The 72089-nt window shown below is 40.2% G+C and overlaps 1 long non-coding RNA gene across 1 annotated transcript; it reads right to left on the minus strand.

Moving 5' to 3' along the window:
- Nucleotides 1-14113: 14113 nt before the first annotated feature.
- On the minus strand, nt 14114-26233 carry LOC137282575 (uncharacterized). The gene is made up of 3 exons (XR_010956823.1): nt 26153-26233; nt 21195-21235; nt 14114-14393 (listed from the first exon to the last, which is right to left on the minus strand). It is a non-coding gene; the product is annotated as an uncharacterized lncRNA (long non-coding RNA).
- Between the last annotated feature and the right edge of the window lie 45856 nt (nt 26234-72089).

The raw sequence follows: 72089 nt of genomic DNA on the forward strand, positions 1-72089 counted from the left end.
GTAAACCAAACGTCACAGTGCTCTGTAATCTGATTGGTTGAAAAACATAATCAAATGGGATTTGATGCCCGGAAATTGCAAGACTATTCACTGCGTATTGACACGTAGAAACATTGAAAACAATTGTTTTGTTGCGTCATCCACAGTGGTGACATCATTCAAATTATATTGTGACGTAAAGTCAGAATGACGTCACAAATGAGCAGCTCCAGATACTACCATGGGAACCATCTGAAACGGCCAGTTGATGACACTTCACCGCTGTACCCGTAGTCGATGTAAACAAGTGCAGACAGTAAAACCCTTTGGTTTACTCTTTGGTTTTCAGTGCCGATAAACATTATGTGTTGGCCAATTTCCGGGTGTTATTGAGTATTTGAAGGCGGTTCCAAATGTATTCCCGGGCTTCAAATACTCAATAACACCCGGAAATTGGCCAACACATGATGTCTATCTCCTTAGTGTTACATATGACGACGTCTCTCCAGGATGACTGTCATCTCGCATATCTTATAATTTTCAGGTTTCATTTACTTACTGTCGCACATGTAACCATTTTTGTCATAAAACTTCAGATAATGTTTCCCAGATCAGGATGTCCAAAGGCTTTCCATTGTTGATCCAAACTTTTTGGTCGTTTAACCATACTTCTTTAATGTCATTAGTTATTCCGTATACTATATTTTACCTATGTCCTCGAATAAACCTTTGCTAATGTTGTGTGTTTGTGGACGTCCTCTTTCATATACCAGTGTCCAAATAATGTTGTCTTGAACAATTCTATAATTTATCACGGAAAGGTCTTAGATAACACAGGAGTAAGTATGATGAAAGTAAAAATCACCATGAGTTTCTCCCAGGTCACTCTTATTTAGGTATAGACTCCTTTGAAAAGTCATTGCGCTTGTTCAAACGTTCTCAGCTGAGTCAGTAACCATTGAATTCAATGCTCAAATTTCATACTGTCGTCAGTCGTTTATTGTATTCCGAAAAACATGCAAGTAATCTTTACCAAGTCTTTGATTAGCATTTAGAAAAGACACACAGACAGGAGAGAATTTAGGATGCTAGGTCCCCCAAATATGGGAGCATAACTTTTTTAATATAACAACGGCTGTATACATGATCAAGTATCAATACATTGCATATTCGTTTTTTCAACTATGTGTCTCATACTGGAAAATAGTCACTATGAACAATTTTAATGTGATTTCATTTTGCCCTTAGCATTGTGGTCTAAGAACTTTCAAAACCCTGTGGTAAGTGTATAATGTGGTCAATAATCAATACATTCGCTTACCCACTCAATTTTAAAACCACGAGTTAGACACTTTGGAGAACGATCGACCATTTACGTCATGACATGACAAATGCGACGTCTTGAACTCAAGTTTTATTAAGATTTCGTTTTGCCCTCAGCACCGTGGTCCAAAAACGTCCTCAAGAGTGTTGGTACCTAATTTTAAAAGCACGAGTTGCATCATTTACACTGTGATATGAAAATAGGTATAGTCTTCAAGTCACGTTTTACTGAGGTTTTCCCATTCGTGAATATATTCAATTCGTCAAGACTGGTTTGAACAATCGCTCTATGATGGTAAAGAATATAGCTTTGACATTACGTGAGCTCGATTTGCATCAGTGGCATCATTTCGATCGCTTTAGGCGTTCGTCTATTATCATGCTAAGACCTTAACACTGCTTCAAAAAGTGTTTCATAAACCTGCTATATTTCAAATCAAGCATTATGTCCATCAACATTCATATGAAGAATCATAAAAGATAGTATCAACATTTACAGACCTAGTTGATATCAGGAACAATAATCCTTGTGGATAATCTATGTATCAAAAAGCAAATGTCGTTTCAGTTGAATTTATGTATTCCTTGCACCGATGTATAACGACAACTCATACCTTGTCGTACATTGGTAACGACAACCCATCCCTTGTCGGTATACATCGGTATACATCGGTAACGACAACCCATCCCTTGTCGGTATACATCGGTATACATCGGTAACGACAACCCATCCCTTGTCGGTATACATCGGTATACATCGGTAACGACAACCCATCCCTTGTCGGTATACATCGGTATACATCGGTAACGACAGCTCATCCCTTGTCGGTATACATCGGTATACATCGGAATACATCGGTAACGATAGCTCATCCCTTGTCGGTATACATCGGTATACACTGGCCCAAAAAAGAAACGCATAGGTGAAAATCCAATGTTATGAGAGATGATTTATTAACTTAAATTGCACAAAAAGTAATGGAACTTGAGCAATGATAATTCACACGGGTATTAACAAATGTGTGTCAAGACATATACAATCATTCACAGTGGTATTAAGCGTCTCTATTTTCCATGGCATAGTGAGAAAGTCAGTATCTGGTGTGACCACCACGGGCATCATTCACTGCTCTGCATCGCCTGGGCATTGACTGTATAAGACGTCGTATCCGCCTTTGTGGGATTCACTCATCTCGCAACGCATTCACCAACTGTAGACGTGTCTGTGGCTGCGGCTGTCGACGTCGTAACCGTTTACCCAATTGGTCCCATAAATGTTCAATTGGGTTCAAATCCGGCGATTTTGAGGGCCATGGAAGAACTGTAATGTTGTTGTTGGCAAGGAAATCCGTGGTAATGCGTGCTGTGTGCGGTCTTGCATTGTCGTGCTGGAAAATTTCCCTTCTAGCGTCAATTGTAGGAACAACATGACGGTTCAGAATTTCATCCCGGTAGCGTACAGCATTGAGACTCCCTTGCACATGCACCAACTGTGTCCTGCCGTTCATAGATATGCCTCCCCACATCATTACACCTCCACCACCGTGTCTGTTGACCTCACGAACGCACTGTCGAGCATATCTCTCATTTCGACGTCTGTAAACACGCATCCTTCCATCATGTCTGTACAGCAGAAAACGTGACTCATCGCTGAACCAGATCCTCCTCCAATTCAAGAGGTTCCATGCCCGAACGTTCCTGCACCACTGAAGACGTGCACAACGGTGATGGGGATGCAGAACAGGTCCTGCATGAGGTCGCATAGGTCGAATTCCATGCTCTCTTAGGCGATTCCTGATGGTTTGTGGAGAGACTCTACGCAGCCCAGGAACGTGATCAGCGGTATACGTAGCAGTGACGGCACGATTACGCAGATGAAGCACCCGGATGTAGCGGTCTTGTGCTGGAGTTGTCACCCTTGGTCTCCCACTCCTTGGACGGTCTCTGGTCGAGTTGTGTTGCGTGTATCGTTGCCAGAGACGGGAAATCGTGCTCTGCCTCACATTCAGACGTCTGGCAACTGATGACTGACTTTCCCCAGCTTCCAGACGTCCAATGGCTCTATTTCTGTTTTCTTCATTTAACCTTGGCATTTTTCGCGTCGCATAGAAAGAAATTCGAAGAATGAATCGCAACAGGACCTGTCACCTTTTATAGCCATCATAATCAAGATTGAGATCCTGCATTTGCACGTGCATAATGCTTTCAGATTTTCCCACGTGCAGATTATACAAAGCGTTTTCAAGGTGCTGTGGTGTGGCGAATAATCACCAGAGGTTGTGTTTGTTTGTCTGTTTTGGTTGTATTGACTATAAAAACACTTAATATTTAAATTAATTGTCATTCCATTCCATATTTTCCGAAAAAATCTACTTTAAAAATGAGATTTCAGCTATGCGTTTCTTTTTTGGGTCAGTGTACATCGGTAACGACAACCCATCCCTTGTCGGTATACATCGGTAACGACAACCCATCCCTTGTCGGTATAGATCTGGAACAACAACACATTACAAAGACGCAGTATCCTTTTCGATTGAAACATGATCAGCTGGCCATGATGTATGTGAGGAATAGTATTGCTTAAATGTTGCATATGAGGACGCAAGTGTATATTTTGTTTTTCTAAAAACCCTAATCGTTCAAGTGTCGCGTTTTTCCCAAATGTTCTTATCAACTCTCCTATACGTTTAACAAGGGAGCATGGTGAACCGTGTCGCTAAGGTGCAGCTATCCGTTCTTATCAGTTGCATCCCTCAGTTGTGACGGATACCTATGACCCGGTTCAGAATGGATGTGTTTGTCAGTTTCTCAGCACTATTCTCTTGTGTTTCACTCAAGATTTATACGTCTCTGGGCTTACGTCTCACATCCAACTGGCAAACTGAGAAACAGGTCGAGAATGGTGTACTCGTCGGGTCACATATTATAAATATCGATGATTAACCCTGCAACGACAATTTCAATTATTACAATATTTTCATCACTGGTGCGTTTGCAATTTCCATATCACTTTATCTTTTTTTCTAATGGTTTACACAGGGCTGAGGACAGATATTTGTTTGTCATTAACCGTAGTAATCTCGTTTTAATAGGAGTGAAAAAAAATGGAGGTGGTAAAACTACATGTATGTGGAATTTGTAAAATAAATACGGAAAGTGTATTTTGGACACAATCTGAATTGGCTGTTATGACACCAGTTATCATATAAATGAAATTCATGCACATCGTATATCCACACAATAATGTACTCTGACGTATGTACTGTGAGGCTCATATCATTTCATCTCATCGTATTTCTTCTAAAAGTGAGTAATTGTACATGCAAAAAATAGGTAGTATTTGTACATGCATTCGCATTAAGATTAAAACTTTTACATGAGCATTGCTGGCGTTCAGCTTTGGTAAATGCTTCAGCCGTCTATGGTGTTCCATCTCTAAACAATATAGATCAAGTTCCTGTCACTTACGAATGGTGGGGAGTAGGTCCGACTCGCTAAACTGGGATGATACATGGTATCCCAGTTGCTGACGCTGTTGCCGACTGGATTGTTTGGTCCAGACTCGATTTTCTACAGACCGTGGCGTAGCGCTGATTGCTGCATAAAGCTAAACTCATTCACTCTCTCTGAAACTTCAAGCAATATATGTGATTCCTCTTGCTGCATCCGGCAGGTAATGCATCAGATGATTGTAATAGTCACAGTTCCTTCTGAATTCACATTGACTATAGGTTTTTGTGCTCCACTGTCACAAAATAACGGTCCTCGCACAAAATCTGTATCCTTGACCAAGGTATAGATTCACCTTGCAAATGCTTTTTGGTACGAGAACAAAGACTACTCAGTATCACAATGATGTTCATGGCACCATACGTGCCAAATCAACAGCAAGTTATACCTTTGTCACCCCTACATCAAAGTCGCCTATTAAGGCCAACATGGGCTGTTGAAGGTAAGTTCTAACCAGCTTCTTCTTCAGAGTGAGTGAGTGAGTGAGTGAGTGAGTTTAGCTTTACTCCGATTTTTAGCAATATTCCAGCAATATCACGGTGGGGGATACCAGAAAATGGGCTTCACATATTGTACCCATGTGAGGAATCGAACGCGGGTCTTCGGCGTGACGAGCGAACACTTTAACCACTAGGCTACCCCACCGTCCTCGGTTCTTCAGAACTGACAGTTACTCGTTACGTACATGTATATAGAGATCACTGCATTCTCAAAACTGAGAGCAACCTTTAGCTCCCTAATTCTCGTTACTGTGAACATTGAGGCCTTATCAATAATCCGGGTTATTCAAGATCATTATAGGTAATCCCAAAATCACAATGTCAGAGTTCATCCTTAACTCATAGAGTCATATGGTATCGTACCTACGGATCTTTTCAAACATAAAATATCTTGAGCCATTCTATTCAGCGTACAATTCTGAGCTCGGCGATTTAACAAGGTTTCCGAGCTCTCACCTCTGGCGAAAAGCCTTATATCACCGCACAAGAACCTTACAAAAGAACAGATTACTGTGTGGTCCGCATGAAGTCTTATGTCGACACGACGTGCCGAACAATACACGATACTTACGACTACGCCAGTTTCACTCGTCAGTTATTCGTCAACTGTTGGTATTTTCAGCGTTTCAATTAACTATAAAATGCTTGTCAATGAGCATTTTGCCAACACTTACACTGACTGTATTTAGCAACTTACACAATCTGACTGGGAAGCTTGAGAGTACCAAATACGGGATTCTGATTAATGAAGCATTATGGAAACAGCTGATTATTTATTGTATAGAGCGTCGTTTTGGTATCAACTGCATCATTATCAAGCTAAAGGAGACGATGCGAGAATCTACGCTCTCTCTGGGCCATGAGACCCGTGAATGTCCAGGGTAGAACAGGCCTTCAGCCACCCATACTTGCCATAAAAGGCGACTATGCTTGTCGTGAGAGGCGACTAACGGGATCGGGTGGTCAGACTCGCTGTCTTGGTTGACACATGTCATCGGTTCCCAATTGCGCAGGTCGATGCTCATGTTGTTGATCATTGCATTGTCTGGTCCAGACTCGATTATTTATAGCGGGAATGTTGCTGAGTGCGGCGTAAAACTAAACTCAGTCAGTCACTCACTCTGGGCCATGAACAAGACGTGTTGTTACCCATAAAGTCATCTGCTTCTTAACTGCTCCACCAACTTCGGCAATGCCGATGCAATAATATAGTCTGGTTCATAATTATTGAGAATTTTTCTTCTTACTTTGAGCTATCCTAACACCTCAACTGATTCACTGATACTTAAAACTAAGTAATGGTATAAGGGAGGTAACTCATCTTTGCCTACTGAGTATAGTACAATTAGAGTTACCTCCCCTGAATTTGTAGCAGACGTCATTTTCCTCAGCACTGTCAACAATGTCTGTTGAAGATAAAAGAAGGTTGATTTTTGAGTTGTGTAATCAAGGAATTGATGATGTAAATACATTGGCAGAGAGAACAGGGACTCCTCGTTCTACTGTGTATAGGATTAGGAAGAATTTTAAAGAGGGAAAGGATTTTGGGCACCAGAAAGGAGCAGGGAGACCCAGAAAATTGGACTTCTCAGATCGCGTCCGGCTGGGAATTTTAGCGTCTAAAAAGCAAAGGGCAAGCATCTCCAACATCAGGTATGAAATGATAGAAAGGGGATCAACAGTTGTATCAAAATCTACAGTTAGAAGAAATTTGATTGATCTTGAATGGGAGAAAACGACTGGAATTCCTTCTCCTCTCATGAAACAAGAACATAAAGACAGGCGTGTTGAGTGGTGTTTGGCACATGAAAACTTTGACTGGGAAAATGTGATTTTTACTGATGAAAGCTCAATATGGGTACATCCCAATAATGTGAAAATATGGACAAAGTCTGCGTCAGCACCGTTGTATCGACGACCTAAATACAGCCCAAAGTTTCATGTATGGGGAGGGATATCCTTATTAGGAACGACCCCGCTGTGTGTGTTTGAGGGAAATCTGACAAGTCAACGCTACACTAACATATTAGATAATTTTCTCCTTCCAAGTGCACATGTGTTTTATGGAAATGACTGGATTTTGCAGCAAGATAATGATCCTAAACACACCGCAAAACATGCCAAGCAGTGGTTTCAGGAGAAAAATGTGACTGCATTACCATTTCCTGCAAATAGTCCTGACTTAAATCCCATTGAGAACATTTGGGGGATGATGAAGGAATGTGTGAATCAAAACGGGTTGACAAAAAGTGAAGACATGAAGAGAGAAGTGGTCCGATACTGGGACAGCATAACTCACGAGACACTAACCTCTCTGATAGGAAGTATGCCTACCCGTCTTAGACTGTGCCATGAAGCTCAAGGAGACTTGATAAAATATTAAATTGTTACCTACACAACATGAAAAGGTCAGTTCACTTTCACAATACATTCAATTTTATCTGATTTGTTCTCGTTTAATAATATGAAATGCTATAGCTATTCTCAATAATTTTGAACCATACTGTATATTATTCAGAGTCGCTACAGACGCCAGTGCAATGTATGTTTTAATTGTCTGGGATCACTAATATTTTAAATTAACTTTACCAGTAATGAAAAGTCAAATCATCTTTTTATAGCATCAGTCTTCTTATACACTTTAATTTACCGCCATATAGCTGGAATATTGCTGAGTGCGGCGTAAAACCGAACTCACTGACTCACTTATACACTCTAAATCTATCAAGATACCGCTATATTTGCACGAACCACGTATTCATACCATGAATATTAACCCCAGTTGGGGGAGTTCCGACAAAGACAATCACTGACCTATTAAATATTCTGTGGGGCCATTTTAGGTTTTGTCTTTAACCAACCTTACAGGTTAGTCCTACGAAAACACCGTCCGGACAGTTGTTAAATGATCATCCTTCTATTCTTTATCTCTGTTCAGGCATTACCTACAACTATCCAAACTCAATATGTGTTCCGTCAGCCAGTGCAGTTAACAAGTCTTCCTCCTCAAACAACCACACGTATATTATCTGACAAACACATCAGTGTATTTACTCTGGCGTTTAACTGCCCCGCTATGAAATATAACAACCCTATACCTGCCGTTATTTCCTTCTAAGGTCTGCGAGTCACATTCACAACCTGACACGATGGAAATAAGTAATCCCCATTCAAGATAAATATTGACCATCAATTATCTCTCAGTGCTTCTGTAATAATAGTCTCTTCCCCATGTCTACTCTCTGCCTGAGCTGTGATGCATAGAACAGAGAACATAGTTACATGTTTCATTTCATGTTTGTAGGTGTCTGTAGTGCTGACGTGAAAAGTCCAAACGTGGGCTGTGAATGATGGCTTGAGATCGGGGATTCCGGCTGAAGCTATTTCTGCAGAGGAAATCTACGGCCATGTCTCTGCTTGTGATTACATGCTGCCAGTATGTATCTTTACTGAAATGAAAAAGGAGAGCACACAGACATCCGCAGACTTCACTTCATGTCTACAGAACGTTTCGAGTTGTCTTGTTTGTAGCAGTGTAGATTTAATGGTTCGTGGGTCTTCTATTTGTGGTAAGAATCACTACGTGAATAGCTATCGATAGGTGAAAAAGCATATTGATGTATGACAGGAGACGTTGTCGTCCAGAAGTAGAGAACTCCAGTATCCATTTCGAGAACAGTATCTATGATATAACAGCATGTGTGTAGGTCATGTTCATGATGGCAAGGTTTCTTTTATTTAAAAAAACTGTGTCATCTCGTCCATTGACAAATCGTGTCTTTCGCTGCATATGATCCAAATATTATACTCCAGTCTGCCAGGTTGCATTTCCGAAATGTCGGGCACAATTGAGACCGTGACACTGCTGGTACCAGAACTAGCATAACGGTAGTCTTCGTGAGGATACGTGGACATCAGCCATCGATAAATGGCTGAGGTGCAGCTATCGTCATTACGTATAATCTGGGTAATTATTTGCTAAATTGTTGTTTTACGTTTCACCCAGCAATATCGGCCGCTTGGATCGGAAACTCTACAGACTGCCATTATGAATATTCCTGTCGTCAATTAGGATATTCTGACGTGTCCTGACCTGACCACCCGATTCAGTTAGTTGTATCTTACGTCAACCGTGGGTTGCTGAAGACCAGTTCTAACCGGGATCCGCACAGACTAGCATGAGCCCAACCACGTGATCCATGAGGCTGCCCTTAACGACTAACAGTCGTAGTAGGGGGCCGAAGGATTCGATGATAGTCGTTCAGGATGTCGGCATGCCTCCAATGGTTGGTGCATGGACTGGGTGATCGGTCACATGGGCTGTAACGCCAGCGTGTAACATCAGTAGTGAGTCTGTTCCCAACGGCACTGGTATTGGATGATTTATTTTATGGTAGAAGTGCACAATCTAAAGGTCCCTTTTCGAAATGGAAAATTGTTATCGTTAACATCGTTTCATCTAAGGTTGATTAGGTTTTCAGCTATTGAGCACCTTTCACACTCACAATAAGAAGCTGTGTATTGGTGAATGGTCTCAGCCACAATTTCAAGACAATAGAATATATTCGTGACCATGATTATGTCAGAGAAACATCTGTCTTTGGAAGACGTCAGTACATATTGAAACACAACGACCTTAAAGCCACGACAAACAGTCAAAGCATCTCAAAAATATAACTCCCATCCATCCTGGAAGATCTGACATCACCACCAAAGGTATGGTAAGACTGATGTGAGATGAACATGAATCAATATTCAAGCTCCTGTCTAGACTAACACTCGATGCCTTTCTTTTTTGAACCATACTTTGACATTAAGTGGTTTCTGTACTTTAACTATTTGTTCAGACAAGTTAGGTTCTCGTTTGAAACTTAGCACACTGGGGCATTGCGTGTGTGAAGTAATTTACATTTCTTCTGTGTAATCAACGTTTCTTCTCTTCAAGTCATTCTTATCCCTCGTCTATGCAAACTTACGTATGTCATCAATATGATTTCCTAATAACCAGGAAAAAAGGTATTGAAGCCATAAAGCAATGTACATAAATGTTTTTTTTTTGTATTCCAGTTACCTTCTAGGGTCTTGGTGGACACAGATGAACATACATGTGGACATTATCAAGATAATCACTAGTTTCCTGGAAGATAACAGGTATTCTCAGTGTACGAAATAAAAATGCTGCTAAAGTCATTAAATAAAGGTTATCAATAAATCAGTATACTTTCCTGTGATGAAAAAATGTATCGATTATCGAACGCATGAATTAAGTCCATCTTGGAAATAAATAAATAAGATAATGAACAATGGTGGGGTGGGGTGGGGGTTGGGGGGTACTGTGGATATCCGAATTCTTTATTAATAATATGAGAGACGATTAGGTGTAGCATGTACCACCGGACCATTATCTAGTTAGTGACAGAACTGTGTTAGAAGCTACACCGAAACGTTGGTCATGTTAAATAATAATATAAAAGTTGTACCTATTGTGTTAATAGAACTCTCCACGTTGTTCCTCACACCAACGTCTAAATGTCAGAAGAAATCTCCACGTTGTTCTTCACACCAACGTCTAAATGCCAAAAGAACTATTCACGTTGTTCGGTTTAAGACTCGTGCCTTCCTAAAATATCAAGATCAGCTGAAAACTTCTATAACCATTTGTAGCTTTATGGTCGTATGGATGCAACTGAAATTAAACATTTAACAGAATGAACATGAAACGGATTTCATCCACACGATTCTTTCAAAGAAGATGTGACGTTTATGAAAGAGATAGGTTAGTCTGATGTTATGTCCTATTCTGTGAGTGAGTGAGTGAGTGTGGTTTTATGATGGTTTGGGCAATATTCCAGGAATCAGCAAATATGAGCTCCGTTGTGTGGCAGAACCAATTTCAATGAAGACACGTGTTATTTAGTACATCCACCTGTATTTCATTAAGAATGTCCTCCTCTGGCGAGTTAACACAACCTACTGGCAACCTACTGGTACCTTCTTTATATCAGGTCTGTTTTGGAAACGAAAACGGAGAGGGACTTCATACGTTGTTGACTGGTCACAAGGGGGAGTGTGCGTGTGCGTGCGTGTGCGTGTGCGTGTGCGTGTGCGTGTGTGTGTGTGTGCGGGCTCAGGAAACATAAGTAAAAATTGAGTGTTCATCATCCCATGCGCCCCGAGGGACCGTAGGTTACGAGAGCGTATTTTCTGTAAATTGTATTATTAATTAAGTAATAATTATTATTGGGACACAGCGTTTAGTGTTTTAAGTGATAATTATCATGAATCACATTTCTTATCATAAATTTCAGTGGTATTAGTATTTTGACGGCAGGCGTTTAAGGTAGTTCTGTAGAGTTACCACCCTTTGATTATGTTATGAGGTAAACACAAAGCTGGCATATAGCATTCAACGTTTTGGTTACACGATGCCATTTAGAAAGTGGTCAAATGCAACATATGTCATATTTGGGATTTCACTTTCTGAGTAAAATACAAATTCTAGTACTTTTTTTGGTTGAGTCCCAACCGGGATTCGAACCCGCATCCTCAGAGTCAGGCACCTAATCGCCAGCACACAAAGTCAATCGAAAAAAGTAGTCGAATTTGTACTTTACTAAGAGAGTGAAATCCCAAAAATGACATATGTAGCGTTCCACGTTGATGGCGATGGTCGTAAGTGCTCGAACTTTCAGGAATTGATGACTGAATGAATATATAAAGGCTAGTTGCCGTGTTGTCAACACGGATACAGATTAACTGGAGTACATAGCTGCCCGTCTGCTTGATCTACATAACCTCTGCCTGTGTTACATTCTGTATAACTGTTTCTCACTCTCCCATCAAGACTTAGGTGAGTTGACATTATATTTGTGACCCATTACTGTAGATTGACTCATTTACATTGTGCATGGAACCTCGTTTGTGATTTTCTTTGTATCTTGGTTTTTGTTTTGCTGAATACAATATTATTGACAAATCTTAGAGTTGTCAGTGTTATATTTAGCTGGTTCGGTGGGGATTTCTTACACCTTTTGTCACGGCATGTGTTTAACCGTAACGCAGTGAGCAAAGTACATATCTTACCGAACACCTCAATTTTAATTTTGAACTGTTTGAAGCATGAGTATCGAATCGTACACTTCAGCCAACCAGTGTGAATCAAACGATTCGAAATTTACATTTTACTGGGGTTTTTTTCAGCAGGTACTGTCTTAGTAAATTTTCCGCGGTGTAATTCCCATTCAATATTCACAGGGACTACATTTGAACATTTTGTCCAAATATATTTATTGGAATATATCTTTTTGTAGATTTTGCAGACGACACAATAAATGCAGATTTAGAGTTGTCTCCCTACCAACGATTTGCATTCGCAAAACATCGGTACTTTCCTTGCATCATGCGTGATTCCCAGTTATTCGAGTACAACAACGGAGTACCGAATGGGTTGCCATTGGCAGCGGCGTACATTGAAATGCGCGTCGCTTGTAAGTGGGTATATCCAAAATAATACATGAGCGCTCAGCCAATCAGAAAACAGCTTGAGGCAAGATAAGACCTCTTGGACAAATCTTGAATAGGCCATTACTCGGGTTGCTACATAGCAGCAAACAATCACGTGATCAAACATGTTAGCGAACATCGTCAGCTCGTTTCCATTCGTTTCCATTCATTGCTTACAAGCTCTATTCAATTCTATTCTATTGGGTAAATAACAAGAGTAAAAAGAAAATATACATCATCACATTTCATCAACACAGATTCCAACGCTCGCACTAATTTCATTGCGCATTTCATACTAGGACCTTGCACGCGTGGCGCATTAATTTCATGATTTACAACATTAGGTTATATCCGAAAGCGTTAAAAATCGTTATGCAAAAACTACAGTTCCATACACGATGGAAGACAAATCTTAATTTTTGTTTAAGCAAAAACAGGAGTTCATGTTTGTGTCTTGAATTTCCAAAAGGCACGGAATTATTACAAGATAAAGGTTTTTGGCATTGTTAATGTATGACTTTAGTAACCGGTTTTAGTAACGGTTATGCATTTGGTTGATAAAAAACAACAGGCTTATTACATGTCATCGGCTGGAAGTTGGCTTACGTTTTGGTATGCACCAAAGGTCATCTGCTGGAAGTTGGCATACGTTTTGGTATGCACCAAAGGTCATCTGCTGGAAGCTGGCTTACGTTTTGGTATGCACCAAAGGTCATCTACTGGAAGTTGGCATACGTTTTGGTATGCACCAAAGGTCATCTGCTGGAAGTTGGCATGCGTTTTGGTTTGCACCAAAGGTCATCTGCTGGAAGTTGGCATACGTTTTGGTTTGCACCAAAGGTCATCTGCTGGAAGTTGGCATACGTTTTGGTATGCACGAAAGGTCATCTGCTGGAAGCTGGCTTACGTTTTGGTATGCACGAAAGGTCATCTGCTGGAAGCTGGCTTACGTTTTGGTATGCACCAAAGGTCATCTGCTGGAAGTTGGCATACGTTTTGGTATGCACCAAAGGTCATCTGCTGGAAGTTGGCATACGTTTTGGTATGCACCAAAGGTCATCTGCTGGAAGTTGGCATACGTTTTGGTATGCACCAAAGGTCATCTGCACTCTCATTTTATGTCTACATTATTGCGATGAAAATTACGAACTGAGGAGAGGCATCTTTGAATAGTAGACAAGGTGAATAACCGCCGATAATTGCTTACAGTTGATGGATTGGTCTTCGTAAACAAAGCATTTGCAGTGATTTTGATTATGTTTTCTTTTAAAAAGGTACATGATAAATAATAGACAAGATTCAATAAAGACAGACGTTTATATGATCTTTCAAAACTTAACACCGGCATCCGCTCAAACACTGGCCTCTAGTTTTCAAAACCTCTTTGACCTTTTGGGGTACATCTGTTCTGTGCATATAGTTCTCACACTCGTTTCCGGACGCTCCGACAGACTTGTTTATGTCCACGCACGCTCTGATGGCGCATTTACTCTGGCAGATGACACAACGCATTCTGTTGGCATCAACCATTGCTGTGATGGCTATGGGCAGGATTAACAAGACGCTGAATATGAACTTCTGAAAAAGATAATTTAAGTCTGTTTAAACCATCATACACCAATATTTTGTTTCCAAAATTTTCAGTTTCAATAAAATGTCTTTTTTTATAATTTATGCTGAAGACAAGTCGCTTATCATATAGGTTGTGGTATCACAGTGAATGAATGAACGAACGAACGAACGAACGAACGAATGAATGAATGATGCGAAACAAATGATACGGAAGTGTGTACGTCTGGAGCTTCAATTGGAAATTCCATATGTGTGTGTACTGCTTGACAAGTATTTGATGAGCCACGACCTGACAAATGACCTCAATTTGCATATATGGGAACGCCCTCCAGAACATTCCATTTGAAACAAGAGGGAAACAGGTTGTCGTCTAAATATTAAAATGTTCAATTTCCTCGTGCGAATCGTGTCTTGCTTAACGAAATCTCTGTACGAGACATGTGATAAACAGTAGCGGTATTGATTTCACGCCACCGTCAGCGTGTATTGCACGTGCTTAGTCCCCGACCTACCTCATGTACCTGTAGCAGTCGAGTGTATTCGTCTACATTCCTTGCCCAGCCTACTTGTCACAAAGGCGTTTACTGCGCAGGCTCATCTAATGCGTGTCAAGCAGTAAACACTAGTAAGAGGGTGTTAGAATTTAACGTTTGCATACACAGTGAATATACGTTGTTAAACAAACAGTCATCGAAGGACTGTCAAATAACTAGGTTATTACAATTGTTGTCTAAAACTAGCATGTATATCTAAAAAGATTTTATGTACGAAGACAATACAATGTTAAAACAAGCTATATGTTGCCAACAACTGAAGGTAGATGACAATACGAGGGGCCATGGGGAGTTACAGTGCTGAATGAGTGAGTGCGTGAGTGAGTGAGTGAGTGAGTGAGTTTAATCAAGGCCGGCCCGGACAACTTGGGAATGGCCAGCGAGTCCTAACTTGACACACAGAAGGGAGCAAGCTACAAAGACATATTTCATATCATTGGAAAGATCTCGAGGAGATGAACACGAAAAGTTTAAGTGCCAGTGTGTTCACGTGTTAATAAGCTCACAAATTGGCTCTGAAAATGCATTTCTGCAGAAATTTCTGGCAGAATTTTTTTTCTACAGAAATTTCTGGCAGAATTGTTTTTCCTGCAGAAATTTCTGGCAGACATTTTTTCTATTTCACTACCAAATTTATCTTAATTTAACAAAATTAGAGAGTATAAGTAATGATACTGCTGCGTGAGTGGTAGTTTCGTGTTTATTCCAAGTAATAAGCACTTAGCGTGATGAACTGATCTGATATTTTTGTTTTGCCACCAGAATTATTTTAGTTGAATAAGATTAAACACCATCGTTATATAATTTAATATAGACTTTCTTTAAATGCTGTCGTTTCCCCTGTTTAAAGCCTATTAGTACCAGACAACCGAGTATTTTAAAATGTGAATTTGACCGTATTTCATTATAGCTTTTACAATTTAAAAGGCTTATGCATTATTCCCATCCGTTTCATTATAACACAGTTGTAACTTCTTAGTGGATTCACGTCGTGCAAGATTAATTTAACATTGTTTCGGTGTATTTTCCAATCCCAATAAGCCTACATTGTTTATGTATGCGATATGGGTTGAAGGCGAATAGAGACGAAACCTGACATATACTACATACATACAATAATAACAATGTAAGACATGTGAGCCATAATGTGAATTCATCAACATGCCCGAAAAGACCAGCGTACCAGTTGAGATGATAAACAATACCTATGCGACAATGCATCAGTGTTCAAAGTGACAATACCCGCGAAAATGTAATTGCCTCGTTGAAACAATGATTTATGCCGAAAAGGCGACCGAGTTTTCACACCTGTTAATTTGTGGTTTATCAGGTTGTCTCTATAAGCGGTCATCGTTCCGGTTCGGTTGTCCTTGAGTGGACACCGCGGTTAATAATTACGCAAGCCAGAGAGCGGCCACTCGGGGAATACACCGAAACAATGTTAAATTAATCTTGCACGACGTGAATCCACTAAGAAGTTACAACTGTGTTATAATGAAACGGATGGGAATAATGCATAAGCCTTTTAAATTGTAAAAGCTATAATGAAATACGGTCAAATTCACATTTTAAAATACTCGGTTGTCTGGTACTAATAGGCTTTAAACAGGGGAAACGACAGCATTTAAAGAAAGTCTATATTAAATTATATAACGATGGTGTTTAATCTTATTCAACTAAAATAATTCTGGTGGCAAAACAAAAATATCAGATCAGTTCATCACGCTAAGTGCTTATTACTTGGAATAAACACGAAACTACCACTCACGCAGCAGTACCATTACTTATACTCTCTAATTTTGTTAAATTAAGATAAATTTGGTAGTGAAATAGAAAAAATGTCTGCCAGAAATTTCTGCAGGAAAAAAAATTCTGCCAGAAATTTCTGCAGAAATGCATTTTCAGAGCCAATGTGTGAGCTTATTAACACGTGAACACACTGGATCTCCTCGAGATCTTTCCAATGATATAAAATATGTCTTTGTAGCTTGCTCCCTTCTGTGTGTCAAGTTAGGACTCGCTGGCCATTTCTAAGTTGTCCCGCCCGGCCTTAATCCACGTGAACCAATAATCAATAATCCATGAGTAAACTACAGGTGCTTAACGGTGTGACCGCCAGATTACCCCAACGCCCTCATTGTGACTATGATAAACATACGATAAACGTGTACTTTCATTAAGCGTTCTCGTCCATATTTCCTTACACTGGTATCTATGCAAGGACACTACAAGTCTGGGGGTTCATGTCGATCAGGCATAGAAAGGGCCTTCAACAACCCATGTTTGTTGTAAGAGGTGACTGACGGGATCGGGTGGTAAGGCTCGCTGATTTGGTTCACACACATCATCGTAACCCTTTTGCGTTGATCGATGCTTGTGCTGTTGATCACTGGGTCGTCTTGTCCAGATTCGATTATTTAAAGACCACCGCCATTTAGCTAGTATACTGCTGAGTGCGGCGGTCAACAACAAACAAACAAAAAAAAGATCCTCGTATGAGTTTCAACAGCAATGTGGGACAACGCTGTGCAGACTAATCAGCACAGCGTGCATGGAGACATTTGTTATTTAAATGTGTTAGTTCCGGATGAAAAAAATGTGTGATCTTGTTTGATCCCGCACGCTTCATCTTTCAGGGAAATATCAAAACGTTGTCAAAATACTTTTAAATTATTTTCACATTACATGCAAAACATTATCTTCAATTTACTACACATGTCAAGATATATGTAAACATTGTGATAACAACTCGCTAAGTGCTCATCATTTCCCATGGCAAATAGTTTTCCACAACTGAAAATAGATTGTAGTGGTACCATCTCCTTGCTGAAGTCGATCACAGACGCCCGTAGTTAATATGTAGATGTATATCCAGGCGAATGCCACAGACACAAATTGCTTCGGCTCTTGTGATGCCCCCTTATACTGAATACGGTGCTGACATTTAAAACAGAAGTGGACGCACCGGATACGTTGGTTTCAACGAGGAAATGACTTTTGAATTCAGTAGCTTGTGTGTATGACTGATGATGTAACATGTTATACCTGTGGAGAGTTGAACCAAATGGGTCTCACGTCACATATATTCAACTACGTACGGGTTGTTTTTGCTCTGGTATACTGATAACAATTTCATTTTTGCAAGGTTTCAAATATTTGAAGGTTTGATGATAATGAGTTGAGTATCGATTGTCCAGCTGTCAAGGTTTGGAATACGGCAGACTAGTGTATCATTGCGATGTTTTAGATATCAGCAGTAGTGATCATCGGTTGATTATTGCTACGTTGCAAAAGTCCATGTACAAAATTATGTTCATTCTTGCAAGACTTAAAATATCAGTTCAAAGATAATGAGCTGATTATTATCACGTGTACAAATTATCGGTTAATATAACCAGCTGTCAAACATTATTTTGTACAGAAGAGCAAGAGTGTATTGTTGTGAAGTTTCAGATATCAGCAATAGTAATTATCAGTTAATTATTGTACTGTTACAAAAGTCGGTGTACAGATAATATATACTCCTCACAAAAAAAGTTAAACAACATAAATTGTTTAGTCTCATTACATTTTCATTTATTGAAATTGCAAATCCTGGAATGATGCAAAAGAAAAGTGAAACATATTTACACACGATTAACAGAATGAAATGAAATGGTATTGAGTGAGTGATTGGTTTTAGTTTAGTTTTACGCCGAACTCAGCGATATCCCAGCCATATGGCGGTGGTCTTTAAATAATCGAGTCTGGTCCAGATGATCCAGTGATCAACAACATGCGCATCGATCTGCGCAACTGGGAACCGATGACAGCAGTCAACCGACCAACAGTCAGCGACCAACCGATCCCGTTAGTCGCCTCTTACGACAAGCACAGTCGCCGTTTTATGGCCAGCATGGGTTGCTGAAGGTTTGTTCTACCCCGGGACAGATCATCTAAAGCATATACACGTGAAACAGTAGTGCAAAATGTGCTGCATTGATGGAGCAAAATGTTGACATTTAGGTTTAAGTCAGTTTGGGCCAACGAAGCAGTGTTCAGTAATGCGAATGATCATCATGAACACAAATGTGACTGCTCAAGGTTATCCTGAATCTGTGGGTAAACATGGATAGCGTAAACACGACTTCCAATAATGTCCCAAGCATGTTTAGTGGAATTAAAATCGGGTGATCATGCGGGCCTGTCCATATATGTGATGTTGTTGACCCAAACAACTTCATTACAACTCTCTCCCACGATCATGCATAAAAGTGAGGACACACGTGTCAGGTAGATTGTAACCGATCAGACCGCGTATGATACATGTGGAGCACACTCATGCCACACATATTGCACGTTGTTTCTGAGGGTGGTTGTCTTCGGATGATGTTATCAATGTTTTCGGATAAATCATTTTTACAGTCATTAAAGGTTATGCATTTTTAAAATATTTACCTTTCAGTAACATGTCTGCAAATATCGATATCGAGAATGATAAAGATATCACACTGAAGATAATTGCTGCTTTTTTGTGAGGAGTATACGTTCATTATCGCAAGGTTTCAAATATCACTTTGAAGATAATGAGTTTTTAAAGATCTCACTAGATTATCAGTTGATTTGTGTTACGTTTGCAAACGCCACAGTGTGCAGATTATCAGTAAAGTATTACAAGGTTAGAAAGGTCAGTGTACCCATGCTCAGCTAACTACTGCTAGGTCTCAGATATGGGATAATGGGTTAACCATTACTAGCCTCATATACCAGTTATTTACTGCTAGGTCTCAATAACTGTAAACGGAAGAGGGGATATATTGTTGAAATGATATTTACACATTTACCATACGTGCAAGCATGACGTAAAATGACGAAGTGGCAATTGTTTTCGTTTGTATGATCAGAAACGTCAAGGCTGATAATAACTCTAAAATGAGCGTAAAGGTTTTCGTATGCATTCAAAAAGTCACAATTTAACTCTCGTCATAGGCAACGTTGACTTAATAACGTGGTATTTTAAGTCAGTTTGTACAAATAACGTAGAATGTGTCTGTTAAACGTCGAGTATCGACTAAATTTCAGAGTATGTCTAAAGCGTGTCTCTATCAATCACTACCATAGGGTAATTGTACCAAATATCCACTGCTACTGTTGGTCCCATTCACAAATACATTCAAAGAGCAATCAATTGTTCGCCTAAAATCAGCCAGCACAGGGACTTGCAGCTGTCCTATTCTTTGTCAATAATGCGTCAGTTCTGGGAACATTTATATCAGATGCATTTTAAATGCGATTTGAGAAACTACCTAGAACGTTCATACGGAGGCATGTTGCTGAGTTTGACTGGCTGTTGTTTAAATCTACACTCGGCAGTTTTGCGTAAATCACTGAGTCAGGACCAGATAATACACTGACAGGCATCCTGTGCAGCGATCTGCGCAATGGTGATACGATGGCATTTGCCAAACAAGTCAAGCTTTTTTCTCCCGTAAATCATGGGTTCCTGAAGACCAGTATCAGTCTTGACCATCATCTGCCAACGGAACTGTAACTTGATCTACAATATTATACGTAGTGACGATGTGCACAAGTAAAACAACAGTGACTGATTCGTAAAATGTGGATGTGTTTTCCCACATGAAATAAAACAACTGAAATTTAACAACAGTGTCCTTGAACAGAGTAGCCATGATGACCATAAAATGAGTGAAATTCCGTGTCCAAATCTTTGGAGAAAGAATATACATTGAATTGTAAGTGCATATCCGTTTACATACAATGTATTCAGTGCATATTCGTTCAGATGCATTGTATTCAGTACATATTCGTCCACATACAATGTATTCAGTACATATTCGTTCACATACAATGTATTCAGTACATGTACATATTCGTATGCAAATGCTTGTTAGAATTGGTCTTTAGCAACCCATACTTGTCACAAGAGGCGACTAACGGGATCGGCTGGTCAGGCTTGCTGACGTGGTTGACACTTGTCATCATTTACCAACTCCATAGATTGATGCTCCTGAAGTCAGTCACTAGATTGTCACTCACTGAATGGTCAGTCACCGGATTCTGCCATTATTCGGGATGTTGCGGTGTTAAAGGACAAACAAACCAAACATATTTGAGAGGGTTTCAACAGCAGCGTGGGACAGTAGGGTATCGAATTGTTCACGCCTTTGCAGCAAAAGTCGAAGGTTCGAGTCCCTATTTAAGTGAAGCACTCTAGTAATAACAATAATATTGACTATGATAATGTTGAGCTTACCATATTTGTCCTGTGAAGTATGTTGGTAACTTCTAGATGATCTGAAAGGAGCAGAAATTCCAGTTTACATAAATACAGCCGAAAATGTGAAAATATGACCATTTGGCAAATCTAATGACTACCACTGCAAGTGGGAAAATGAATCTTCACATTAACCAGACCGGGATTCGAACCCAACAATAGCGGTATTTGACATGACCGTAGGACGTACGCGTAAATTGTCAAGCACGTGATTGTCTTCTTCAGACCGGATTGTCTACTGGATACATTTCTATGTATGTCAAATTGTTACATCTGAGTGGAAAGACAAAAAAATCGTTAAAAACAAACAGGTCAGTCAAGCAAGTTGAAAATTTGAAATATACTCGAAGACAAGCGTCATTCGTACGTTGATTTGGTTTCACATACAAACCTGCATTGTTGTTATGGGGGATTGTTTTGTGTTTGAAGTGAATTGTTTCACCATGCCACGGCTAACTGAAAATTGGAAATGGCAAGGTGTATGATTGCTTGGGTGAGTGAGAATGTTTGATCGCGGCTTAGGCACCCCAAAATAGGTTCTGCACGTTGTGCATTTTTTTGAGAATCGAACCGGGTCCTTCATGAGGATCGAACGCTTAAAATACAATGCTGCCTCATCGACCACCTCCACAGACAAGGCAAAGGACTCTTATTTAGTGGCATTGCAGCCAAATAACGCCATGTATTTACTTGTATAAGTGCAGAAGTATCGAGGACTTAAAAATGGTTATATGTTCCTGGCCATCAAGATCACAGGTTTTGTCACCAGTGAAAAATGTCTTGGATTAAGTAAAACTACGTATGGACGTCTTCAAATTCACCTGACGCTGCCAGACCCACAGTATAACGTTCCTCAACATTTGAGTGATAGCTCTTGTGTGAGGTTGTGAACAGCAAACCTCATTATCTCCACGAATGATTTAAGTCTGTGCTAAGGTACGGTAGTAGTGAGTGGGTTTGGTCTGATATCGCAATAGAATGTTGCAATAGACTATAGATACGGCAACAGTCACCCCTAACGTATGGTGGACTCGTTGAGATGGACTCGGCATACATCCGACATCCATCTCCAAGGTGAACTCTTAGTACCGAACATGTCAAAGTAACTTATCTGGAACTGAACATAATTAATACTGTAAGCTGTCGTCACACGGACCCTCGCTTATTTCGAAACCGCCAAACATTAGTGAGTGGTTTTTACTCCCCTTTTAGCAATGTTCCAGCAATATCACGGCGGGTGACACAAGAAATGAGCTTCACACATTGTGCCAAAGTGTGGAATAGAACCCGGGTCAGGCGGACGTTTTAATCATTAAGCTATTACACCGCCCCACCACAAATTATAATTTTCATTAGTCAAATATTGTGAAAGATTATCTTTACCATTTGGATCTCAGTATTTAACAGCATTAAATTCGCCTTGGAATGTTTGGCAGCGTTTAGTTCGTTCAGTTTGGTTCAGTTCAGTTTCGAATCTTCCTGCCAATGAAACTGGTCATAAATATACATGCCTCCTTTAAAACCTAAACCATACATACCTCCTTTACAGCCTAAACCATACATACCTCCTTTAAAGCCTAAACCATACATACCTCCTTTAAAGCCTAAACCATACATACCTCCTTTACAGCATAAACCATACACAGCTGCTTTATAGCCTAAATCATACATACCTCCTTTAAAGTCCAAACTATACATACCTCCTTTACAGCCTAAACCATACATACCTCCTTTACAGCCTAAACCATACATACCTCCTTTAAAGCCTAAACCATACATACCTCCTTTAAAGCCTAAACCATACATACCTCCTTTAAAGCCTAAACCATACATACCTCCTTTACAGCATAAACCATACACAGCTGCTTTATAGCCTAAATCATACATACCTCCTTTAAAGTCCAAACTATACATACCTCCTTTACAGCCTAAACCATACATACCTCCTTTAAAGCCTAAACCATACATACCTCCTTCAAAGCCTAAACCATACATACCTCCTTTACAGCATAAACCATACACAGCTGCTTTATAGCCTAAATCATACATACCTCCTTTAAAGTCCAAACTATACATACCTCCTTTACAGCCTAAACCATACATACCTCCTTTAAAGCCTAAACCATACATACCTCCTTTAAAGCCTAAACCATACACACCTACATTAAAGCCTAAGCCATACACACCTACTTTACAGCATAAACAATATATACCTCCTTTACAGCCTAAACCATACATACCTGCTTCACAGCCTAAACCATACATACCTCTTTCACAGCCTAAACCATGCATACCTCCTTTACAGCCTAAACCATATATACATCCTTTACAGCATAAACCATACACAGCTGCTTTATAGCCTAAATCATATATACCTCCTTTAAAGTCCAAACTATACATACCTCCTTTACAGCCTAAACCATACATACCTCCTTTAAAGCCTAAACCATACATACCTCCTTTAAAGCCTAAACCATACACACCTCCTTTACAGCATAAACCATACACAGCTGCTTTATAGCCTAAATCATACATACCTCCTTTAAAGTCCAAACTATACATACCTCCTTTACAGCCTAAACCATACATACCTCCTTTAAAGCCTAAACCATACATACCTCCTTCAAAGCCTAAACCATACATACCTCCTTTACAGCATAAACCATACACAGCTGCTTTATAGCCTAAATCATACATACCTCCTTTAAAGTCCAAACTATACATACCTCCTTTACAGCCTAAACCATACATACCTCCTTTAAAGCCTAAACCATACATACCTCCTTTAAAGCCTAAACCATACACACCTACATTAAAGCCTAAGCCATACACACCTACTTTACAGCATAAACAATATATACCTCCTTTACAGCCTAAACCATACATACCTGCTTCACAGCCTAAACCATACATACCTCTTTTACAGCCTAAACCATGCATACCTCCTTTACAGCCTAAACCATATATACCTCCTTTACAGCATAAACCATACACAGCTGCTTTATAGCCTAAATCATACATACCTCCTTTAAAGTCCAAACTATACATACCTCCTTTACAGCCTAAACCATACATACCTCCTTTAAAGCCTAAACCATACATACCTCCTTTAAAGCCTAAACCATACATACCTCCTTTACAGCATAAACCATACACAGCTGCTTTATAGCCTAAATCATACATACCTCATTTAAAGTCCAAACTATACATACCTCCTTTACAGCCTAAACCATACATACCTCCTTTAAAGCCTAAACCATACATACCTCCTTTAAAGCCTAAACCATACATACCTCCTTTACAGCATAAACCATACACAGCTGCTTTATAGCCTAAATCATACATACCTCCTTTAAAGTCCAAACTATACATACCTCCTTTACAGCCTAAACCATACATACCTCCTTTAAAGCCTAAACCATACATACCTCCTTTAAAGCCTAAACCATACACACCTACATTAAAGCCTAAGCCATACACACCTACTTTACAGCATAAACAATATATACCTCCTTTACAGCCTAAACCATACATACCTGCTTCACAGCCTAAACCATACATACCTCTTTTACAGCCTAAACCATGCATACCTCCTTTACAGCCTAAACCATACATACCTCCTTTACAGCATAAACCACACACAGCTGCTTTATAGCCTAAATCATACATACCTCCTTTAAAGTCCAAACTATACATACCTCCTTTACAGCCTAAACCATACATACCTCCTTTAAAGCCTAAACCATACATACCTCCTTTAAAGCCTAAACCATACATACCTCCTTTACAGCATAAACCATACACAGCTGCTTTATAGCCTAAATCATACATACCTCCTTTACAGCCTAAACCATACATACCTCCTTTAAAGCCTAAACCATACACACCTCCTTTACAGCCTAAACCATACATACCTCTTTCAAAGCCCAAACTATACATACCTCCTTTACAGCCTAAACCATACATACCTGCTTCACAGCCTAAACCATACATACCTCCTTTACAGCCTAAACCATGCATACCTCCTTTACAGCCTAAACCATACATACCTCCTTTAACGCCTAAACCATACACACCTACTTTAAAGCCTAAGCCATACACACCTACTTTACAGCATAAACCATACATACCTCCTGTACAACCTAAACCATACATACCTCCTTTACAGCCCAAACCATACATACCTGCTTCACAGCCTAAACCACACATACCTCCTTTACAGCCTAAACCATACATACCTCCTTTAAAGCCCAAACCATACATACCTGCTTCACAGCCTAAACCATACATACCTCCTTTACAGCCTAAACCATACATACCTCCTTCAAAGCCCAAACTATACATACCTCCTTTACAGCCTAAACCATACCTTCCTTCTTTAAAGCCTAAACCATACATACCTGCTTCACAGCCTAAACCATACATACCTCTTTTACAGCCTAAACCATACATACCTTTTTTACAGCATAAACCATACACACCTCCTTTACAGCCTAAACCATACATACCTCCTTCAAAGCCCAAACTATACATACCTCCTTTACAGCCTAAACCATACATACCTGCTTCACAGCCTAAACCATACATACCTCCTTTACAGCCTAAACCATGCATACCTCCTTTACAGCCTAAACCATACATACCTTATTTACAGCATAAACCATACACACCTCCTTTACAGCCTAAACCATACATACCTCCTTCAAAGCCCAAACTATACATACCTCCTTTACAGCCTAAACCATACATACCTCCTTTAAAGCCTAAACCATACACACCTACTTTAAAGCCTAAGCCATACGCACCTACTTTACAGCATAAACCATACATACCTCCTTTACAGCCTAAACCATACACACCTCCTTTACAGCCTAAACCATACATACCTGCTTCACTGTTTTTATGACACTTTGACAAAGAACCTGAAACATATTTACCTTAAAACCGTTCCAAAAGACAGTTCACGTTGCTTAGCACGGAGACAAGTGTTGACAAATTGTCATCATGTCGCTTTATATACCACTGTGACACTACAACAGGAAGTCATGACTATTTGACAGTAATTACAGTGTTTACGAAGTTAAAGTGATGACATGTAATTATTTGTAAAAGGAAGCTTTATCTATGCGATGAGTGGCAAAGGTTATCCCGAACCCATCGCCTTTGGTATTTTCTGCTATAGTGAAATTGTTCTAATGACTCGGTGGTTGAAGTACGTTATGCGTGGGTTTTGCTCTTTTCTGAACCGCTGCCTCTCACTGATAAAGCTCTGGAATTCGCAGGATAATACGCTCTTAACATGGTCGAAATTACTGGTATAATTACAGTATAATTCTGATTGTAACATCTAATCATACTCGCTGTTGGTAATTGTGGATGATAGATAATGAATATTAAAATCGCACAGTTTAAGTTATTTTTTAGCTAAATCCTTTTTCGGTTAGTCATTTTAGTTGCATTAGTAATTATTGCATTTGTTATGCTGTTATTTCAATATTTCAAGTTGCCCAGTTATGTATCTAATATTATATTCTAGTCAAATGAAGTTAAGAATCATTCGATTCTTTCATATACAGTTTAAGCATTCGTATGGCGTACATCGTGGCAGATTAATCATAGCAATATGAAAATTGTATGTGTTCTGCAACTTGACATGGCAGATTTCTATAATAAAAGTAAAGCATCGAGGTGTCCCTAACATATTTTGAGTAGTACAGAAAGCTCGAACAAATAGCAAAGGAGCATTCGAATAGTACTCAGATGTTACATTTGTTCACTAAAGTAACAATGCTAGTACCGCGTTGCGTTATTTGAACACACATTCTTATAGTCAGCCACTTAATTGCCATGACATATCTACAGCGATCTAACCCACTTAGCCACTGCCTCTTCAACCAATTCTAAGTGAGTACATTTTTCTTACTAAAGAACAGTATATAGCACTCTTTATGGTTGGGTTCCGGGATTCTAACCAACACCATTAGAGACAGCCAACTAATCGCCACAATTTACAGACATACATAAAACTGAAGTCTGAACAAACTGAGAAAAATTAATCTGACCGTCTGCAGATATTACATGTCACCTCTTTCGGAAAGACACTGTGTATTTCGGCAGTGGGTACCTTGTCAATTTACACTAGACAGAAATATACATGTAGATGGTACACAAACAAACAACATGATCTGGAGTACCAGCCGCTTGACTACCATTTAGTGGAAGGCCATCGCAGTGGCTGAGTGGGTTAAATCGCAGAACTAGTTTGTAGGCGATCAGGTGCCTGCATCTCATAGAATGGTTTCGAATCCCGGATGGGACGCAGCCTCAAAGGGTAAGGATCACTATCAGCTGTACTTAACTGAGAAAATATAATCCAGATATTAGAAATGCTGCAGGTATTCAAGCTGTGGTGTAACAACATCCTAGGAGTTACGCATGCAACACAATCACCATTGTCGATGCAGTGAGTGAGTGAGTGAGTTTACGTCTTAGGCTCCTTTTAGCAATATTCTCGGCGGGCTTCACACATTGTATCTGTTGCGAACAACATGATTCGTGTATAATAATGCACGACTTTATTCACTGCCCAACATGCCCATCCATTTCCAATTCTAGTTCTAACGTTCATACGTGTTGCCTTTTACACTAGATCAACGCTACTTTGGACATTCCCTGGGTTGTTCTCTGTGCAAGCACATGGCCTCAAGTGGCATGCCCTGAGGAGTTACCTCACTTATTATACGGTTGATAAAGAAATGTCAATGGTGTTAAACGAAATAGGAGTAAAATTACACTTGGTTAAATGAAAAACTCAAAATGTTCCGGAAAATGATTTTGAATAAATATAGTTTTAGGAAAATAAGGGTTATGACCGTAACAGTATCCATGTGGAGAATCGACTCCGCTTCGTCGGTGTAACGAGCAAACGCGTCCAATATCCACTGACTTGATTTTCAAACAATTCGAATCCCTTTTAGACACTGACGTTCTTGTAAGCAGGAAGGTATACTATGATAACAGCAACGGGACCACTAATTTCGGTTCGGTATAACTGCAGTTCGTTAATCATTATCGACTGGAACATACGGATGAGATAAATGTAAGAGTTCGCTATGTCATTCTGTTCGGTATAAACGTGTTTGTCATAAACTTAGTTACACTGTTGTACAAAACCCCAAAATGGTACATTTCAGTGTGGCATGGCGGGTAGTCTAGTGGTTCGCTCTTCACGCCGAAGACCCGGGTTCGATTCCCCACATGGGTACACTAGGTGAAGTCCATTTCCATTGTCCCCCTTTGACATCGCTGGATTATTGCTATAAGCGGCTTAAAACTAAACTCACTCACTCCATCGGTGTATCTTCTATCAATAACTCGGAAAACAATTCTAAAACCGCAATCAGCTGTGGGCGCACGCAACCTATAAAGGCTTAAAGTAAACTTTTAAGTGGACGGGAAAGTTCTAATTGAAATAGATGTGACATTTACTCTGACCAGTATGTGTTATGTTTACCACGTTTGTACGCCTACGTGTTTGATGTCTGGAGCTTGTGTCAAAATCCATGCATTTGAATGCCTGCTGTAAATGGCATATTCCACCTTTACGTTTATTAAGAACTTCATAGACTGTTTCGTGTTGATAGATACTGCTCAACAGTATTCTTTTGATACAAGTTTGAGCTGAGATAAAAGTTGAAAAAACTGAAAAGCTGCGATTAGATCAGTCAATGATATTGTGACATTTACTTTGAGCTGTAAGTGAGTGGATGTATGCGTCACAACGTCATATGACCTGTAATTATGACACTGATCATGAGTCATGATTTGATGTAGAATATGTACGCACCTTGCAGCAATTCATAGACCCGTGAAGGTCCCGGGGTAGAATAGGCCTTCAGCAACCAATGCTTACCATAAAAGGCGACTATGCTTGTTGTAAGAGGCGACTAACGGGATCGGGTGGTCAGACTCGTTGTCTTGGTTGACACATGTCATGTGTTCCCTATTACGCAGATCGATACTCATGTTGTTGATCACTGGATTGTCTGGTCCAGACTCGATTATTCATAGCTGGAATATTGCTGAGTGTGGCGTAAAACTAAACTCAGTCAGTCAGTCAGTCAGTCACTCACTCTGGGCCATGAACAAGACGCTGTTGATGGCTCGGGTATTCTCGGGATACAATACCGATTGGTTTGTTGGTTACGCAACACTCAGAAGTCTTCAAACTATTTGGCGGCGGTCTGTAAATAGTTGCGTCTGAATCAGATAACCCAGTGATCAACAATATGAACATCCGTCTACGCAATGGGGATGACGTGTCAACCAAATCAGAGAGCCTTACTACTCGGTCCCGTTAGTCGCTTCGTACGACAATCTTGGGCTGCTGAATTCAAACTCAGATCTTTAACGGTCGAACACCCGTGTGAGAGACATCACATACATCGACTCGGTGTGCCTGCGTCATCACACGGTCCGTTCGCCGTCTATAGCAACAAACAAATTTGCCTTTTAAAGGCCGTTGAAGACCAATTCTAACACTGTGCTGCACAACTGACGTTGACTCGTAAACGGGCAGTGGAAGCTGTCTAAACTGGCACTCACTGGGACTAAGAAAATGATCCAGTTTAGACAATGTGCCGGATTATGGAGCTAATGATATATGTACAAGCCACGGGTGGGACTGAGATTATATACTGGTTTTGACAACTTGCCGGATTGGACAGATGCCGGGTGTGACAGCGTCCACTGTATATAGAAAGTCCCCAAAACTCGGACCAATACTTGAGAAAGTTGTTTTTATACCATATCAAGGAAATACATGCGGCATTTCATGTTATGCTCGTAAGATAATTGTTTTATGTTTGTAAATCATAAAATGTTTACAGTTTTCTAACTTAAAGGGTTCTTCATTGACTTTCCATTTTATCCAGTTTAAACGTACACTTGTTAGTGAGCAGGGAACTTGAAACAACCGGCAGTCACGCCCACTGTCAGTAGCCCGGCTGTGGAATCATTTGTCTATGAAGACTACCATAAGATGACTGAATGTGGACACGGGTCTAGGACAACTGCCACCAGGACAATTTCCATCCAAAACATAAGAAATAACTCTGGTTTTTACCAACTACATTTTGTGAGTTTGACATGGTACTTCACAACAAATAATAGCACTATTTATCTCGTTGCCTTCGCACTACAACAGACTGACTCACCTTCACACTTCACCTGACCCACTTAGATACTTCACCTGATTGACCCGCCTTCACCATTCACCTGACTGACCTCCCTTCACCCTTCACCTGACTCACTATCACACTTCACCTGACTGACCAGCCTTCACATTTCACTTGACTGACCAGCCATCACGCTTCACCTGACTGACCAACCTTCACTCTTCACCTGAGTCGCATTCACCATTCACCTGACTGACTCACCATCACACTTCACCTGACTGCCCCGTCTTCACCCTTCACCTGACTGACCCGACTTCACACTTCGCCCTTTAGACTCACCTTTACATTTCACCTGCCTGACCAGCCTTCACATTTCACCTGATTGACCCGCCTTCACACTTCACCTGACTGACTCTCTATCACACTTCATCTGACTGAACCGCCTTCACCCTTCACCTTTTGGACTCACCGTCCTGCCTTCACCATTCACCTGACTGACTCACTATCACACTTCATCTGACTGACCAGACTTCACCTTTTGGACTCATCTTCACATTTCGCCTCACTGTCTCAACTTCACCCTTCATCCTACTGAATCATCTTCCCATTTAACCTCACTAACTCACAAACACAATTCACCTCACAGACTCAGCCACCTACTTCAACCTGAAAGAATCTCCCACATGCATGACCTTAGTAACCAAATGCAAACTTCACCTGACCTCATCTGAGTGAAACACCCTCTCACTTCACGTTACTGACTCACCTTCACATTTTATCTGACGAACTCACCTTAACACTTCATTTGACTCACCTTCATACTTGACATGACTGACTCACCTTCATATTTTAGCTGTCTGGCTCACTTTTATGCTTCTTCTCTTTTACTCACGTTCAAATGTCACCTCACTGACTCACCTTCACATTCCATCTCACTTACAAACCTTTACACTTCACCTGACCAACGCATCTTCACGTTTAACCTCATTGATTTACCTTCGCATTTCACCTCACCCACCTTCGCATTTCACCTCACCCACCTTCACATTTCACCTCACCCACCTTTGCATTTCACCTCACCCACCTTCACATTTCACCTCACCCACCTTCGCATTTCACCTCACCCACCTTCGCATTTCACCTCACCCACCTTCGCATTTCACCTTGCTGACTCACCTTCACATTTATCTCATTGTCTTACCTTCACATTTCACCTCACCCACCTTCACATTTCACCTCAACCACCTTCGCATTTCACCTCACCCACCTTCGCATTTCACCTCACCCACCTTCGCATTTCACCTCGCTAACCATCACGCATTTCACCTCACTGACTCACCTTCACATTTATCTCATTGTCTTACCTTCACATTTCACCTCACTTACTAACCTTCACACTTTACATATTTCACTTTACCGACTCCCCTTCACACTTCATCTGAACGACTCACCTTCACACTTGTGTATGTGTGTGATGAAGTGAGTAAACCTCCTTACCTCCGTACCGACTGTTTACTGTCATTACCACACGTGTACCAAGGCATTATTCTGGAGACAGCGACTACGTGACTGTTTCTGCCATCAGGGCAATGGCATTTTAATGAATCACATACATATGACTTCACATTTCAGCTAGAATCAAAACAACGTCAATAGACGTGAGAAACAAGCTAGAAATGTATTAAACGCTAGACAGTATTCTTGTTCGACGCATAAAGTCAGAATTCAATTTAAAAATTTAAATTTACGTGTAACAGGTAACTGAACTGAACTATATCAATTTTTACGGACTTTATATGAGGGTTCAGGATGTTTCCGTGAGTAGAAACCGGAAGCGCCCGTTAAATCGCCCAAATCACTCTCTTTCTGTCTTTGGTGCTTTCTTCCAACAAATCCAACATCAGATGTCTTGACATCAGCGTCTATTGTGTCAGTGTAACCCTTAAGTTTCAGATCAAGCCTTCCTTCGGTGAATTAAAACGGCATCGTTTCAGATCCTTTTCTATTTGTCATTGCTGCAGCAACTGCTGTTATTACCATAGATGTTACTGCTACTTTTATTAACACAGAGAGTTGTTTGACGTCCCGACGTAGACGCTACATATAGGTCAATACGCCCAGTCGGAATAATTTCGGGTTCTTACTGGCAATTATTCCTTTTATACAAATACAATAAAAATGGATATTGACAAATATCGGCCGGCGTTATTGACAGACGTCCTCATGTCTGTTTAAACTAATTACAGAGATCTAACTCGAAACACGAGCTCGCTAGCAACAGCTCCAGCTAACAGACCGGAATCGAATCAATGGAAGTGTTTGTTAACACGTTTAGCGATAATGAGGATGCTTGTTTTTGAGATTGCATTGAAACTTTTCGTTCCAACGGTAAAATGACAAATTACCTGTTTGCGATAAATCACGAAAAAAAGTAAATTTAAACAATTCTATTTGAAGTCAGTGGCTGATTTTTTGCCATGCGCCATTCCTCAATAAACACATTTAAAACCACGATCGTGAGGTCATTAAGAATGCGTATGACTTGTTTATTGATTTTCAAAGATGAGATAATCCCATTGGATTTAGAGTTGCAATGCGTCCATTCTGTGTTGTACGAAATGTAAAATGTAAATATGCGATCTGGAGAATATATCTTGAAACATAAGAATCCAGAATCGTGTTGGAATTCTTTTGGGTATATGGATAAGATGAATGCATGCAATGAATTAACAAAACCACACGCTTGATACTGTTCTGATTTTGTTACAAGCAATAGAGGAAATGCATGGACGTTTCATATGGCTCAAACTCAAAAGATATATCCGCAAAGAATTGATCTTCAGTAACCCATGTTTGGTGACTAGCGGGACCGGGTGGTTGGCATCGCAGACTTAGTTGCGTAGATCGATGCTCATGTTGTTGGTCACTGGATTGTCTGGTCCAGGCTCGATTATTTACAGACAGCTTCTATATAGTTGGAATATTGTTGAGTGCGGGGTAAGACAAATTTCACTCACTCAAAGGTCGTAGTGCAGATTTACCTCCCTTCCCTATAACAGGATCTCACGTATGTGAAAATCCCCGATTCGAAGTCATGATGACTGATTCAGCTTTAAAATCACCCCGAGACACTTGTCAAAATAGACGTTGAACGGTAAACAACATGCTGTATTGACCTCCGTTCAGTACTATATTTCTTAAATCTCAAACATAGACTAAATATACCTATATTGGTAATACGATACCTTGTATGTAGCCTTACTAACTGATGCACAGTACAAGACACGATTCATTAGTAGCTAAAAACGTCAAAATGGAGTTTGAATCGTGTTTGCATCGGCATGATCTTGCTCGTGTCGGATCGTGTATTCCGGTGGAAAACACAAATGAGCACATGTATGCATGCATGCTTATGAATATAGTCTCATGATCACGTTGTTCACCCCCGGCTGAAATTAAAGTTTACAGCAATTACTATTGAATATAAAACAACTGTCACTACTTACGGTGTTTTAGAACACTCACTCAATCATATATATATACTGCATTATTCACACATTTTTACTTCAACGGAAATATATCACTTCTAATACTATAAAATTTGTCCTCTCGTCGCAAATTTCAAAAACAATAAATAAAACATGTATGATGGAATCGAAGACAGAACCATTTTTGCAAATGTGCAGCTCGAGCTGTTAATTCTACAACATAAACACATCGTAGGAAAATTAAGAGATCTGTAGTGAATACATTGAGCAGTGAGGAACGATATATTTCGCCTTCTCTGGTCAAATGAATTCACGACGGGCGTGTCAAGATGTTAGTTCATTCTTTGCAACATGGACAAGCACAACCACATCAAATTCCCGATCGAGATATCGTGAACAGTCTTGGCCCTTCGGTTTTTCTGAAAACATATTCATGTAGTGATAATGATAGGTATTTTGGCGCATAAAATCCAAAGCGATGCTGATCTCTGACGTTACATCAGTACCCTAACGGAATCGCACTTTCCAAGCTGCTAGTAAGCGCTAGGCGCGACCTTATAGGTCCGTACATCCGCTTCCCTTGCAGCCATTTTAAATAGCTGGGTGGACTGAGTACAGTGTGGACGAAGTGCCTTGCTCAGGGGCGCAACATATTATGAGATCCAGGTCACAAATGTTTGGTGTCTCAACGGGATTCGAACCCAGGTCCTTGGCGCGAGAGCCAGCATGCTACCCACTGAGACACCATAACCACTTTTTATACCACTTTTTCTTATGAGACATACGTCAGTTGAGACACTTTGAACGAGTGTAAAGTGGTGAGTAAACACACACAGATATCAACACTCATGATTTACCGGTACGATATGTAGAGCTGTGGGCTTCTCATGTGTTAAGTCACTGTTGAACATATTCACTATTTTTCTCCACAAGCAGGAAATAACCAGTAGTGCTGCGCACAGACCTGAACATTTCTTCAATGCCACCTGTTCTCGATAGTGACAAAGTGTCCTCCGTGATCTCAACTTAACAAAGAGTCAAAATAACAATCCGGATAAAAACGGGAAAAAATAGCTTCTACGTCAAACAGAGAACTTCCGGGATCTGTCGGTTCATCTAAGTGGTTGTGAAATTGCCTGTTATTTATCGAGAGCAACGAGAGAGCAGTGCTTCGAGGGATGTCCATAGACGCATTGAGGACTTATGGACATTGGTTCTTTTCTTAAACCTGAAATAATGGACGAGTTAGTAAGTTTGGTATAATGCCCTTCCATGGGATTTCCGTCGTATCACACTGTGTGAGCTTTCTGAGTGAGATAACGGCAGACTTCATACTTGTTTTATTCGTACTTGTCTCATGCTTGTTTTACTGATATTGGCACCATTCTCGCTTTACTCATACTTGTGTTATACTTGTTTTACTCATACATTGAAGACCCATGTTCGATTCCCGATAAGGGTTCAATATGTGAACCCCATCCTGGTGCTCCCCGCCGTGATAGTGCAAGAAAACTGTCAAAAGTAGCGTCAAACTAAGCTAACTCTATCACTCACCCGACTGAGTTACTTACAAAGCATTTTTCTCAATATGTGTCACCTTAACAAAGGGCAATGAAGGCGTCGAGAAGCCGCATTCATTCATACATGCTATACAAAATGACTGCAAGAATATACCCTTTGTCAAAGTAATGGCAAGAACAGTGCGAAATGTGCTCACGTGTGTTTCAAGCGTGAAGATCAGGGTTAGAATTGGTTTTCTTTATTATAATAACCAATGCTTGTCGTAAGGCGACTAACAGGATCGGATGGCCTATCTCGTTGACTTGCTTGACACATGTCATTGTATCCCACTTGTGTAGAACGATGCTCATCAGGTTGATCACTGGATTGTCCGATCCAGACTCGATCATATACAGACGGTCTCCCTATTGCTGGAATATTGCTGAGTGCGGCGTTAGACAACAAACCGGCCAACCAACCAAGCAGCCACGTGATTTACGGTACATCAGCCTAATCCGTATTCTATGCTGATGGATTCCGCTACCATGACACACATTGCTGTCACTCTCTCATTACTGTAGTAACTGTATTATAGAGACTACATAACCAATAATCCTAAAGACAATCAATCCCAGCGGCAGCACTAACACAAAAGTCGATACATTGGTCTAGCCAGTTTGACACTGCGGAACTGTCATTTGTTATCGTATGACAGCTCAGCAAACATTTATGACCCTCCTGTCTGTATGTATGTTTGTCTGTCTGTATATCGATCATCCATCAGTGTATCCATCCATCCATCCATCCATCCTTCGTTTTTCTCAGTTTAGCGTTTGTGAACGCACACACGCGTGTGTGTTTGTGTGTGTGTGATTGTGTGAGAGAGAGAGAGTGAGAGAGAGAGAAAGAGAGAGAGAGGAGGGAAATCTGTGCTTGTAGATTTTCGTGTCTGTGATTGTCGTCTTTATGTCTTGTGTGTCTTCATCCCGCCGGGGTGGTGGGGTAACTTAGTGGTTAAAGTGTTTGCTTGTCACTCCAAGGACCCGGGTTCTATTCCCTACATGAGCACAATGTGTGAAATCCTTTTCTCGTGTCCGTGATATTGTTTAACTATTGCTTAAAGCAGAGTAAAACTAAACTCACTCACTTCGTCCCGTATGTGCCAATATTCTCAAGAAATCCATGAAATTAACTCTTATCACGCCATTCTGTTTCGTACTTACTCCAAATTAGCGTCACCGTTTTTATTTCCTATAAATACTACTTTTCGCACCCACAGAAGTGACGGGTGGAGGTTGCAGGACGTGGAGAATCCCATCAGGAAACGACAGCTAAAATCGACGCTACCTTAACATGAAACGGCTTAAAATCCTTTCTCCTGTTAGACGTGCAACGTCACCCTTGCATGACTTTCGAGAAGTCGTGTTATTGCGTATAAAGAAAACATGAGAAGATACAAAGTCTGCCACAAAGAAAAAGAATGTGGCAATTATCTTCCACTGAGTGCCCTGCTGCAACGTAATCCTGTTACGAGGTCTTGATGGACGTCACTGCCGTAGCCACAAGTGTAAGTTTTCAAATGTAACCAATCTTCCTGTAATGCAACTATTTTGATTTTTTTCAAGTCAGTGAAAATTTGAGTCGAAAAACAGAAAGAAACTTGAACCTTTCTAAAGAGCCCTGTCAAGCGCTACTGATGTCTGTGGCGCACGCTACCACTGGCGTCAACGTCGATGCGCGTGTGGCGGCATCCGGGAACGCTTGATGTATTAGAGACGTTTTTTAAAGACTTCAGAACCAACGTATATTTACATACTTTGTACCTAAAATGAGTTTCTTGAATACACGTAAATGTACTTTATCCATTTGTCTTCTTTAACAAAAAAAATTCGCTGATGGGTGAATGAGTTATATTTTACTGCCTTATGTACAATAGGTCCTCAGAGACACTGTCAGTGGATTAGCAGATTGAGCAGAACAGGGCCGGTTTTGAGCATGCACGGGCGAATATATATCTTAACCTTCAAGATACCCTAAAGCTAGTGAATTCGGATGAATCTATACATGTCCCCCAGTGCTAACGACTTAGTGACGTATTAATCCCTCCTTAGTAACGATATGCATCATAGATATATCGAACTATGCATGTTGATTGTTTGGGGTAATTTCTGAGTCTGAACCTGACAATCCAGTGATCAATATCATGAGCATCGATCTACGCCTTTGGGAACCGATGACAAGCCAGCAATGTGAGCCAAGCCATCGATAGTTGCTATTAATGGTGTGCCTAAGTTGTAGTGGTAGTGGTCAAGTGGTGGTAGTAATGGTTATAGTAGTGGCAGCATCAATGGTAGTAGTAGTACCAGTAGCAGTAACTGCAGCAAAATTATTATTATTATTATTATTATTAGTAGCTATGATAGTGATAGTGGTAGTAGCGGTAGTAGTACTAGCAGTAGTAGTAGCGGTGGTAGTAGTAGCAGCAATAGAAGCACCAGTAGTAGTATTTGTAGTAGGAGTGGTAGTGGTAGTTTTAGCAGCAGCAGAAGCACCAGTAGTAGTATTTCTAGTGGTAGTAGTAGTGGTAGTGGTGGTAGTAGTAGCAGCAGAAGCAGTAGTAGTAGTAGTAGTAGTAGTAGTAGTAGTAGTAGTAGTAGTAGTAGTAGTAGTAGTAGTAGTAGTAGTAGTAGTAGTAGTAGTAGTAGTAGTTTCACTGTTGTCAAGGTTGTGAACGTAACAGATCTGTGTGCAATCATCAGTAACACATTCACTCCAGTCATAAGCGCGGTTACATGAGGCACACACATACGCGTGTTACATGAGGCACACACATACGCGTGTTACATCAACTGGAATAGTCGACCGTTAGGTGCACTTATGTCACGTTGTGTCTGTCACGTCGGCGTTCGATATTGCCGCAGAAAACGAAATTACATTTTTATTGGTTAAGAAGGGGAAATGAGCCCGTTGTAGGCTGCTAGACTCATGTCTGCCCGCTGTGCTGTTAACTGTATACAGTAATTGCTGGCTCCACAGTCTGCTCGTACTGATCAGCTCAGATACATGTCTGGTAACCACTGAGGCTTCTTTAAGATTTCCAATTTGTTCCATCAGAGTGTTACCTCAGTTCAGTTCCTTTGTGTCATAAACCACCTTGGTGGTACAAGAGCATATGTTGTAAACATATGTACAAATACAAATTTAAATTCAAGTTGGTATAAAACAACATATTAACATATGTTTCTGACAAGACATGACAAATGTAGGATATATCAACAATGTTTCGAGATGTTCTTGCAGGGTAATAATTTTACAGATAATTACTAGTATTTACTTTGTTTCTTTGACGCGTTCTCTCGTCCCATAGTAATTGTTACTGGTTCTAAATTTCAATAATAACAACGAAATACCACTGCTCTGCTACATGTTATTGCCGCTATCCCCATTGCCATGGTGTACAGTTTCTCTGCTGGTACTGTTAATTGGTACCCTGATACTCTCCTTGCTGCTTGGGGGCATGGGGTAGCCTAATGGTTAAAGTGTTTGCTCATCAAGCGGGTTCTATACCCCACATGCGTACAATGTGTGAAGCCCATTTCTGACGTTCCCTGTCGTGATATTGCTGTGATATTGCTAAAAGAGGCTTAAAACCATACTCACTTTGGTTGTTTGGGGAGTGAGTGAGTTGAGTTTTACGCCGCACTCAGCAATGTTCCAGCTATATAGCAGCGGTCTGTAAATAATCGAGTCGTGATAAACAAGATGAGCAGTTGGGAACCGATGACATGTGTCAACTAAGTCAACGAGTCTAACCACCCGATCCCGTTAGTCGCCTCTTACGACAAGCACAGTCGCCTTTTAAGGCAAGCATGGGTTGCCGAAGGCCTATTCTACCCCATGACCTTCCAGGGTCGTGGCTGTTTGGAGTACTGACTACGGAGGGTCACTCGTAGCGACTCTATGGTGAGTTAATGGGGTCTGGCCGAAGATAACCGTGTTATTTCGTGACGAGATACAGTCAGATGTCCTAAACTCAGAAACAGTGATCCAATGTAGGGAAGAAATGCAGTTATCTGGACGCCTTTCGCCATTTTCGTCTCATTCTGGTATGGGATGATCACGAAAGAACCCGTCCCATGTTCTGGAAATGACTCAGAATGGCTATAAGTAATGTCAAGTTAGATCGTCTGCTAGAAAGTGCTGATACTGAATTCCTAATCTTGCCTGATTACATTGCAGGTAATACATGCTTGAACGTTTAAACCACAATATGGGCAACATATTATGTTTTTGGTTACGTGGGTTAGCTCCTAATTTACAAGAACAACAAAGTGGATGTTGAATATAGATGTTGTCAACCAAGAAAGTAAAAAGCCCAAACGCAGCCAGCGTGGTGTCATAAAACTAGTGTTGGGCATTTTTGTAATTTCTGAAAGAGGAGCATGTGTGTCTATGAATATGTCTTCTATACTAGGCATATAAATTAACTGTGCATACCAAAACTTAAAATCTGAATTTATCCAACTAGTGTAGACACATAATGACATATATACAACATGCATGCACGTGCTACGTCCTGTGACGTCAGTGGTTTTGTCCTTGAGACGTTTTCGGGTAACAGAAACAGAGAAAATGAATGCCACACAATACTGTCACTTTGGAAAGCTCAACCCCTGCCCTTGCGATCTTTAAAAAAACAAACGGCTATTGAAACGCATAGCATGTCAAGGTTAACGTCTCCACAGCGTCATGAGGCCATGAGGCCATGAGGCCAAGACAAGTGGCTGCATATTTCCACTGCCACCAGGACACCATTTCTGCTCTGGTGAGACGCTACCAGAGCACAAATGACGTCATCGATCGGCCACGTTCTGGACGTCTCACGTGTAACAACGCCAAGGCAGGACAGATGGATATGGGTGACCCATCTTCGCCACAGGTTTCAGACTGCAGTGATGACTGCCCGGACCATCCCAGGACTTCGCCGTATTCACCCGAACACAACGACAACGTTTACGTCATCACGGGATCAGACCACGACGTCCTACCATATACCTATCCTGACACAAAGTCATCGACAAGCTGGCCGAGAAATGTTGTTTTTACAGATGAGTCCAGGTTTAACACTTCCCGTAGTGATGGACGTCAAGGTACCTACAGACGTGTGGGAGCGTCGTTCACAGGCTTGTGCCTTGGAGAGGAATTGCTCTGGTGGTGGTGATTGCGTGATGACTTGGGGTGGAATAATAGCACGCCAAAGAACTCCTTTGGTGATTGTTCAGGGCAACTTTACTGGTGTGGGATACAGGAATCAGATTCTTCGACCTGTTGCAATTCCTTTTCTGCAAAGTCATGGCTCTGGGTTAACGTTCCAACAGGACAATGCCCGCCCGGCAAGGGTTGCTATGGATTTCTTGCAACACCACAACGTTGACTTGGCCTGCAAATTCATCGGATCTCTCCCCTGATTGTGACATGGTCGTTTGACCCTTGTTCCGCTTGGGGACTCAAGACGTCAATGACATCCTAATTGACTTTTCAGCTGAAATTCTCCCGACTTGTTCTGGTCTCATGATCCCTCCATTAAAATTTATATGTACCTTTGACATTGTTATCGTACTTGTCAACTGGGATAATATTTTGACGATGCACAGTTTCTTTATGTGCCTAGTATATCTCATTTTTGAAATACGTGCAAATGTTTTTATTTTACCTTTTGATTATCTCTGTTTTCCCCCTCACAGATGGCCCAAACTAGGCCATTTGATAAGCAAAGATGAAACATAAATCCATATTTTAATGTTGCAATTGAACCATTAACATATGGGAACCTCCGACAAATTCGAAGGGTGCTACCTACGTGCGAATCGCTTTCATGGCCACATTAAACCACAGTGAGCTCCTTGTGAACAGGCTGGTACATACATGCTTGGTTCTTTAAGCACAAATCAGATACAGATTCTGTAATATAGCATGAGCTGATTTCATGTTTGAGAACTACGAAAAATCGGTGTGCATAAAAAATATAATTGCGCTTCGAATTTAAACGAACATCGCTAAAAATATCCATTGCCTAAAATGAAGACAACATTACATACTTACGAAATGTGTGTGTGGTGGGTGGGTGTGGATCCGAATTAACTTAAAATCCCACGTAGGTTTTTATAAACTAACTATATTTCTTTTCATTGCAAAATGTTCCCAAAGCAAGTCTGTATATCTTCTTTCCGCGGAGCACCGATTGCAGCAACGGTGACATTTCAATCTCCTCCGCACCATCGTATACCACCATCCTGTTCGCTTCACCATCCTTAATTGTCGTCGATATGAGGAATTAAAGTAGATCTGAGTCTCTGTAACATGATCAGTAATTAGAACAAGTGGGATTTCTTTGGAATTACGAGAGTTGGCGAGGCAATCGGACGCTGATCACCTGTCAGGTAGATGGGCGTTAATTGGCAGCGTCCTTTGATCAATTTGTTGGAAGGACGTACTTGAGAGATGCGGAGTTTCCGCAACCGTCTGAGTTTACGGAGAATCGAGAAGGGACGTAATCTTTCATTTTAAGGTCACAAAGGACGTACAATGTTAGGCGTTTAAGGTCGGTGTTCTCAGATGTCCCGTCGTTGAATATGATTTGCAATACAGCGCGGAGCATAAGGTTCTAAATCGCTTTGTGCGGACAAGAGAGGATGCTTATCGCCTCAAAGACATTCGGAATCTATTATAATTCACTTAATTAGTTACTCGTCGGTTGAAGACAATAGAACAAAAGAGGAACTGTCCCGTGTTCTGGAACTCTTGAAAGTTAATGCAAAAACGGTAAAGTATTGCAATTACATTCTCACGCTCAACACAATCAGGAAGATCATCGCCACAGGCGTAAAGAAAAGGTTAACTGTATAAGCCTCAAAAAAGAAAATATTTCGTAAATATCTGAAACTTTAAATTCAGCGTTACACACATACACATGTATACACACAGACACGCGCGTGTGTGTGTGTGCGCGCGTGCGTGTGTGTGTGTACATGTGTGTGTGTGTGTGTGTGTGTGTGTGTGTGTGTGTGTAACGATTGAATGCTTCGAATTAGATATGGTTGTAGTAGGAACATTTCTGGTTCGATACTACCTCTATTTAAATTCGAGATAAAAGTAGTTTCAGTGGAATCAGAAACATCTAGAGAGTGGTCGTTTGAGACAAAACATTTTTCTTTGATCTCTCATGTACACCTTTGACCAAAGACTAAATGGTACATTGAAACGTTACTTCCGGATGCGTTTTGTCAGAGATTTGATATATAAGTTCGAGATAAAGGTATTTTCGGGAATACCTTCAATAGGGGACACTACTTTTCGGGTTAAAAAATGGAATCCGTATATCCAATTTTCTGGATCAATTGGATCCCGATTTGGTGCCCGTCTCCCTTTCACCCGATGATACTGATAACCGAGATGTCAGTGGATGTCATTCTTTGACACAAAAAGTATATCGTAGAAGACATGAGCACGTGACTCGTTGCTTCCACTACCGCTCTCGACATGCCTGTGGCTATGACACCATGGTCAATCCACCGTACGACCCTGAATACGTCCAGGGCGTTATGGAAAATGACAGTTTTAAACTCCTTTCGAATAGGCCCAGATACAGCCTCATAGAATTCCAACCAACAACCTGATCTTCTCCTTTTTTACGTTTGAATGAATTTATGTAATTGTTTCTGTCCCATTTGACATCAGCCTGACTGGCAAGATTCAGGAAAAGCATGCTAAATATGCGGGCCTCGCCTTTGAAATGTACAGTGTTGTCCTCGGTGCCCTTCGTTTGGTCCTGCGAGTGTACTGATTCTCCACTGGCAGCACAGCCTTCCCGACACTCTGGGTAATGCAGAAAGCTGCCAGCCTTTACTTTCTTGTTGGGTTCGACTAGGCCGTGGTTCATGGGAGAAGTCCCATGTTGTCTAGGCTGTATGTTGATGGGGCAAGGGCCCTGAGCTGATGAAGACTCTTACCAGCCCGATTGTTCCATGGTCACCCGAACCCTCTCTGCTGCATTTTCAAATTAATCTGTAGGGATGCTTTGCATGGTGCGATACACGATTCATGTGATTTTATACTCGTAAAAAAGTAGTTCAATTGTACTTTCAATGTACGAAATGTACGAAACTGGGAGATATATGGGACTGAATCAGTGCTGATACAATATTAATGGATGTTTGAGAATATATCACCACATGTATTTCATTCAAAGCAAACCTCTTCGTTCAGTTATTCCCCATGTTAGGTAACTGGAGTATGACATGAAAATTTCAGGTTTACAGTTTTCAGTCAGTAGTGTGTGACTTGACCGTGGAAGCCCTGACCATCCACAGATGCAAGAAAATTATCGGAAAGAATTTTGTACGCGCCGATATGTCGTATGACCACCTGATCCCGTTAGTCGCTTCTTAAGACATGCATGGGTTACTGAAGACCACTATTTAACCCTCACAGGTCGTCTGAAATGTAACTTTCGAACCGAAGGAGTTGCAACACAGATGTTGTGTGTAAGTGTGAGATAAGGGTAGTTTCAGGAAGTGCGGGATAGCATCGAGACAAAAAGTTCCTTTATGATGATCACAACATTTTACCCCTTGACTCATGTCCAGATGGTACACTGAAATGTAACTTCCGAAAGAGATGTGTCAGAGATATTGCTGACTTAATACAAAAAAAATCTTAATTTTTTTTTAAAAAAAATCGAACATAAAACTCGTAGTGTGTAACGTGTATATATGTGCCACAGAAATGTGATTCCCCGTCATCGTTTTTGCATAGTGATCCATTGCGGTATCACATCTAGTAGAAGCATGGAGTTTAAGCAGCCTCGCGGGGATAAGGTGTTTCACTATAGTCCCACTGGTAATCCCTTCTACACCATTGGACTAAACGTATTTGAAAGTCTTGACAGACATATCACCGTGGAGGTTCTTACAATACATGCTTTTTTGATAGATGATGTTCATTTGCCCTTTCCGTTGAAACGCTTGGTTCTGTGTGATGCATAAGATCATACACTGTACAGATGGCCATAGCTAGAGATACTCGTATTCTGGTTTTCATGTTCGTTCGTCACCGTTTACTTACTGTGAAAATCAGGGTTAATTAATATTAATCTTCAGCAACCTATGCTTGTCGTAAGAGGCGACTAACGGAATCGGATGGCCTCACTTGGTTGACACATGTCATCGTATGATATTTTATGCACAGCCATGGATAGATATATTTAAAATTTTGCAAATTTGCAAATTTGTTCAAAACATGTAAGTGCGTGTATATTGCACCTATGTTTACCAATTGACTTTGTGTTTTAGAGATTTTCTGTGCAGATTCGAAACCTGGACTGGACACAACTATTAAATCTACCAGATATCTACATTACTCAGCGCAATTCTAAATATGGAATTTATTATGTGAAAGCACGTTGTTGTCATTTACTCTGTAATGATACAAACAACGTACATATTTCTAAACGACATCCAGCCAAGTTTGGACTACGCTTGTCGTGGATGCTACTACAAACACTGGTGCATGATTCCAAGGTTCGACCAGAAACGGTCACTCGGTCGCTTCAGAGTCGCGTTTGTTCAACAGTGTTCGAGCATCCATTGTAGGCACCCAATACCCACTCGTCATTGTTGTAGTCTTTGCGTTGGATTGTCTATGGCGTCATTCACAGGTCCCCCGCTGATATTGCTGGAATGTTGGTAAAAGCGCCGTACTCACTCACTCACTCACTCACTCACTCACTCAATGTATTGCATGTACGCCCTACCACAGAGGTACCCCACGTCCCCTTAAAGTTATAACAGATCTGTCCTTGGTCTGTGCGTACTTGTATGGATCTAACAATTCAAATCGTAGGCAGCACTGAGTCCCCTCAGAGAATCAACTTAAGAGACCTGCTCCAAGGGGCCTCACTGACACTTTGTACATGTACATATTTTCAAAGAACTGGTCCTGCAAATTCTCTAAGTCAATGATAGACTAAGAAAATATCTTGTTTCATGTAAGTGGTAGGCGAGATTGAGCATTTGTGTTTTTCGTCACGGAAAAGATGATTACATCACCCTTTGAGACTTCCCACCAATTTGGGAAAACCACACACTGGATTACAAAACTGAAATGTGATTTGTCTGAAGTGTTTTTTAGAATCGTTTGAAAACATCAAAGCACAAAGCAATCAGCGTAATCAACGTGATGCAGAATAGCCACAATACGACGGGATGGCACTACAATCTGACATTATCACATAGAGACTGGAAGCGCTGTCAGTTCTGTACGCTCAACAAAACATACTACATCGCAGTAACACTGTACACGAACGGGGAGATTTTGTATCTTTTGTAACTCGTAGCTTTTCTAACTGAAAACACTGACCGTCAATCAGAGTAAACTATTCTAACCTTGCAGTTTTCTTCTTCAAATTCCTTTTGTGAGAGTGGTTGTGCGTCCGGTTTCGACGCAGCTCTGATTAATACTTCAGTCACGTACTTTCAGGCTGTAATGTATTCATTTGTGTCCAGTGATGTCCAGTCGTCCATGTCCAGTACGTCGATGTGTACGACAGTCCCAAAGAACGGGGACATTTATAACCCACAGTACCGACAATGTAAGAATTCTGGACCGAAACAAATCTCCAGTTGTCAATGATCGTCATAATCGTCAGGAAGTCATGCCCAGCTTGTGATATGCCTTAAATCCTTTTGTAGAGTTACATCCCTTTGGCGTGTCAGAAGCCGGTGAAAGTGGGTTCGAATCTCAATAAAAGCAGCATTCCCATGCTCCCAGTTATCTCTACCCTCCGTATGTCAATACGTTACGTGCAATATATACCTTCACCACGTGTATGACCTTGAGATGGTTGAAATGGGGTTCAACGTCGTCCTTGAGACTATTTCAACCAGATGACGACGTGCATGCGTGTGTATATGTGCAGATGCTTGTGAGTGAGTTTATTATTATGTTATTAGTGATAATTACAGGTGAGTGAGTGAGTAAGTTTAGTTTTTCGCCACACTCAGCAATATTCCAGTTATATGGCGTCGGTCTGGAAATAATCGAGCCTAAACCAGACAAGCTAGTGATCAACAGCATCATCATCAATCTGCGCAACTGGGAACCGATGACGTGTCAACCAATACAGCGAGACTGACACTCCGATCCCGTTAGTCGCCTCTTAATACAAGCATATCCGTCTTTTATGGCAAGCATGGGTTGGTGAAGGCCTATTCTATCTCGGGACCTCCACGGGTCTTACCCTCATAGGTTTGCTAATAACACGAGTAGCGAATCTTTCTGTTTTAGAATAGATTATTTGCAGGACGCCCTGTTAAATATAGACTATCGCTGACTACATGCAGAAATAACGATTAAACTGGAATAATATCCTTGTACAATGTGACTAGCCCAGACCCATGTTGTTTTCATAGTGCTAACTCACTGAGATACCATGCTGCAGGTGAACATGAATAACCCACTCAGACACATTATACTGATTCCGAGCCGAACAGTCCTTGTTGTACCCATTACTGCCGAGCGCCCGCCAGGGACCAACAAATACCATATTTTAACGTCTCTTGGTATGACCCTGCCAGGGATCGAACCCGAATCCTTTCACTCGCTGGGCGTATGCTCTAACCACTACACCACGGAGGCGGTACAGCCCGGTCATTGAAACTCGTGGCATCGCCGTATGAGCTGTTATCGGTGCGACTGTGAAGACGTGGATTATTGTACGAATACAACCAGGGAGTTGTATTCCAAAACATGGAATTTTGATTCACCCATGTATTTGAATGTCGTAAATCTATGCTCATGATATCGGTCAATTGGTTACGTGGTCTAACAAAATTATTCACAGACGGGTACCACCTGTAATGTAACGAGGCTGAGTCTTATAATAATAATGACCCAGACTATGCCGTTATGCTTGTTTCAACTTTTGCCGGTCCCGACCCTTGAAGATTCCGGGGTAGAATAGATCTTGAGCAACCCATGTTTGTCGTAAGAGGCGACTAAGGGCATCCGGTGGTCACTAGCTGACTTGGTTGACACATGTCATCGCTTCCCAGCTGCGCAGATCGATGCTCATGTTGTTGATCACTGGATTGTCTGGTACAGACACGATTAATTCCAGACCGCCGCCATATAACTGGAATATTGCTGAGTGCGGCGTAGAACTAACCTCACTCACAAGCATCTGCACATACACACACGCATGCACGTCGTCGTCTGAGCGAAATGGTAGTTGCAGACGTTGAACCCCCATTTCAACCTTCCCTAGCTCATACACGTAGTGCATTGACGTACGGTGGTTAGAGATACCTACGAGTATGGGTATGATACTTTCCTTGAGATTCGAACCCACTTTCACTCACTCACTCACATCTGCCGGTCCGAAATGACCAGCTGACTTTTTTGCCTTCTTCAGAGCACCCAGTTGTATATAATCCGAAAAATATTCGCAGGACCGCCATAATCCAAGGGAGAAACCAACTATTGCACAACAGAAACAGCATACTAACGATGACACCGTTAATGACTAACGTTTGACGTTTCATATCTCCTTTGACACGGTTAACCTTTACCATGCACTGGTCAGCGGGAAGGTCATCAGACGGACCGGGAATAATGACCTTCATTACTGGTCAAATATTCACTTGGTGGAATCATTAGCCAAATTAAAAGACCTTCTGTGCAATTAGATTTATTCCTGTAGACATTCTAGGACGTACGGTGTTACGTGCCGGTATCGTGGGCGTTGTATGTAAACATCACGTTCTTCCTGTAAATCGGAACGTCGGCACGGGGACGACCTGATAGCGACAATGAAAATCAGGAGGTCACTGTATCCACTTGTCAGTTCATCACGGCTGCTGCTGACATGGATGATCAATAGATGCACAAGGCCTCTAAGAAAGTGGTAACATTTCACAAAATCTACGTTTTGTTTTGAGTTCAGTTCCATTAGTACTTATACCGCGGTATACCGGTATAACGCAATGCGGTTTTCAAACGATACGTATTGCAATATTATTTCTGAGAACCGGTATAAAGAACATATGAAGTTTGTTTATGATTTTCTTTATGTTTTGGATAAAATTTCATTCACAACAAAGTTTCCCTTCGTTATTCAATGACAAAACGGCATACTGTAATACTATGAATTGTATAAAAAACAAATAGAATGCCTGACCATGCAACGTAATTTTGACATTGCTGTTACAGAACTATAAGGTATATGTTTAGGGACCAATCTAGAAAACAGGATCGACTTGTACAAGTAGTTGTACTCAATGTCAAACACTTAACTTCCCAGTATATCGCAATACGTATCGCAATATGCATCGCAATGCGGCGAGTGCCGGAATCGCAATATAATGCCAATATATTTGCCAACGCACAGTCTTAATTAGAACCAACACTCCCAGAGTCAGGCATCTAAGCACTCGAAGTCACCCATTCAGAAGCGAAATACTAAACGAGACAGTGAGTACAGTAATGATAATAAAACAGTATCGCGGGTTCGAATCTCAGATTCTCCTCGGTTATCTTCTCTTGGTTCGTCAGCACCAGGATAACTCTCGGTGAACGTCTTAAATCAGAATCACCTTGTTCTCCTGGCCTTCTTCAAGCTGAAAAGCCGGGATAATGAGATGCTGCCAGCCTAGCATACAATTGTTAACTAACTATTCAGAGTTCCGTATTTTACCCTGAAAAGATTACAGTCCTTGGTAGTCGAACCCGCGTTCATTTGTTGTTGTTATTCTACTAACTGTTTGTTACGAGGGTGGAGTGCAGAGAAAGGAACAGCTAGGTGTTCAAGAAGCACAAAAACAAGTGCCGACAAAGGTTTTGATTCATTAACCTGTGCTCTGCTGTCTCCATGCTTTCTTCACACCTGGCAGTGCCTTTCTCTGCACTCCTCCGTCCTAACAAACAGTGATCTGTGGCAATATTTTTATGACAGTTTGTTCAATAACATTTTTATCTTTAAGACAAAAATCCTGCAAATGTGGTATGACGTTTAAATGATGATCAGTTTTCACTGAGTATTTTATGTTTATTAGTGTTCGAGTTAGATTGCAATTCACCGTTCCGCTACTGAGCCAAACGGACTAAGGACTCATTGACGTCGTCACCAGTTTATCCTCTCATCCACACAGTCACTGAAACACTCACAAACTCACTCACCCTTGACTCTATCACCATTCTTCTACCCACTCACTTGTTTGTTCATTCCGCCTTCCTCTCAGCAACTCTCTCTTCCAGTTACTCATACAATCACCCTTTCTCCCACGTACACACACAGCCACCTTCAACATTCAGGAATTGTCAGTTAAATCGACCTAAACATGATTATAAGTCATCCCTGGTATTCTTCTTTACGTTCTGTGTGTCGAGTATTTGTGTGAATAAACAAACAGTCTTATTGTACATTAGGGAATAGCAAGTCCCTTTCAGAACTAACACGTGCAAGTCCCCAAAGTAGCAAAACATCACGACTCAATTTACATCCCTGTGTACAGGAAAAGAAATACGCACCGTTCGCTTCATTTCCCTGTCACATAGGTCTAGATGGCTTGACATTTAATTTCTCCCTTGACATTCGGCATCATTCATAACGTATATGACCAATGTGAAAACATCTGCGTGTCATTATCGAACAGTCACGTAATATACGTCTCTTTGTTGAGATGAATTAGAGCTCAACCTGCCAAGACCCGTGTTACAGAGTCAGACAGCTGTTTTTATTAGATTTTAGTAGAATTCGTTTATCCACTCTCTTCTTGCCTTGAATCATATATGAAGTACTATTGTTTACACACACAGAATTTGCAACAGGAACTGTAAAACCAGAAACGTCTGCTCTGTTGCGATTCTAGCCTTTGTTCTGCAATCACCACGTGGAACTTTATAACACGTTGAAGATTGTTTTAACAGAAATGATATCACATTAGAAAGCTACCCTGGTCCCCAGAGTACAATTGTCGCTGAATTAGAAAAGGGGTTCTATTTCAAAGTTTCTGATAATGAGCGTCGGCTGACAGCTTGAGCTGGTCATATGAGTACAAAGGACAGGCAATACCAAATAACATTGCTTTATTTCCCTTCTTGATTCATTATTTCTTCCGTAGGAAGGAGGGGTGTGGATAGCCTTGTGGATGAAAGGGTTTGCTAGTCATGCTGAAGACTCGGGTTCTTGAACCCTCATGGGTACAATGTGTTAACCCCATTTCTGGCACCCACCACCTTGATATTCCTGGTACGTCGATAAGGCAGCGTAAAACCATACTCACTCTTAGGTAGTAAACAATGGACTGAAAAAAAACAACATTTATTAGAGGACTTGGATATCATTTGGTATTTGTAACTTTGATCCCCTTATCTTGATATACACAATGAACACGGGTTCAAAACTCAGATTCTCCTTGATTATGCCCCCTTGGTTTGTCAGCCCTAGAGAACAACTCTCATTTGTGAATGGTGTGAAGCGATATTATCATGACTTCAGATTAGACAAACGGTTTCCTATTTCAAAGAGTCTGAAAGTGTGTGTCAGTTGGCAGCATCTGATCCGCTTGTGTTTACATGGGACAGACAAATCCATAATGTCACTGTGTTCTATTTGTGTGTCCTCCCATTACGCAGACACCTTAGAAGAACATTTACAGTTCAATGAACAGATATGCTATTACGCGCTACCTACACATTATAATGGAACTGTCCAAAGTATAACACAAGAAAAAGACTGAAACTATATTTTTACTTTGAAAGTTTGGTCAAAAAGACATTAATTTGAATTTTGATTGCTGCAGTATAGAAACAGTTGAGTGGGAGAGCGCATTTGTAAGTCGAATGAATAAAATATATTTCAATAAATAAAACAATCAAACTTATGAGTGACAAACCTTTTTATATTTGACAGTAATTGGTAGTAAAAACTATTCTGAGAAAAGAAGTTTCTTCTCAGTAACGAACCTATTTCAGACTCACCCTACTCTACTCACTAGACCGTGAGCTGTTCCATTACACGCGAAGGTGCTACCCTTATTAACCATCTAGTTTAGTGTCTGTCAAGTGACTGTCTGTCGGGATTGGGATAACATTTTTTTACATAGCTCTGCGCATGTTATCATGACAATAAAAATGAACGTGGGCGCAAATGACACACAGTCTAGTTGTTCCCTTAACTTCTCAGCAACAACTCCCGGACCTGCTTTGAATTGGGGCTACCCCTATTGGTTAAAGCGTTCGCTCGTCACACCGTAGGCCCAGGTTCGATTCCCCGATAGAATGTTTGAAATACATTTCTGGTGTTCCCCGCTGTGATAAAATGTTTTAAAACATGAAATACTGTGAAAAACACCAAGAAACCCCTTTTTTGAGAATATCGTTAAGCGATATAATTGTTTTCAGGTTGGTGATAAAAATGCTGAGCGATTCATGCGTTTTGCGTAGAGCCTTACCTTGCCCGTTATCTGGAAAGACAGCAAAGTTGTTCGTCAAACATAGACCGCCAACGGATGGTATTACTACGTCCTGAACGCAGTTGTTTAATAATTGTCCAGTGTACCGTGCAATCCCATGAAAAGAAAATAGTCACTGGCATCAAGACTATTCTGAGCATGGAGACAGTTTGACGACACTTTTATCATAGCAATATATCAGTGTGACATATCCAACCTTCTTCATATCTTCCCACGTTTGATCCCCCGCAATAAACAAGCGTAGAGTTCTGCATTAGACTTTTCAATGTCTGTCGTATTCCTACCTCACGGTTCCATAAAGTCTGCATTGGATGTTGCCTGTCTTTGAAGGTTTGGTTAGGTTTTGTGAGAAAATTGTATCTTAGTTAACTGACAGAGGAACTCACACATGTTAATTTATAAAAGCAGTGAGAACACGCCAACGTCAAATAGGAACAGGTCTCGACTGTTTACCACAACGGATTCTTTGGTACTATTACAGGCACTGAAGGTGCAGTGGGAACGATCAGGAGTGTTAGCAACTAGTTTGTGTGTTGTGTCCAGATATTATCAGCGGTGTTATACTTATCACTGTTCATTATTATCACTGACAGACCTACTACGGCCCGGCATAGAATGAGTGAGTGAGTTTAGTTTTACGCCGCACTCAGCAATAGTCCAGCTATATGGCGGTCCGGCATAGAATGAACATACGTATCACAATTCATCACGACGGAACACCCACATGTTGACAGTGATTTTAAAGGTGCATATATATGCATGTATGGATGTTTTAATAAGTCATTTATGTAACATGTATCTCTTGGAATTAAAATCTTACCCATACACACGTTTACCCGTGAATATCCGGGTTTTAACTGGTCGAGTTCTACCAATAGCTGGATAATTGTCGAATGTGGTGTTAAACATCAAAGGAGTTGGTGTATTTCAAATCGAAACAGAACGATATGAGTCTCCATGTCTTGCCAATCGTCACAAAGGGAACGTTCAATATGTGAGTGAACACAGTCATTAGAATTGTATACCGGGGAGAGGTAAATCTTTGGACGCTTCCCAGAGTGAGAAAAACATCACGACTCAATTTGCAACCCATGAATTGTTTTGTCAACAAGTCGAAGAGGACGCTCGCCTGAGTTTGCATTATATCTGTGCCATTTTGGTCTGGATGACATAACCTTTAATTTCTCGTGGGAAATTAGACATAACAGATAAAATATTGGACCAGTATGAAAACATTATTGAACAGTAACGTTACAAGCAGGACTGCTGTCGTGCCGAAGTAAGGCCCATAGTGTCAAGACCCCTCTGATGAAGTCATAGGGGCAACCGGACCCTTGCACATTAGGTCTAGATGGCTGAGACGATTGTGTAGTTGGAGTACATGCTAGTCGCTGGTCCAGCTGAGAAACCATTCATATCCCAGTTACATAGACTGGCGGAATATCAGGACCTTTTAGAGTAGAGTGTGACCCTGAGAATGAGTCAGTACAACGGCGTTTTCGTAAGCTTGAGAGTGCTTACGATGTCCAAAGTCTGTGATAATTATATAAAATGCCAAAGGTTACGTGTTCAATGAAAACCTTTCTTAAATGGTAGTTCTAAACACTTTCGAACTTATCATACGTTATACGAAACAGTTTTAGAGGCATCACACAGTCAAGCTTGCTGACGTCTTTGATTCTGGTCATCTGATCCCAGTTGCGTATGAAGCTCATGATATCAACCACTTCATTGTCATGACCAAACTCGAACACAATTCAGATTTATATTAATTTTGTTCTTGGCAATAACATCGCATACAGGTACCCATACTGTTAATGATTGCGGCAGAGTTTTTGGACTGTCATGATTAGATCATAGTTAGAACGCAAAAGAATGCTGCAGGCAATATACAATACTCTCTCCAAGATTGAGGGGTTCATACCTAAAAAGTGTTCTTTGATTCATAAAATCGCAAACGTATGATAATTTATTTCTTATAACAGTCAAAGAATATGTGTGGTACACTGTATATCGTTCACTGTTCAAAAGGGGCGAAAGGCGAGGGGAACATAAACCTACATCGAGGGTACATCAACCCATGGGTCCCTCGTGACCAGTGAACAACGTATTTATCTTACCGAACACCCCAACGTTAATTTTGAATTAACTGTTTGAAGCATGGGTATTGTACATTTCAGCTAACCTGCGTGAATCAAACGATTCGAATCTTGCATCTTGCTTTTTCCCCCTCAGTTACTGTTATAGTCGCCGCGGTGTAATTCCCCTTCCTAATATTTAGAGAGACTGCATTTGAACGTTTTGTGAAAAGTTATTTATAGGAATGGGAGGCAAATATTTTCGTAGCCATCGCTAGATATGGCGGACGACATAAGAAACACAGATTTAGTGTTATATTCCTTCCATCGATTTGCAAAACATCGGTATTTCCATGCATCATGCGTGATTCAGTGTTATTCGAGATAAAGAAGTAACTACTATCGTAGTGATGTTATAGATGTTGTAGATATATTAATATCGTAGTGATGTTATAGACGTTATAGATATATCAATGTCGTAGTGATGTTATAGATGTTATAGATATATAAATGTCGTAGTGATGTTATAGATATATCAATGTCGTAGTGATGTTATAGATATATCAATGTCGTAGTGATGTTATAGATATATAAATGTCGTACCATGTTATAAATGATATAGATATATAAATGTCGTAGTGATGTTATAGATATATAAATGTCGTACTGATATTATAGATGTTATAGATATATAAATGTCGTAGTGATGTTATAGATGTTATAGATATATAAATGTCGTAGTGATGTTATAGATACATAAATGTCGTAGTGATGTTATATATATATAAATGTCGTACCATGTTATAAATGATATAAATATATAAATGTCGTAGTGATGTTATTGATATGTAAATGTCGTACTGATATTATAGATGTTATAGATATATAAATGTCGTAGTGATGTTATAGATATATAAATGTCGTAGTGATGTTATAGATGTTATAGATATATAAATGTCGTAGTGATGTTATAGATACATAAATGTCGTAGTGATATTATAGATATATAAATGTCGTGCCATGTTATAAATGATATAGATATATAAATGTCGTAGTGATGTTATAGATGTTATAGATATATAAATGTCGTAGTGATGTTATAGATATATAAATGTCGTAGTGATGTTATAGATGTTATAGATATATAAATGTCGTAGTGATGTTATAGATACATAAATGTCGTAGTGATGTTATAGATATATAAATGTCGTACTGGTGTTATAGATGTTATAGATATGTATACATGTCGTAGTGATGTTATAGATACATAAATGTCGTAGTGATGTTATAGATGTTATAGACATATAAATGTCGTAGTGATGTTATAGATATATAAATATCGTACCATGTTATAAATGATATAGATATATAAGTGCCGTAGTGATGTTGTAGATATATAAATGTCGTAGTGATGTTATAGATGTTATAGATATATCAATGTCGTAGTGATGTTATAGATGTTATAGATATATAAATGTCGTAGTGATGTTATAGATGTTATAGATATATAAATGTCGTAGTGATGTTATAGATGTTGTAGATATATAAATGTCGTAGTGATGTTATAGATACACAAATGTCGTAGAGATGTTACAGATATATAAATGTCGTACTGGTGTTATAGATATTATAGATATATAAAAGTCGTAGTGATGTTTTAGATCTATGAATTATTAACGGCTATACATGCATGTTAGTGTAGTTGGTATAAATATTAATGAAACACAGTGGAAGAAAGTAGGCAACGTAGAATTAAGAACTTAGTGCATGTGCAAACTAGACAGATTATTTCACTGTATGTACTTGAGCTGGGCTGAGCTCTCCGGAGCCCCGGGATGACCAGCTGATGACCCGCGAGGGTCAGCGGCGAGGGATATACAGGGAGGTCCGAACGAAGTTCGGCAGGTAGGCTCTGGCCGTGGAATAAACTCAGAAGATATATCCCCTTTGTTGTATATAGAACAGTACGATACTATCACGAAGCACCGGATGAGCTGGCAACGGGGTGTACTGCAATGCACATCGCTTGTACACGGGGTACACTGAAAATAATAGAAGAGCGCTCAGCCAATCAGAGAGCGACATTTATGTGTGAAGATGATATTCGTTATTTGCCCTTTAACCTACCTACTCCTGATTCTACATTTGCTGTTTACGTGTTTCATGTGTGCAGAATCAAGCACCATGGAATATGAGATCTACACATTTTATGCTGACAATGATGATTAAATTAGGTATTTGCCCTCTACACGTTTATACCATAATACATGAAAATGTGCCAGGGAAAGGCCAGTTCATAAGAAATGGAAACTTTGATTAAAATTAATGTAAAGATTAGACAACCAACACACGTATCCGAATAAATAAACAAAACCCAAAATAGCATGCTATTTGGATTCAGAAATATCACCCATTATAAATATGAACCAAACCTTGTGAATACGTAGACGTAAATATTTTGTTATTGTGTACCAACAAACCTTGAATATATCTGACAATGCGGCGTAAAACCCCCAGATATATGCTTTGAAGAGTGATACAAGTAATTGTTGTGTTGAGAGTCACTTTTTCTTTTGTCAAACTAAGGACGACACTTTTCACGAGTATTAAACGTTCATGTTGCTCACGCATTTACTGACATCACACATCAAGTGCTTGAGTTCAACGTTTTCATACAATCAGTCGTCAAGTCTATCTAATGTATCTCTACACTCACTTAGCCACGTCACGGAAGCACTGCCGCCATTTCACACTTAACACCCTCTTAAATGTGCAGTCACCGCAAATAAAGAGTTCGAAATGCCCATCTTATTTTTGTCATAGTTCCTGACCAAGTAGAACGTACTAAACGTTCCGCGGATGACGTCGAATGTCGATTCTATAACTGTCTCAGTTCACGCGGTTTATTCACCTGTTATTGGACTGTCAACTTCCGGCAAACGTCCGTGTTCAGCAAATGTCTTGGATCAACTGCCGTCGGGAAATATGAGATGATGGGAAACATGAAAATGGATTCATGAGTTTAAGTAGGTTTAATGAAATATGAAACCTTGACTTAGAGATGATACATCCTTTATATGTTCTGGGAGAATGTCCTGGTTCAGTCCACTTGGTGCTTTATGTAGGCGTGTCCAACTTGTCAAAAACTGTCCAAGGGACATGTTTTAAAAGTAGGTATTGTCCAGTTATAGACATACTGTTAACTAAAGTCTTTATCTTCTTAGCCAGTAGAGCCACTGTAAGTGAATTAAATGGAAATCTATATTTTGACCTTTACTGTCACTGAACCGGGTCACTATGACGTCAGGGGCGTAACGGAAATGACATACTTACGCCACGGAAATGACATACGTATGAGAAGGAAATGGGTGCTCCATGAGGAGTTAATCAGCATCCCCATGAAGACCGGGTACAGATTTAGCTGAAAAATTATATTTGGCAACGTCCCTTGCCTGAGATCCCAGTGATCTCAAATGTCTCCATCAACCCTTCCCCCATGTGATACAACCCATTATTGAAATGTTACGCAACTGCTGGAGAATAAAGCAGTCCATCCAATGATTCATCCCTGAGTTTCGTAGCGCACATTAAACATGTACGCACAGTCACTTTTTCAAGTTTACCCGACATGCGGCCTTTAAATTACACTGGTAATATCCAGTCTATCTTCGTTTGATGCAACACTCGCAGTTTTCTGCTCTATCGTATTTTGTCACCCTGTTAAAAAGGATTCTTTTCAAGTGCTTTTTATGGGCAAGTTTAATTCTTGATGACGTTGCCTCGGTATATCATAAGAAGGGTTCGGTATTTGTTTGAGTCTTGCTTGAGAGTGGTATGAGAATCTATACAGAAACGTCGCATCGTAATATAATATAAAAGGTGTTATTCATTAAAGTGTTGTCCTTTTCTTAGTATTCATCAAATTCTAAAGTGCCAGTCAAACAGATCAGAGAAGAACTGGTTATCTGAAAACCTGTTGAATGAATGAATACATCAACAAAATAAATTATCTCTTTTTTCGAGTTGACAGTGATCAAGGCATCAACACGCGACTTAAAGAAATTCATGATCTGAAGGCGTTGGAAAACATTTGCCTTTCTAAACATACATTTGCCCATGGCACGATAACATTACGTATAAAGTATTGGAAGTATGTGTCTGTTCCATGTCGGACAAGTAGATCATTGTTTAAACGCTGACAGACACACATGTTGATAACGATCGGTAGCAGAATTCAAGGTATTTGGAGTGTGGAAGAGATACATTGCCACTCCAGCTTACTTAGTAGGTAGGTATATTTCATAAACATCATGTTATGAAAATAGACTGTTACTGTTGCACTAAAATAACTCGTTGTGTGAATTTTTAGCGTCTGTCCACAAAACTATGGTTGCATCTCTGAGGCATATATTCAGCGTGCCCACGTGCGTCATTAAAACATTAATGTCGCAATTAAGGTACGAAAACGACATATGTCGTTCACTGCCTGTCTGGAATAAAAGACTTTCACAATTTCTTGAATTACAATGCTAGTTGGCCTGAACTGCTAAGCTGCATTCAGTTCGCTGACAGGCATTCAGATCTGAGGAAAGTGAACAACCTCCCCAGGGAGTTGATAATGACATTCAACGTACATTAATCCACTGACTTTTGCAAAGGTGCCATGTTGACAGTAAAAGCCCTATGTGCTAAGCAAATGCCTTGTCGAATAGAAATAACCTCGACGTAAGTTGACAGACATGGTATTTTGATTGGAAACCTTTGGCTTTTGCTTAAAATACCGTTCTGAAATATCCAGTAACACATTATGTATTGTTTGAGGCTCGGAAAACACGAACAGAAAAAAGTCAACTTTTCACCAACTTTGTAATGTCTGTCAGATATGTGGAAATGATGACTTTAAAGATATTTCATGACGCCGCTTCACGGTGAAGTACACACACTTATGATGCATTACCTCAAACAGACCTATACCATTCTGAGAATGAAGATTTTTATGGATATCAACTTCTTTATGTGAGAACACAACGTTTCGGAGTTAATGCTTGAGTAAGCATTAACTCCGAAACGTTGTGTTCTCACATAAAGAAGTTGTTATCCATAAAAATCTTCATTCTTATGTATTTTCACTTCTAAATGACATTCAAAGAATTTATTCCATTCTGGTGCACTTTTCTGACCTCGCAATGTCACCTAATCACTTGATTAAGTAAATCAGACATGTGATGTTAATCTACCGACAGAACCCTCGAATCTCCCCGAACTGCACCACTATCTTTGTTTACCGATTTACCACTGTTGGAAAATTGGGTCAAATCCTATATGGTGTACATATAGCAGCCTTAGGATGTAGTTTGCGTTCTGACAAGAACCACATAGGCGATGTGAGTTGTGAGGCGATGGACTTTTTACTACAACTTATGCAATAAACAAAATCTTGTCCCAGGTTGGTATGACCTGAGCTTCTGCATTCAAAGCATAGACAACAGTGAGGATCTTATATGCACAAAAACAACAACAACAAAAAACCAAACAAAATACATAGAATATGGATACCTCACAACATGTGCGATGGCAACCACAAAGATACTGGCCATGAGACTAGATGAAATAAACCTTCATGTACCTTAATACTAGTACCTCACACGCTTGGAACATAGGAGGGATTGCAGTAAGGAAACCACGCAGTGTAAATTAATAGAACTGAAAAAGATTACCCTTAAGTTTACATTAATGTTTAGAGGGTTAATGTTGAATGCTGAGATGTGAGTAACACACATTGATTGAAAATGGTTAGATTTAGGTTATTTAATGAGATTGTATCTCATCAAAATATGCCAAACAATTTTAAGTGATTCGCATGTTTACTATACTTACAGCTATATACAACACCAAGGTGACTGCCACGTACATTCACAAGAAATATTTGCCAAAAGCAAATCGTAATCAGGCATTTTTTTTTCACGAGGTGTTCTTGAAACCCTGAGCGTGCCCTTCTTCATAGAAGGCATCTGTCAGAAACACATAAAAGGTAGGGTATGTGTTCACCTGAAAATAAACGGAAGATGCTTTTTGGCAGTTTAATCGATCACCACTTGTATCATCCACATGGTAACCTTCTAAACACTTTATTGTGTTTCTAAACACTCCAGTGCTGCATGCTTGATCCAATAACTGCGCAGAAATCATATGGATCTTTTGAAAAATGGGCCGTTCGAGTAACATCGTGATTAAAGCGTGCGTCCCTCATGCCGAAGACCCGAGTGCGAGTCCCCACACTGGTGCAATATTTGACGCCCATTTGGGGTGTTCCAAGCAGTAATATTGATGAAATATTGGCAAAAACGACGCAAAACTAAACTTATTCACTCTTGGAAATCTATGTGGACAGGAATGCTTATTGTATGACAAAAGTTGTGGAAAGTAATCACCAAACGTCGGTAAGCTGCAGGAATACTGCTAACCTCTGCTTAGTTCTACACGAAACAGATGTGGTGGTCTTGCTCTTCGTGCTTAACGTTTACTCATGTGGCTAAATCAGTGGAAATGATTTCATACTGGGTTGTTTACCCATTGCCACACATGCTATTTGCTTGTAGCTTATTACAAGCATACGTGTCAGGCTCAATTACAATGACTGCAACATCAGTGTAAACATTCCGTTTTGTGTGCGGAAACGATGAACACAACGTGGTGTTCATCTCGTTCCTACCTCTTGCTTTAATGCCCGACATCCAGATTGTACAAGGGCGTTTTTAGTAAGGTAGTGAAGTACGTCATGAATCATCCCAGCAAATGTCAAATGTTGTTTGCATTATTGTTTTACAAACTGTCCTGTTCCTCTAACAAGTACTACATCTTTGATCATCACGTTCTGTTACAATAGTCCCATGAACACCCAGTGAAGCTTGTGCTTACTTTCGTCATGTGGAATAGCTGTCATGTGGAATAACGGTTGACAAATTTGAAAACCAAACTTGATAGAAATGAACTGTTCTGAGACTGTGAAAAGTCAAACAGTTCTATAAATTTCTTTTGAATCGAAAGGTGTTATTGCCATCTGTCCCAAATTCTTTCTTTCAACACAAGTAAAGGTATTCCCCAATTATATGAACATAATGTTGAATCGTTTCGATAGAAGTGTTCCTCAGAAAACACACCGGATGGTTATTAATTGATATATCATATATGTCTTATACACAAGTTCAAAACAAAACAGATATTTCAGCATTGCTTTCATATAACGGCAAGGTTACTTGGGGATTTGTATCTGGGAAGACCTCTAAACCTTTCATTTAGGGCAGCCTGACCTTGGACAATACAAAGGACTATACAGGCACTAGCTAGCTTTGCCAAGAATATGTCCGAGTTCGACTCCCAAGGGACCGAAACAACCTTATTTCAAATCTATAGTGAGAAGGAATCATGAGCCACAAATTGCATTATGAAATGATATTGGAACAGATGAAGTATCAATACGGAAGTTCTGATATACACAAGGATCTGTATGGACGTGAAGCATTCAAACACTTGTGTTTTTAGTGTGATATTTGACAACACAGAGGAAACCATATCATCAATCACTCTGGCACATGCCCCACAACTCCATGACGTGACTCTCTAGTAATGCAGTTTGAAACAGCAATCTTTGTGTAATGTGTAAGTTGGGAAGTCAACATACATAAGAGAAGATAAAGTATGTCAGAACGTGTTTCAGCACTTAAACATGCAGAAGAAAGGCGTATGTCGATGCCATACCCATTGCTAATACTTATACAGTAATTTGCAGACAGACTTTAAATGGTATTTTTCTTTAATATTGTTAGTAATGCTATAACAAGAATAGTGACTTTGCATCCCATTCAGTAAGCAGGTCCCATTCTATAAAACACACCAATCGCTCCATCTGCCATTAAATTTTAGGCCTGGATGGTATGACATTTAATTTCTCAAGGAGCATTCAACATCATTTCATCAGTAAAAATACTACCATTTTACTTCTTGAAGTGAAATAGAGCTTTAAGTACAAAGGCCCTTGTGACAGAAATGGACACCAATAGCATACATAATGGATCAATGCTTGTACATAATATGTGCAGACCTTGTATCAAACATACCATATTTTTAATTGAAGCTGTACATGTTGACAAAACTTGACACTTCTTTAATACTTTAACATTTTTTAAATTGTTTAATCTGAAGAAAAACAATAAGTAGAACATTTCGCTGGTCCCTAGAATCAAGTAACAGAACAGTGGTTGTTAAATTAGAAAAGCGGGTTCTTATCCCTTCTGATCCGCTTATCAGTACATGGGACTGGCAATGCCGTGTTGACAAAAGTCTTTATATTTGCCTTCTAGGTGCATTAGTACTTCAGAAGGAAAATTGAAATTAGGGAATTGGCATAGCACTTAGTTATGTTTCGTTATGTTCCTCATCCTGACGATCGCTTGTTCGAATCTCAGGTTCTACTTGATTTTATACCCTTGGTTTGTAAGCACGACAAGACGTTTCGCTAAATGCCTGAATGTGTATTGCATCGGTGATCGATCCATCATCGAGGTCAAACACTATGACAAAAATGAAATACTGTGAAAAGGCATAAGAAGCCATTTTGTTTTGGGCTTTTTCTGGAGTCGACTGGTAAGAGAGCAAAGTTCAGCAACAAACTCAAACCACAGATTGATGTTAATATCACGTCTTGTCCAATCACCCACACTTAAGTTGTTAAATAATTGTCCAGAGTGTCGTATTTCCCCCGAAAAGAAAATAGTCCTATATATTTAGACTATGCTAAGCATGAACACAAATTTGATGACACTTTTACTTGAGCAGCATATCACAATGTGACTTATCCAACCTGTGTCATAGCTTCAAACGTTTAATCTGAAATGATCAAAGGTAGATTTCGACACACCCTTCCAATGTCTGTCATACTGCAATGCTACCGGTTCATAAAGCCTATTGGCTGTTGCGTACTGTGAAAATATGTTTCAGTTTAGTGACAAATGCCGTAACAGAGTTAGCTGGCAGAGGAACAGGTTAATTTACAAAATGCAGACTGAAGACCTGCCAGAGAAGTATAGGCCTAGGCCAGCTGTAATAGACTTCATTCTGCCATATCTAGCTGTTTGACGAGGTACTGCAAATACACTAGGGATAGAAGTTGCAAACAATTTTTCGTGCTTTTCGACAACATCCCAATAACACCAGGGCGCATCTACATCGAGCCTATCGAATTCCCAATTGAATGAGTTTGAGCAGACACTTCTTTTGTATTACCATTGTTACATGATAACTGATAATTGTTTAACTTGAAGAAAGATCCGGAAGTAGAACAATTCCCAGGACCCCAGTGTCATCTGACAGATCAATTGTCTTAGAATCAGAAAAAGGTGTTTCTTATTTCAAACTGTTTCAAAATGAGCGTAAGGTGACAGCATATGATCCGCTTATGAGCTCACATGACAGACTATGCAGTGGTGACACTGTTTTTAGTTAATTTCTCGATCCGAATGTAGATACAAATATAACGGCTGAAAGGTTTCATCTGGGTCACTTGGATTGCATGTGGGATTGCTATGTTTCATTGCTCCCCTCATCCTGATGATGAAACATGACGTGGGTTGGAATCTGAGATTGTTCTTGATCATGATTCCTTGGACTGGCAGCAAGGGGAAAAAATGATACACTCATTAATCCATCGTCGAACAGAAACTGGAGAATTGGTCTGAATGCAAGCCATGTCAAAACGTATACAAGCCATGTCAGAACGTATGATGCCGTGAAAAACCGCAATAATCCATTCTTTATATATGCTGTTAGGCGATATAATTATGTTTTCAGGCTGAGAGACACGTGCATTTTGCGCACTACCTCCTCTTGGCCCTTTTCTGGTAAGAGAGCAAAGCTCCTCATCAAACAACTGACGGACGTTATTTGCACACGTAGTGCAATCATCCACAGTCGTTTAATAATTGTCCAGAGTGCCATATTATTCCTTGAAAAGAAACTATTCCTTTGCAGCAAGACTATCCTGAGCATAGAGACCGTTTGACGACACTTTTAGCAGAGCAATACATCACAGTGTGACATATCCAACCTTCTTTATAGCGTCACACGTTTGATCTCCCGCAACAAGCACGTGTAGAGCTCTGCATTACACTAGTCAATTTCTGTCATATTGCAATGTCAGAGTTCCATAAAGTCTGCTTTGGATGTTCCTGGCTTTGAAGGTTCGTTTCAATTTTATATGCGAAATAAGGTATCTCAGTTAGATGGCAAGGAACGTACACAGGATGGATTACAAAAGCAGTGTGAGCACGCCAACGCCAGAGAGGAAATGGTCTTGATTATTTACTCTCTTTGGTACTATTGCAGCAGTTTCACGGTGGAATGGGAACGATCAGTGGATCAATATTGGCAACAAGACGTTTGAGTGTTTGTTCTTTAATGCCGCATCAGGCCTCTGTTCAAGCTGTGAGACTACTGTCCTTACTTAATGAAAGTGGTGCATTACATCGGTGTATTGTAAGCTCACGTTGTTTTCATTGCAGAGTCGGTTATTAGTTTTACATTTACAAGGTACATTTAATTCAAACTCCATTAGCTTTAGACCGACTCCAAAACGCTGACAAATACTGCTGAGCGTGGCATTAATCAGAACAGGAATCAGTATATTTTAACTTGAAACCGTCAAAAAGAATGATATCATAATGGTTGTCCATGTGTTGACAAGCGTCACAAGCGAAACCTTCACTATGTCGGGTGTTTGAGTGAACACATCAGTCATCTGAATTGTATACTGGGGAAAAGTAAATCTCCTTTACACACAAGGAGCATTGCGTCACAAATCAATTTGCAACCCATGAATTGTTTTGTCAACAGGTCGTAGGGGGTGTAAAAATGCACAGAGTTTGCCTCATTTCTGTATCATTTAGACCTAGATAACGTAACATTTAATTTCTCCAGGGAAATTCGCCATGATGGGTAAGATATTGGACCAGCGTGAAAACAGTTGTGAGATGTTAGTGAATAGTAACGACACAAGCAGGAGCGCTGTTGTGATGAAATAGGGTTAAAAGAGTCCGTCGCGGGGAGAAATGAACTCCATTAATGTAGATACTGGCAGGGACGAAGTGTGGTTAGCGGCACATGTTAGTCGCTGGTTCAAGTAAGTAACCATTTCTATACCATTAAAAGAGACTACACTTTCAGGACCATTCAGAGTTTGTATGTGACAGTGAGTCAGCAACGATGTCGTCGTCTGTGGTGCGCATATGAAACACCAAGGGTTACTTTTATAATTAAGACTATTTCGCAAGTTGTATTTCTAAACTCGCGGGGACTTCGAGGGGCTTTCGAAAGGTTTCGACCGTAAAATACTTGTGATATGTGCCTGATGATATTGGAGAATGCTGTATATCACTCAAATAAACGTTACATTTGTGTGCACATGTCACCCCACATGTCAATCACATGTACCCCACTTAAAACGACTGAGAAGCTAAGAAGTTAATCTGTGTACAGACCAGCCATAAAAGATTTGGTCTTTGAGGGCCACCAGAAGATTGACAGGATATTTTTTTCAAAACTTTTTGAAAAGCCAAAAGATGATTGTAAACAGTCACGAAATAGCTTTTAAAAGCGTCACGTGATCAAACTTGCTGGCTCTTTGATGCTTGTCATTTTATCCCATCTGCGGCTGATGAGGCTCATCCAGACTCGAACATGTACAGGCCACCTAATTTTAGCTGAGAAATTGCGCTGATTTATACTGCCGATCTATCTTTGACCTTAATAAGATGACATACATGTACCCGTAGTGCCAGTGACTGCAATAAATGCTTAGACTTTTGGACGGTCATAATCAGCACCATTGCTAGGAATGTCTTGTTTCATACTGGCAGAATCAAGCACTATAAAATATGAGCACCACGCATTTTATACAGACTATGATTATGAAATTGGGTATTTTGGCATCAACAAGTCTACAGCATTGTACATGAAAATGTGTCAGAGAAAAGAATGTTCAAACAGATGGAAATGTGTGATTGAAAATGAATGTAAAGATTAGACAAGTGTCGCGCCCAAAAAATATCCGGGTTCCGTGCTGGGATTCGAACGACAGACCTTCCGATCCGAAGTCGGACGCCTTGTCCATATGAGCAGAGAGGTGAACCCCGTCAGTAAGCTGACAAGGTAAGGATGTCATCTGTGGGATGACTCCACGCCCTGCTAAACAGCCAACAGACAAACGATAGCAAACCAGCAAATAACAAAACATTTCATCATATATCTTATTTACTCCGATCCTTGGGAAAGTAAAGGACGACAAGCATCAATCACATTATCTGTAGTCAATTATTGAATACTCATGACGGTTTGTTTTGCTAAATGGTTATGTATGTTCTTTCACACATTCGGTGTGAGATTAGTGTAAGAATTCAATTATAAAATGCTAAACTGTTAAAACCTTGCTACGTGATCTGATGTTTCAAAAGAGAAACTCAGTGTTGAATGATACCTGGTCTTGACTGTCTCCATTTGTCCGTAGTCTATTGATAGTGTGTTCAAACTGAACTTAAATCTGAATTCTTGGGTCAGCGCTTAAACAACTGTCACGAGTTCCCTCAAAACTGGAGTAGCTTTTGATATCAGCCTTTTAATGCCTAGAAAAAAAATCAAAATTCTGTGGTACTACTTCTCTCATTAAAATAGATCAAAATTCAAAAATTGTAAATGAAAAATTAATACATTTGATAACATTCGAAATGAACTGCGACTGGACATATACTGAGTCAAGAAAGAAACGTAACCATTCTTTCTTCAGGCACTATTAAAGAACAAGAGATGGTAAGAAGATGGTTCAACTGTTATTACTGCATTGCTGTGATCTGTGTGATGTACTCGATACACTGACAATGCCATAATCAGTTCCATTACGCTACAGTGCCGTTCCAAAACATAGGTATACAGAATGTCATGTCACAAGGATAAAAATTCGAAAGGAGATTGGCAGCCCGCTACCGATTTCGAATGATCTGTGAGGAGAGTCGACCTCTAAACATCTCAGCTCCGGTTCGTGTAGCCGACAGAAATCTGTGACGTAGAACGATTTAACGGTGCTCTGTTCGTGACGTCACACGTGGACGACCCGACTTGCGATCAGACGTGGTGCCAGTTTGTTGCAGACGACCTCGCAAGTCATACACAGTACGACGGCTGCATCCCATTACTCTTGCGACGTCAATAACTGATCTTCCCGCTAGCAGCATGCCAACGGCATGTTCAAGTTGCACATTTGACAACCGTGGCATTAAAGTGCCGTTAGAACTGTGGTTAAAAAATTTGTTCTTTTTTTCAATTCTTGAGGCCAATGCAAACACGCGCAAATGAAGAAAACGTCGATGCGAAGATCACGTGATCGACTGCACGTGCAAAACCTGATTTGGCACTAACGTCATTTGCACGACGAACGGATGGGTTTGTATGGGCTATGCTAACTTTTTTCTAGAGTCAAAAGATAGGGATCCTTTTCGTATATATAGGTGTATCATCAGAGAAAAATTATAATTCATTATTTTTTAAAAATACATTTTGTGAAGTTTCTTTTCCGACTCAGTATATAAAAGGTCAATACAAGACCAGATGAAAATCAGCCTCTGTTATCGATGAAAGATGAGTAGACCGTCGAAAGTCGGTGATGACACTGACAAACCTTTATTAAAAGTAACAGACGTTCTCATAAACAAGAACATCTTTGTCTTGAGAGTGACATGGAAACTGAACAAGGTTACATTCTATATTTAAACGAACATTAACTTTCCAATTCATCATAGTGGCAATAAGAAAAGCAAAAAATACATTTTGTTCGCCTACGGCTCATTAAACATGAAGTGTTGGAAGTAAGCGTTTGTTCCATGCTTGACGAGTAGATGATTGTTTAAACACTGACAGAAACACACATGTTGATAAATATCGGTAAGCAGATTACAAGGATGTTGGATTGTGGAAGGGATACGTAGCCGAGTCAATTTACACGTTCTTTAGGTATGGCTCAAAGACATCACTGGGCTGAATGCTACGAAAATAGACCTAATGGTTACTGTAACGCAGACATAACACTCGACAGCAACCATACGTCAATATCTTTCCTACTGGTGGGTTCTCACTATTGTTTATTACTACCCTGAGGCAATCTTACCAGTAGTCGACATGTCATAAGCGACATCCCCTTGTTTTCGAATAATATCTCACCACTTGTCATGCCTTATTACGTGATTTTTTTAGATATTGTCCACATTCTTTCAAAACAATTTTCTGAAAAACACCCCTGAAAGCTATGGTAACGTTTTGTTGAAACATATTCGCAACTATCGCATGGATCTGGCACCCCCATTGTGCCTCTGAGGGTCATTATAACATTAAGGTCACAATTAAGGTACAAAGACGTTCTGGTTTGAAATCTTGGACTTTTGTCTACAATTATATCAGTTCTGGAACATCCAGCTGTGCATGGTGCATTGCTTGAAGCACACAAAAACTAGAACTGTCAGATATGTGAAAAATGGAACTATGTATGTTATGATGCTACTCTGTGTGAAAGGGCATACACTTAGGATATTTTACCTCAAACACCCTTGTTCCAATATGGTGCACTTTTCTGATCTCGCATTGTCCACTAATCGTTTGACCACGTCATCAGACATGTAGCATTTGCTTACTAACAGGGCACAACTGCCCTAACTGCACCAGTGCCTTGGTTTTCAGATCCACCCACTGTTGGTAAAAGTGAACAAATACGTTATCACGTACATTCATATGAAATCCCTGCCAAAAGCAGCCGATCAAAATCAAGCATGTAGAACGGTTAGCATTTCCTCCTCTACCGATGACACCCGTGAAAAACACAAGTTCACCTATTCACAGGGAAAATACTTTTTAGTAATTTCATCGATCACCACTTGTCTCATCCACGTCCATCACTTTAAAAAACTTTCCTGTGGCATACGTGGGCACAGCTTACAAAGAGATTTCTGAAATATGGGTCAGTGTTGCAATCTTGATCAAAGTACTGAACCAAGATCATAACACTCAGATCTAAAGATGAAATATACATAGATGTCTCACTGGCCCCCCTTACCTTTTGCTGATATGACTAAATCAGAGGCAGATATTTCACTGTCGTTTTGTAATCCATATCAGATCCCATGTATGTTTGTAGCTTTTGGCAAGCACATATGCCTGGCTCATTTAAATTGTGTTGCAACATCTGCATAAATATTGCGTTTCGGTGCCGACAAAACCACAACGTGAGCCCATTTGAGGTCCATTTGGTTCCTACATTTTTGCTGTTTGTCTGGCCCCGTGATTGTACACAGAGGTTTTCAATAATTTAGTGCATCACTTCACAAATATTTTCAGTATATATCTGATGGCATTTGCAGTATCAGTCACTGTATCTGCGATCTTCACATTATGTTGTAATAGTCCCATGGATCACTCAGTGATAAGTTGGTGCTCATGTTTGTCATATACGATATAACTGAACTGTTATTACATCGTTTGTTGTTTTTTAACTCCTCTTCCATTTGTCTCAAATAGTTTTTAAAATAAGGAAAATCCCTCCTGAATTATATCAAATATAATGGTTATTATTTATACAGGGATTTGGTGGTACATTTGCTGTACCAAGATGTATGTCTCCTGGACCTTCATGGATCTTTGGATGTAGGTGGGTTTAGTTTTACGCCGCTTTTAGCAATATTCCAGCAATACGGCGGAGGACACCAGAAAATTGGCTTCACACATTGTACCCATGTGGGGAATCGAACCCGGGTCTTCGGCGTGACGAGCGAACGCTTTAACCACTAGGCTACCCACCGCCCTTTGGATGTAGATACAAAACACAGATGGACATGTCTTAATAGCAAGATGATGTTGATTCTCTTGGGTAGATTTCTACGTCGGACAACGTAGTGGCCCTCTGGTTATTAACGGATGTGTCACGTATACCACATTCTTTAATCATTGATAATTCAATGATGCGTACATACAAGTATATGGCTTTCGTACTTGAGGCCTTGCCAGTGCTAAGATCCATACACGTTTCATTTAGGGCACCCTTGACGGCAGATACGACTGTACAGCTGCTGGGTTTGTCAAAATCAGTTCCGATTTCCACTCCCAAGTAACCAAAACAAGTACAAATCGTTCGTGATAAGAATAGATGCGCCACGAATCGCATTTTACAGCTGTTGTGGAACAGGAGCTGTATTAACACAAACATTCAGATATTCCCCAAGGACTGGTATAGCTTCCATGCAAGAACATTCAAAATAAGTGAAACGTTTCCGCGTGTTTTTGTATGATTTTTAACAACACCGGAAGAACCGTATCATCAATCGGACTGGCACACGCTCAAAGCTTCCATGAAGTGACTGACTAGTAATGCATTTTAAAGCAGCATATTTTGTGCAATACGATGGGAAAGGCAACATTCACAAGCACTTGAACAGACAGAGGAAACATGTTTGTCCATGATTATATACACGCACATTGTTTGTACTTATGTGTTTTATGTACCATGCATCATTGATAAGGGGTCAAATGACATATAGCACATGTTAAAATCGCACTAAAGTACTGTCGGAAGTAGAAAAGAAATGTTTTTAGGCTGTTACTCTGGTATACCCTAAATATTTACACAACTGCAAATAGGTTGTGTCGAAATAACTCACTTTGGCCAAACTTGGCATTCAGTAGGATGCGTAAGAGGTTATCCAGAAAAGCATGTTTAAACTTAGAAAAAACACGACTAGCTGCTGAAAACAATAGATCAGACTATAGATGCTAATTAGCTCGCTCGGCCATGTATGACGACGGACAGTCGACTCACCTGGCAGGAAATGCATACGCTGCTTACTGGCTCAAGGGGCCATTTCAAAGATATTTTTTGCTTTTTTATGTTGAACATGCCTCATCCATTGATTGGCATCTTACGTGTCTTTCTTTCATAAAGTTTACGTTGAGATATGTAAAATAGTACAAAGGCAAACTGTATCGCAAATTGGATTACGCAACATAGAGAATATGACAAGTCTTCTTATATGCGAGCGAAGCGAGCAAAGGTTGTGTGGCGGCCGGGACTCAACCTTTCAAAAAACCTTGTCAGTCTTGTTTTCAGGAAAAGTCAAACACTTCTTTTCAATGAATAAATAGCTGTTTATTCATGGCTATAAATTTTTACAATGCTTTTTTTCACTAAGTAGATCATTCTCAAGCTTAAGGTTTATGTGCATGGACCAGTGTTAGGGCAATAAAAGTATGACCTATGGCTTCAGTGGTAGTCACTGTTATGTAGTTATAGTGATGGCTTTATTACTTGGTAATCTGAATAACTCGATGGTTATTAAGATAATAATTTGTGTCTGTGTTCGAAAAGTGCAGTCTATTTATAGCATCAGCTATTATAATTGTAAGGACAAGGGGAACGTTCGGGCTGAATTATCTGCCCTTAGTTTGAGTCTGACCTGTAGACTGCCAAAGTCATAATGACTCAAACTGGATCGCATCATATTTGTAGGTGCGAGAAAATGGTCACATGTCAGTTCTAGACCAATCAAATCACGAGATATTGCGTCCCGTTACATCCTTATTCTTTTGAGAGATCTACTTTCACAACATGAAACCACTGAAATAAAGGGGAAGACGCATTACCTCAGAAGGCAATCTGGTACAAAAATGACTATTTTTACCCACCAATTAATTACGCGTAATTAATTCATTAAATGCCCTCCAATATCATAAGATCAACAATTGCGTCTCTCTACGTCCTGCTACGTCCTTGCTGCCTGCTCAGGGGGACGCAATAACAGCGAGCGACGTCGACTGGGAACTATGATGGACAATTCCAAGAGGAAGATTACAGATGTCAGGAGGCAATTAGGGCTTATGTGACACATACGATGTTTAACAACATGACTCAGTCGCTTATACAATTGGACAGTAGCACTGGAAGTCGTATTTATAGAAAACATGTTCATAAATAATAATGCTGAACATCGCGTATGAATACAACAGTGGGAATCTAAAGTGGTGC

This window comes from Haliotis asinina, chromosome 4 (genome assembly GCF_037392515.1).
Source record: "Haliotis asinina isolate JCU_RB_2024 chromosome 4, JCU_Hal_asi_v2, whole genome shotgun sequence".
NCBI lineage: Eukaryota > Metazoa > Mollusca > Gastropoda > Lepetellida > Haliotidae > Haliotis > Haliotis asinina.